The 60151-nt window shown below is 40.9% G+C and overlaps 1 protein-coding gene across 4 annotated transcripts; it reads right to left on the bottom strand.

Moving 5' to 3' along the window:
- Nucleotides 1-13952: 13952 nt before the first annotated feature.
- FBXO30 (F-box protein 30) lies at nucleotides 13953-31623 on the bottom strand. Of its 4 annotated transcripts, none has more exons than XM_086631515.1 (4): nucleotides 31599-31623; nucleotides 26737-26841; nucleotides 17367-19461; nucleotides 13953-16476 (listed from the first exon to the last, which is right to left on the bottom strand). In XM_086631515.1, exons 3-4 carry the CDS (start codon nucleotides 19443-19445, stop codon nucleotides 16273-16275), a joined length of 2283 nt encoding a protein of 760 aa, XP_086487641.1. In that variant the 5' UTR covers nucleotides 19446-19461; nucleotides 26737-26841; nucleotides 31599-31623; the 3' UTR covers nucleotides 13953-16272. The 4 variants fall into 4 exon arrangements, with proteins under 4 accessions (XP_086487641.1, XP_086487638.1, XP_086487642.1 ...); XM_086631512.1 differs by lacking the exon at nucleotides 31599-31623 and adding an exon at nucleotides 31517-31590; XM_086631516.1 differs by lacking the exon at nucleotides 31599-31623 and adding an exon at nucleotides 31186-31209.
- Between the last annotated feature and the right edge of the window lie 28528 nt (nucleotides 31624-60151).

Here is a 60151-nt window from a genome sequence, read left to right as displayed (position 1 = left end):
GCCTGACCAGTGCTCTTCCCCAGCAGTCCTCAACACTATTCTCAAACCTAAAAGCCTTCCTTGTAATCCATTCATCTTTTACAGCCACAAAATTAAACATGACTGTTTCTTTTTTTTTTCCTATTAAATCATCATTCCAACTTGGCAAGCCTTACAGGTCCTATCAAAAAAAGCTTTGGCATAAAGGGGCCAAAACGTTGATAATCAAGTTGCTTTTAACTGTCCCAGAAACTATCATTAACTGTTTGTTTCTATGAGAGCAAACTACCATTTTAGTAGTCTGTCCAAATTATAATAATAAATGTTGTGCCTTTGTGTCCTCAACAGCTGTTTAGGATCTAGCAATATACTCAACCTACAGCATTTTCTGAGCAGAAGCTTCCACCTACCTCAAATCTAACAGTAAACTAGCAACAAAGTGATGCTTAGTGCCAGATTTATTTTAACACCTTCAATTTATTGTCACTGGTACCATCCCAGGTATTTGTCAATGCTGACCATGTTTCTAACTGACTAAATGGGAATAATGGAATGAAAAAGACTTGATTATTTTTCCACTGCATTTAATATCCAAGAAGGGGCTCTAGAGATCACAACCTCTGCAAGAATCAATTGCTTTGTGGGATTTCTCCTAAATTGTACAGATAGGTCTAGCCTTATGTAGTTTCCAGCTAATTAGCCTTTATGTCTGCCTTATTATGCAAAATTTGTGCAGATGGTGGAGATTTCACAGGAGGAATCACCGAGGCTGTGTACCAACTTAACAACAGTTATGTCTTCAGTTTCTGCCTAATTGCTGTAGCTAAAAGGCTTCTAAGGAGAAGTTTGAATCTGCAGGAATTGGAGCTGTGATTATATTTATACGTTTGAAGGGATTTTTTGTTGCTGTGCACTAAAATCTTGCAAAATCAAAAATCTAACTTTCTATGTAGGGCCCTACTGAAACACTAATGCTGACATTCTGTGTTCATACAAATCTCTGCTGTGGATGATTAAACAGTCAGGAAATATATGTTTATAGTTTTCTTATGCTACAGAAGTCCCTCTCATTTCTTATACTATCTCTTCCTGGTGTAAAATTATTCTGTATTTTTGTGAACTCAGAGTTTTGAACCATTTGTTACTTTCAGGAAGCTTGGATGAGTATTATTGGCTGAAATTACAGTAAAGACACTAATTAAGAGGTTTGACAGTACACAGCAGCCCAAAATTCAACTTTCCAAGTGGAAAGTCAAATTTTTCTTCACAATTTTCATATTTGAAAAGTGTCTACTAGGTATAGAAATAGCTGTCTGAACAACGTGAACGCTGCTGAAATGACAAATGAACTTAATACTTCCATGTCGGGGTAGCCTGTGTCTGTAGCGCACATGTTCGTTACTGATTACAAACTTTTACAGCACGGGTCAGTTTGCTGCTTGGCACAGCTTTATCTGTTGTTGCTTTACAGGGATGTCAAACGATAATATTTCCAAGTAGGGAAATCTGTAGTGAAGACAGAGGTTGAAAAACAAAAACAAAACATAAATACTGAAAGGATCTGGTTGGAGAAGGGAGGAGAGGTGGGGGGTTGTCCTTGATTGCAAGTTGTGGGTGATGTTTAGATTAGCTGTGCTCCTTCCTAGACTAGCCTTTCTTCCCTTTTTAGGTCATTTTCTTTCTTGTAAAGATACACAGAAAGTGTTACTGCAATTTCTAAATGTTTGTGCTAATTATAGAAAAGAGAAAGGCAGAACGCTGTACAGTCTTGCTTGTAAAGGGAAAACATATTATGTGGTAAGCTGATTTAGGTGTATTAGTGATTTGGGTAAAATGTTCATTGCTGAAAAATTTAGCCTATGCTTCTTCAAAGAGATTGAACTACATATAAAAATAACTTTTAATGCAAAGAATTTAAGACCACTGTTTTAAGTGAAAGTTGATGACGTTGATTAACAGTATAAGCTAATCAGTGATCTATGGACCCAGACCTTCTAACTGAAGTCTATCTGTCCTTCTTGTGATAATGCTAATAGAAGTATGAACTAATGCTCTCACTGTTCTAATTTGACAGTACGGCAGCTAAGAAAAGAAAAGCTGAGATTTTACCATTATAGTCCGAAGACTGAAAGAAGGCTAAGTGATTTAAGAACCTGTTACCAGATCACCACTGCTGTTCTCGTGTTAGTTTTTAGTGCTGTGTCGGAGCAGCGATAACGACATGAACTGTTTTAGCTGCTTAGTGCTAGTAGCAGAGTTTTATGCAGGCTAAGCTACAGAAGTTGTGGCTTGACTGACCATTTTAGGAATTGCGTTGGGGAATTATACTGTAATAACAGGTAGGACACTACAGGAGATTATTTTCACTTTTGCACAAGGTTTTGTATAGCGTAGTTCCTTAACTGAAAAAAAAAGTTTGCTATTTTTAGAAGTAACTAGGCAGAATAAATATGCAATAACATTACAGTAAACATTGCAGGAACATGTACAGGAATAACTGTTCTAGTAAGTTGTTTTTATCAAAATCCAATAAAAATCTAAAGCCTTCTCTGCATCCTCCCCAGCCTCAGATGTCTTGGGGGTGGGAGAAAGTCCCAACATATTTCAGCAGAGGGCCCTTTCACTATGCTGTATCAGCCTCATCAATGCCCAGGTACCAACAAACAGGCAGGTAAGCCCAGCACGCAGTTGCTTTCCTACTTCAAAGTGACCCTCAGAGTTCTTGGGGGGACCCTCCCATATCTGTGGAGTGTCTGCACCAGGGTAACACATCCCCAGGCAAACCCGAAGTTCTGGTAGCCCTAACAGCAACGTGGCTCTTCTGCCTGTCCCAAAGGAACAGAAGAGAGGCCAAGGATTTACTTGGAGGGGTTGTTTGAACTCCTGTAGGAGAGTAAAGATTCGATGATTGCAAAGTACCTTGAGGTTTTTGTGGAGACAGTTTTTTTAAAAAGTAAGCACAGACTGAGGGATGCTATCCCTCAAGTCATGACCTGTGTAACAGAAAAGGGAACAGAGGATAAAATGTAGAGAGATGATTATTTATTGAAGTATGAGATTCTCAGTGGTTATTATATGTTCCTCATAATACAAGAAATCCAACTTATTGGTGACTGACTGTACCAATCAATTTCTTTCTTCAATTATATTAAAACATAAAACAAAGTCTTTTTCTTAGAAGGAAACTGGCTCAAAAAAAAATCCAGAAGTTATCTTTAGATCAACAACTTATCTTTAAGGTCTAGATAAAGTGACAGCAGAAAAAAAAAAAAATTGCAGAAACCACCCTGCTTCCTACCAGACAGTCCCACCACACACACAAAATAGTAAGAGGTTGTGTCATCAGCCAAATCTAATAAAGAAGTAGATTTAATGCCCAAGTGGATAATAGTGTAGAGAGTATCTACTGTGTTAGCTTCTTTCCTTATTTGAATATGTTGCTGTATCAGTGTATCAATCCAATACATTGCTGCTGCTTCCTCATCCTCTTCGTTTCATGTATTTACCAATTTTTCAACTGTGCATTTCTTGTCTCTCTTTAAAAGAAACTTTATTTCAGCTGATTTGGCAAGCTACACTGAATTCACTTACCTGACACACAAATAATCCTTGCTGAGGAAGAAACACTGTTTTCATTCAGTCATAAAGAAACCCTTGAAAATAGGAATTGCAGTCTAGAGTGAGTGTGTAAACAGCCTGCAACTTAGCAACCTTCCACAGGTCATGGCAACAGCTTGTAGCCACAAGCCAGAAGATGTCTCTGACATACTTTGGAGACTAGATCATAGACAGGGGACTCCTACTACTTAATTTGGTGTGTGTATGTTGCTGTGCACCATAGTGACCTGTTTCCACTTGAGCTCGAGTTCTCGCACAGACGCCTTCCCATTAGCACAGCCAGTCCCTCAAGGTAATCCCAACACGGAAGCCACAGCTGGCTACTCAAAAGCTTTGCCTGGCCCTTAAGTCACCAGCTGACTAATTCTTGGTATTTTCTTCACCTGTTTTGAAGGAATAACAGAACTTGGAGATCAGCCCGAGAACAGAGCAGTCATGTTAATGAACAATATTACAATTGCTTTTGAAGTACAAGAATGTGTACTTCATTATAAGCACGTGAATAGTCTCCTTGTAGAGCTACACTTTTACTGTACATACATATTATGTTGCCTTGAACACTTATGAGCACACAACCATTTTCAAATGGCATTATCTTTCTCAGTACTTACTTTTTGCTCCTTACTGCATGAAAATATAATTATACAAGCTGTCTGAAACTTCTTATGTCTTCTCCTGCCAAGTGGTTTTAAGTTTACTGAAAAATAACACCTCATCTAATTGTCCTGCTTGGATCCCTTCTTGCTTTACTTATATACATTGTCATCTGCACTTATGTAGGCACAATATTCTCAAACTAAGATCATTATGGAAGGCTTAATGCTATAAAAAAATCTGTTGCCAAAAGCTTTTCCTTGTCTGAGATAAACCTAAATAGAAAAGTTCATAGATTCACAGATTAGTAACAGGCACTGATTTAGCCAAAATTTAATAGTTCTTGAGTATGTCACTCATTACCTCCAATTCCAGGTAAGTGGAATTGTTTCCTTAAATTATAAGAATTAGGTTTTGCTTGATAGCAAATTCCTTGTCCAGGAAACTTGTAGAATAAATCCTGGTCTGATCTCTCACTTTTCAGGTTCTTGTCCATAAAACAATGAAGTGGAGTTTTTAAAAATATATTTATGTGTGAGTTGTTAGAAGTAGTCCCATGCAAACTTCAAGCCCTCTCTAAGTTCCTGCCAGCCAACCAACCATTCTTTGTAGTGTGTAGTAGTTCCTTAATAAAAGCGTGCAGTAGAATATTCCGTTTCAAGTTCTCAAGAGCTTAATCTTGTTTTAAAAAGTTTTTACACTGTATACATTTATAAGTATTTTTAATTTATTAACTGATTACAGCTATCCCAGTGATTAAAATATTTTAAGGAGGAAAAGGGAACGGGAATAGAGCTATTAGATGGATTGACAGGGGCAGCACTTGATGAGCAGTTACTAGATTTCCTTTGTAAGCATCCACATTTCAAATGACTGAAACTGAAAGCAACAATTAACCTACTTTCAATTCTACTATAACTATGAATATGCAAATAAGTGACTTCTTTTTTTTACCTTAGTGATCAATGATAGTGATATTGTAACTGTTCACTACCCTGATTGCATTAAACGGCACACAAAGTAAACTGCATCCTTCATTTTGAAAACATCTACATGTGATAACTCAGCCTATTGCTTCCATAATGAGAACTTCTGAGAATCGGTCCTGACCTAGTGAATATGACCAGTGCTATTGCACAGTTCCTCCTCACCAGGAACACCAGTATATTAAGTGAGGTACTGACTGTGCCTTCTAAGTGTAACAGACAACTTATTTTGCCTTTGCTCTCTGAATTACCCCATTTTCAGCTATACACCAATTTCTTTCAAACTACATAGATTCTATCGATATATAATGATAATAAACAAGCTAAAATAATTGGCAGGGTTCTCTTCAACTGTATTTCTAAGAAGTGATTATGCACACAAAAGGCACATTTAATATTTGCATGTTGATCTGCATGTTCCCTTAGTAACTGTCTAGAGTTACTGTAGATACCTATAGTGCTGTACCTACCATTCTTCTGTGGGATGGAAGTAAACAGTCCGGCAAAGTTACCAACGTCAGTACCTTTTAAAAAATCAAGCCCGTTGCCATGGGTGACCAGTTGAATAGTCCATGCTACAGCATGCTCAAAGCCAAGCACTGCAGGTGAGATGGCAGTCACAGACCTATCCACATTCATATTCAACAACCATCTGAAGAAGAATAATTTCAGTATTATTTTATTCCAGAAAGATCTTGCACTGAACAAGCACGAGGCTTACATCTTTTTAGACTTAATACTGCAAAAGCTAAGCCCACCATTGTTTGCCTGCCAAAGTAACTGAGCCAGGGTGGCATATTCTGTTGGAACAACTAAATTAGAGTTATCTTCTAATGCTTTTCCTTTTAATATTTTTAAGGAGAGAGCACAAATCAGTATTCATATCATTCTGGTCTCCATGTCTTTGTAGGGAAAGTTAAACTAATCTGTCTTACCAAATGAGGTTGGCTCTCTGACAGTTTTAAATACTAAACCTTAGAAGGTAGCTGTTTCTTTCTTCATATTTAAAAAGTGATAAATAAAAACCACTGGCTGTCAGTGCCTTCACTTACTAGTGGAAAGATTCAAAGTGACTCTAGCAAAAGCATTCTGATTTGGAAGGCTAAAGACTTTAACTATTAAAGGTAACAGATAAACCAGCACTCTTTATTGATTTTATCAGCACATAAAGGATTGAGTCCCTCCAGAAACATACCTTTCATTTTCTATGCTTTTAAACCATTTATTTGAGTATTTAACATTGGTGCATGTTTCAATTTAAGGCTTTATGAAAATAAAATTAATTGCTGTTTATAAAGCTAGTAAATAATGGTCTTTTACATATGAAATTTAGGCTAGTGTGACTGCAAATTAGGAGCTTCACTGGGGACAGCCAGTGGGATATTATTTTTAGGGCGATGCAAGGTAAATAACAGAAATTAAGAAAAAAGGAAATAGTGCAAAGAAACTCTTCACTGTCTGGACTACATAGACTTCAAGAGAGGCTAACCATTTTTCTGCTGCGGCTCTCAGCCATGCTCTTTGCAGAGCTCTACGGATTTCATTAAAGTTCACACACAATCAGCTCAAAATTTAAAGGGGCTAATTAAACTTCAGCTACTGATTTGGATCTATAAATTTTTTTGAACATTACAATTCTTCTCTGCCTTTCAGAAACGCTTGCAAATGTAACAACTTTTTTCTTTAGGGACATGTCATCAACCTGAGAACTATAAAAGGGAATGCTACTGAATTCTTAATTGGCAGCTGACTAGAGTGATGGATGAATTGCACATTATCACCAATATATTTCAGACTTGGAGAACTAGTACTTTGTTGCAGAATTGAGACATAGTTTAAGCAGCAACCAGTATGACCGGGATTAGAACAGTCTGAAAATTGCATGGAAGTCAACTGAATCCACTCATTTCCCCACAAACATCTCTTTTCTGTAAATTTAGTAAGTGTTATCATATGCCAGAACATGAATATGTACAACACGTATATCCCTGTAGCTAACAAACTTAAGACTGTTCTACTGAGACCAAAAATACTCAAAAATCTGTTAAAAGTTGTATTTACATAACAAATCCAGCTGGCATCACTTTTCACTCAAGTGCTTCTAAGTCAAATAAACAAGTTGCTGGCAGCCTTTCCTAAGTAAACAAGTTCTGTTAAGGTTTCTGTCCATACCACTAGAGAATGAGTGGGTTTGTATGACATTTATTAGCCTGCATTTATTAATACTTGTTTTGCTGTAGCACGTCTTTGTTCAAACATTACTACCTGCATAAATCCAAGGAAATAGAAACTGACACATTTGATATATTGATCCGACTAAGCATAAAGTGAACTCTGCATGAATTTCACAGAATTACTGTAGTCATAGCTTTAGCATCTCACTTCGTTTCAATGTGATTACATTTATATGATCCATAGGGAGCAAGTGATTTTTTTTCCTCACCCAAGTTGCATTATGGATGAGTTTGTCAGAACATCTCCTTGAAGCCTAACAGCAAATTTAAAGGTCTCTAATATTGGTGTCAAACAGCACTTTGAAAAAAATCATTACTTCTATTGTTAATCCCACCTACACTGATGTAAAAAAAAACAACAGGCTATCATATAATGCCACAGAGGGAAACAGAAGTGGCATTTGGCAATAATGGGATCACTGACAGTACAGGCTAGATTTTGTCTCCTAGCATATCCCATGGCAATTCCTCAGTCAAATTATTTGTGCAGTAATGTGTCATTAGCTGAGTCGTGGTAAATCATCAGATAAACTCTCTCAACCTGCTTCAGCTGCAAAGTATAATGCATCTGCTAACACCACCCTGATGTCTCAGCTGATTACTGGGTAACTCATTATACTGCTGTAGGTTGCAATTATAAACTATGTGGTCACACGTGTCTGGGAGCAGGTAACTCCCTTATCATGGGTGAGTCCCCAGACACCGATCCGCAGCTAGTAATGTTCTCCGTACCTTCTTCAGTCACTCCTCAGGTTAGTTTCAGCTTGAGCACAATTCTAAAATTTTACCTGCATGGATGCAAGCAGTCACTCTAACCTAACATGCTGCATGAAACTTTGAAGAGAAACAGTCTTGTATGATCTTGACATAACCATCAGGTACTTGCTCAAGATCCGAAGTAGCACAGCACGCTTCAGTTGCCGCTTGTTAACTTTTTCCTGAGCACTGTTAGGTCACCACAACTGATGGAGAATACTCAACTGCTTAGTGTCTTGTTCTCAGTTGTCATCCAACTTCTGCCAATTTAAGAATGTCTTAAAAGTTCAAACAGAATATTCCAAAGGCAGGCTGCGCCCTAACTCTCTCTAGAGTAGTATTTCTCAAACCCACTCTTGCTGAGAGCATACCTGTGGCCAGAGCAAAATTAAAGTCCAATTATAATTTATCTTGACTAACTGTCAAAGCATAGATTATCCCATATTCTCCACCTATTTTGGAGATTTCCTACTGACATTTTATTTAACCTATGGACGTTATGTCCAACCTTGTTTAACACATCTATATATAAGGTAACTGTTTCCTACAGTGGAATAATTTAACATCATTCATTCTATGAGGAGAGGAAGATGATGAAAGCAAGAGAGAACTCAGAAGCAACTCCTGCAGTGATTATGATGTGAGAAGCATCTGCTTGATTTGGAGCCAAGACAAACTGGATCTTCCAATATGAAATGCCCTAACCATTCAGCTGTTACTTTGAACATCTGTATCTTGCTTGCTTTCTTGGCATAAACCATACCAAAAAGTTGGTGTTTCATTCAAAACCAGAAAGAAAATAGAGATAAAAACCTCATTTTCTTCCTGCAAAGTAGGATTACAGCTTTCCAATTGACTGATATTACTGAGTGACATTAAACTACACAACCCACTTCACTCCATCATTAACACCGCAACCCTGATGACAAATCCAATTAAGTCTTCAACATCTACTCCAGATCAAAACCCTCAATCAAAACTGTTCAACTACTTGACTAAGAGGAAACAAGAAAGTTGGTTATTAAGAAGTGAAATCTTTTGAGTGGTGCTATTGTTACGAATTCATTCTATGAATACATATGCATCCAATAATTCAAAATCAAGTACTTTTTAGTCTGAGCTAGGACCTTCATAGATGTGGTCAGACCCTGCCCTCTCAAATGTGGCAGGAATGAATCTCACCTATCTTGCTGAGTCACAGGACTTCATAATCTCATGTATGGTACAAATCAACACAGTAAACCTTGTATCTCAACCTCCCAAGCACTTCCATGTTCCTTTCATCTTCCAAGCCCCATTGGAAACCACAGAATGTAAACACTCATATGGATGATGCATCTCAAGTAGCTTTCCAGGTGACTAGAGAATAGTCCTTCTACACATGTATGATTTCTCCTTTTGAGTGGAGACAACTACACCTGACGACCAAATTGCCACAGAGACAAAAAGGTGAAATGCTATCTAAAGGCTTTTGTCCTGGTGGTAGGTTTGACCTTGGCTGACTGACAGACATCCACCCAGCCACTCTCTTACTCACCCTCTTCAACAAGATGGGGAGAAAATAAGACAGAAAAGCTTGTAGGTTGAGATAAGGACAGGGAGATCGCTCACCAATTACTGTCACAGGCAAAAAAGGCTTGATTTGGGGAAAACTGTTTTAATTTAAAATTAATTAAAATTTTAAAATTGAATTTAAATTTTATTTTTTTTTAATTAATCTCAGCCTGCTATGAAGACAGGCTGAGAGAGTTGGGGCTGTTCAGCCTGGAGAAGAGAAGGCTCCGGGGTGATCTTATAGCAGCTTTCCAGTACTTAAAGGGGGCCTACAGGAAAGCTGGAGAGGGACTTTTTACAAGGATGTGTAGTGATAGGACAAGGGGCAATGGCTTTAAACTGAAAGAGGGCAGATTTAGGTTAGATATAAGAAAGAAATTCTTTACATTGAGGGTGGTGAGGTACTGGAACAGGTTGCCCAGAGAGGTTGTGGATGCCCCATCCCTGGCAGTGTTCAAGGCCAAGCTGGATGAGGCTTTGGGCGACCTGGTGTAGTGGAGGATTTCCCTGCCCATGGCAGGGGGGTTGGAACTAGATGATCTTTGAGGTCCCTTCCAACCCTAACCATTCTATGATTCTATGATTCTAATTTATTGCCAATTTAAAAAAGTAGAATGGTGAGACAAACTAAAGACACCTTCCCCCCCCCCCCACACTCTTCTTCCCAGGCTCAACTTCATTCCTTCACTACCAAATCTTCTATCTCCTTCCCACCTGAACAGCTCAGGGGGATGGGGAATGGAGGTTTGTGGTCAGTTGGTAATAGCTACTCCCTGCTGCTTTTTCCTCCTCACGCTTTTTCCTGCTCCAGAGTGGGATCTCTCCCATAGGATACAGTCCTTCACAAGCTGAAGTCCAAGTCACAGGTCACTTAGACTGAACCTGTTTTATCACAAAATATGAAATCAATTTTGTGTTGTGTGCGATCTCATCTGCTGAGAAGTCAGTCTTAACTGCATTGTTAAATCAAGAACATCCTACTCATCTGCATATCAAAAACCACAAGCACAGTGAGATACCATAGAAAACTCTTCTTGCTTACAAGTAAAGCCACCTTGCTTAGGCAACAAGGCATCACTCATCCCATACTCTTGAAACACATAATGAAGTGAAACTCCAGACAGCTGATGCTCATGAACAGCTGCCACAGTTAATAACAGTCATATTTCACCTTAACCAAGGTTCAAATCTCATTAAGCAGCACATTATTTCCTGTTTGCTGCAAAGGCCTCCAGAATTACATATGGAACACGACTATGTAATTACAATACTAAAGAGAACACAATATCCAGATTACACAACATATAACAATCAAACATTAACACTTCTGAACAAAGTCCAACATATATTCATGCCAGGTTCTTGACTGTTCATTTGCTAACCAGTCACGTAATTGGAGTTGTTTTTGTTCTGCAGCCTACCCCTTTGCTGGGATGTTCACAAGAAAATGCTAATGCAATCCAACTTTCATCTTGCTAGCAGAATTCTCTCAATTTAAACCACAATAACCTTGAAGATAGCTCTTTTGTTACATGCTTGAAAACATATCTTAGGGAAATAAAAATCAAATCTAAATGAAAAGCATATACTACAATCTGTTTTGTATGTTTCATTTTTTTATACAGTAAAATTCTCAGTTCAATACTACGTTATGACACTGTCAAACTGAAATAATTTTGTCAGGTCATTGCAACTTTTCCTACTGCTGTTTTTCTGCAGTTTATTCATTTTACAATTTAAAATAAATAAATGTATGTCAGCACAGTTTATGACGAAACCAAGCACCAGAACATGGAAACATCCTCAAGGCAGAAATTGCATTTTTCTGATTGATTCTATAAATCTAGCCTTATGTGAATTCATACCTCAGGAAATTTAGCTTTTTTCTGTATTTTGCAGTTAAAATCATTGATGCTTATTTTGTATAAATTTTTCTACTACCTGAGGCTATAACCAGTCCGCATACTGACAACTGCATGTGTTGCAGAATTTGGTTTGTCAAAATGGCAGAGGTGTGGACTTTCGCTGTCGCATTTCATAGTGCATCTAATGACAATTAATAATGTTTTCTCAACTTCCAGACTATTAGCAAGTTATAGTGAATGCTATCAGTCTTCTTATTTTGTTCCATGCATTCCCTAACGCATTTTTGTTCCCTTTTTCTGGCAAATACTGATCGAAACTATGCAGATTAACTCTCCATATCCAAAGGACCTTATTTTTCTATTATTCTTACCAAATATTGTCTCTGGCACCACCACATGTAGAACCTACACTGAATACATACCTTGCATTCAGAAGAGAGGACTATATTCAACTTAACTAATACTTGCTTCAGAAATACAGGTGGCACTTGGAGGCAATTTAAAACTAAAGTACATTATAGAGACCAAATAGCAGCAGGGCAATTCCTGCTATCATGGAAAGACTGATAAATCATCAGTAAAACACAGTTGTGGCATGTGCAAGTCAGAAACTCCTAGCACTCTTGCAAACACAGTCCCTCAGAAGAGTCTCTATGCTGGGACTGGATGCCCTTGTTATTTTAAGCCTACTTCTCCACTCAGTCTTCCACTCCAGTTTGAATTACTGCTACAATATTCACCACATGCCAAACAGTCACACTATGAGAATCCCATTCTTCAAACTGTCTCTGCTTTACATGCCATAACTTCTTATAAACACTATCTGAATGCTATTTTTTCCTCAGTGCTGTAAACAACCATAAGATTTTGCTCATCTGAAGATGATCAAAGATGCCTGAACAGACATTCTGACTGAAAGCATTTAAATCAGCTTTCTGATATTACAGCAAGCATCAAATTCTCCACTGCACTTAAATCTTATTTTAGGAAAGTACATTCAGCAGGTAAAGAGTCTGTGAAGATAGTTTCAGTAGTATTTTCTGAAAAACAAGCTAAAACATACAAGCAAATCCTCTAGAATACTATAAGCATCAAGAAAGTTAAAGTGAGACAAAAAAATATTTCCTTACACAGCAGAATATCTAATCCACATATGGAGAAAGAAAAACAAAAGGCTAATACGGCCTGTCTAAAAAGTAAAATAGCCACAAGTTTGTAATGGCTGAAATTAAACCATTAGTCACACCACGTTACTCGACACAGTTTAAATTAATTTATTATCAGATTTATGTAGTATAGGTACATTTTTATTTGAAAAGACTATTAGCATACTCATATTAGAAAATGGCAGGGGAAAAGGTCCATTTCTGGATAGAGTCTTCTATTTTAATGAGGTTTTGTTTTATGTTTTGCCATTCCACAAACACTCTGAACTACAACTGTTATCTAAAAACCACCCTAAATTTTTGCTTCTGTACCATTTTAAGCAACAACTTTCTACAGAAAACTTTACTCATGAGACAATACACTGAAAATGTTCTTCATAAACTGGTAACGTTAACTATGTTGATCAGATAATACTTCAAATTTATTATTCAGAAGAAACAATTAAAATAAACCTACAAGGTACAATATGAGTCTTCAGTGTCATGTAGCTAAATCTTTAATTGCGGAAGGAAATCTCTGCTGCATAATAGATCAAAGCAACAGAAATGGGTGTACAGTCTAAAAAGGAATGACTGATCTTCGTAATGAAGTCAATGTGAATATATATTAAATCACTTCCAAATTATGCAATGTTTAAATGCTTCCAAACAGATTCCTTTATTTAACCTGATTTTTTGAGTACTTACTGGAATCCTATAGGCAGACATTGAGCACCATGTTTGAACATCAGAAGGCTGGTGATAAGCTTTAAAAGAAGTACAATCATACTAAAAAAGAAACTCCAAAAGTTTTATTAGGATTTCAACAGACATTGCAAAAAAATATTGCATAATGATTGAAAACATAATATTTTAAACAAAGTAGCAATGTGGTATCAAGTAAAAGAAAGACTGGAACAGCTGTCTATATATGCTGTAAGGAAGATATACCAGGAAAGGAATATGACATTTTTAAAACTCAAGGGCAAATGTGAACAAGCCACATTTTGATAGGCTGACTATACGCCATTGATGTTTTACAAACTGCATAGCAGTTTAAAAAAAAAAAAAAAAAGTTTTTATCCTAACTATATTGTATTCCTGCATTTGGAGCAGTTTACAAGGCAGAGAGTTCATTTACAACATTGATATTTTAATAGCTCTGGATTCTCATAAAAAATAAACTAATTTAACAAAAAAGCCTGTATCTACATTTGAAAACAAAAGTGCATGTATTGAGAAATAGTGTTATTTCTTAAGAAGAACACCAAGTACTTAAAAAGTTCACTTTAATAGATCAACAACTGATGATACTTTAGATGTAGACCTGCACTGTTCTACAAGCAAGACTCTACCAACACCAGCTCCTCTAACTGAATACCCTCTCTTCCCAAGCGACCAAGACGTGGGCCTGTTTACCATACTTATCAGGCTTCTGGGTAGTTACAAAGAATGCTGAGTACCAAAACCACCACATTGCTGACTGAAAAAAATACCAGTAACCCAAGACAGATATTTTAGAGTAGATTTAGCCATAAACTCGACCATAAACTCCTTAACATTCAGGATCCTTCCAGTCACAGAACTACTTTTAAAACACTGGAGAGCAGCAGCAAGGAGCCACTAGAGCTAAAAGACAGAACTGTCTCCTGCCTTGTACTGAAGAATTTGTGGGTAATGAGCATTTCAGTGCACTCAGAGAATGGCGGGGGGGGAGGGGGGCAGAGGGGCATGTTAAAATCCCTACCTAAAACCCAGTGGGTATAGTCAGATTTGTACATGAATCTAAATTCCCCTTTCCACATAACTGTGGTAACAGCCAAGAATTACTGCAAATATTGCTAACTTCTGTAGAGGGTTTACTCCTTTCCTGTCTCCAAATCAAAAAAAAGAGAAAGTGTGGAAAGAGAACGTGCAGTTTGAACATCCAGGCAGAACTTCTGTTTGAGCTCTTGTAATTTCAATTCATGGCACTGAAGAACTAGGTTTGTTTGGGTTTTTTTTTTCTGGGCACCTGTAGCACTCTGGATAGAAAAAGGCAGTGAATGTTTAGCTGGACTGGACCCAGAATGGGAAACGCACAGATACCAAAGTTGTGAACTGCAGCCAGACTGGCCATAAACAAGTGCCCAGTACAGAAATTACGAGTAATAAATTTAGCCATTTTTGTAAACATCTCCTCCTTACTAATCTCTTATTTTTTCCTATAATGGAAATATGTACTGTATTTCTTTGTTCCAAGCTCTGGTCTGTTTCTGTTTTAGCTTTGTGGCACAGTTGCTAAGTGCAACAGGCTAGAGACACCAACATTAACACAAACAAGTTGGAAAGTCAGTTCAAGTTATTACAGTTTTGCTATACCAGGCCACTTTTCATAGCATGTATTCTCTGTTCACAGATGCTTTGCAAGATCTTTTATTATGGAAGATGGAGGCAAATTGGAGTAGTTCATTCAACAGATGAGGCTGAACATAGATTTCTGATATGCCTTATGCAATTAACAAATCATGTCTCATCTTATGAAGATGATACATTTGCTATACATACCAGTAATTTAAAATGCTCCTCAGAAAAGCAGCATTTTTATAGACAAATTAACAGAAAAGGAGACAACACATCTCAAAATACCATAAAACAAGTAAAGCCCTTTCGTTAGCTGTGTTATAAATTCATAACTCTTCATCAAATACTTTGAATTTCTGACTGCTCAAGCAATTTAACCCTCAGCCAACTGCAGGACAAGAAAAAACATTTTAAACATTTTATTTCGATGTCATTGTAGGTGCGAGAGTAAAAACTAGTATTCCATGTTTTTAGCTCTAAAAGTTTTGCTCCCAAAAGTGAAATAATTGTTAATAGTTCAGAAGAAAAACAATCATTGTTGACATGTCAAAAGAAAGTTGTACTAAAAAATAAGCTGCTGTAAATCTGAGTTCACTTAGATTACTCCTAAAAAAAAAAAGTTAAAAAAAGCTGATCCTAGATCACCTGTTAACTAGGAAGAGCAATAGAACACTGATTTAATGAGAAAAGATGCACTTAAAAGCTGTGTTTGAGATATCTACTATAAAGTTTTGAATTCTTCCTTATCTTTCAGATATTTGGATTATAATTTGTTAAAAAAAAAATAGACCAAATACAGAAAGTGTATTTGGTCAGGATTTTTTCTCACTACAATTCAGTGTTTCCTATCTAAATGTCCATACCATTTAGAGGCCATTTTTGAAATGTTATCAGTCAACAGCAACATGGGCACCAGTGAATCAGAAAACACACCTTAGGATTTTGTTCTTAAATTATATAAGTTAGATAAAACTACCCTGTCCAGCAAGTTCCGAATTTCTCAAACGTTAAGGCAACTTTCATTACTTTCCAGCTAAACAGTATTATAAAAAATAAATGTCACTTCAAACCTTATATACACAGTGACAGAGTAGATTTAGCTAGAAAGTATCTTTAGTACATTAATAAAGTGTCACGTAATATTACCGAGGTTATATCAGGTGCTTGAGTGTATGTGCAATTGGAGTGGTTGCAATATTTAAAGTACTGGTTTCAAAACAGAGCGCAGTGAACGTCCTTCTTTAGTGAGTTCTCGTGTTACACACATACATGGCAGGGGAACAGCTTCCTCTCTTCTCTCTATAGCATTATAGCTACATTTCTTCAAGTGGTCAGCCATGCTCACGATGTCAGCAAACTTCCACTCGTTCACAGTACAGAACGCTGTACTGAAGCGCCAAACCTAGAAAACAAGTTGCACTTAGGCTCGAAATGCTTTAAGATACCTGAACTCACAGCAGGAAATTAAATGTTTGTGCTATAACACTTTCAGGCAATGTTTTGCGGCTACTATAAATCATACTAAAAATCAACATGACAAAAACATAGAACGCTAAATTTTGTATGGCATTGTACATCCCAGGCTGATTGAGATTCCAAATCAACTCTGAACACTGGGAATTAAAGGCAGGCAATACTTTTTGCATCTACAAAGTAGATGCGATCAGAAGTTAAATGATGAAGTACTGCATGACCAGTCACAACGATCCATTTCTGAAATTATCAACTCTAGCAATTCCAAATGATTGCTGCAGATACTCTACAGTTCTGGGGGGAAGGTGGGAGGATGGGGGGGTGTGTGGAGGGGGAAATGGTGAAAAATGTACTATACAAAGGTCACCCAAAGGTTTTTCAGGATTATTTATATACTTAAGGCACTCAATATCATGGCCATGGACAGGATCTCAAGAGACAAGCAAAAATTAAAACTGCTGTAAACAGTACAAAGGCAAGAAAAGTAAACTTTGTAGGCAACTTTCCCACTTTCATGAAATATTGATATTAAAGAAAATTATGAAGTAATTATGTAATGTTTTAACATCTTGGGAAAATTTATTTACATCAAGTAAAAACCAGACTGACACGACTTTAACTTCTGCAAGTGTGGAGAGACTGAACCAACTTGCTAGCAATTTTCACTAATTGTTGTTCTATATGACAGTCTTTCTTGAAGGGATATTATACCAAAAAACAGTAATAACAGCAGTGATCAAGGAAAATATTAAAGGAACAAGCAGAGACATGACTATTCTAATACCTTCCGTTTCACCTTCAAAATAAAAAACAACTTACCTTTTCTTTTATCTGCCAAGAAGAACTTCCATCTGGGTTCTTTCTCTTCTCCCAAAGCAGTATCACCATTCCACGTGCTTGAAGCAAGCTTCCACACACATCTCTCATTAAACGTGACACTCTTGAAAGCTGACATAAACTAAAGCCATCTAGAAAACTAGCAATGTGCTGCAGAACCTCAAAAGGTAGACTACTCAGATGGTCATTGTGTAGTCCAATTAAGCAGCTTTTTGCTGGTTCTACTAACACTGTGGATATACAAGGCTGAACTCCAAATGACCGTAAGTGGCGGTCATGAATAATTTTTGCCCCTTGTGTTGAAGGACAAAACCTTCGTTGAGAATATGTACACCCATAATATGCCAAAGGACACCGCTGCTCCATCCAGCCATTAAGGCCGGCATGAATGTCACCATGCACGTTCTTAAAATGCGACGAAAATTCATTCCTCCTAAACAACTGTCCACAAACAAATGTAAACATTGAACGCTGTTTTGTTTGGTATCTAGCCACATATTCCAATACCAAATCCAGTCCAAGGGTCTGGAACGGACTTGGGTTTGAGAGCTGTGGATTGGCATGATCACATGCAGAAGCTGAAGCTATTTCCCCCACCATTGTATTTGTGGCCAATATAGCAGATGGGAGAGAAAATGTTTGGGTCCCAAAGTCAACGTGATACACATCAACGGTGCGACTTTCTGATATCCCTCTACCTCCAGGAGAGTCTCCTAGGCAAAACAACAGAGCTGCAGTGATTAGATCAATCCCCTGAAGACCCATAGGATCTTCTGTTATCTCCAAATCTGACGTATCAACAGCTTTGTCTTCTTTCGGTGTAGACCAATAGTGGTTAACAAGGAATTTGTACGATCGATGCCGTAAGAGTGAAAATGCATCTACGTTTCTCAATCTTTCTTGCTCCACTTGTCTGTCTACCATTTCTTCTTCGTTAGCATTATGGGGAAGTAGTACATGATTAACGTTGCCATTAACTAAGTGATCAGCTGATATTACTTCTTTAAGTTGTGCTGTTACAGGGAAGGAGCTGCAAGACTGTAATGCTTCATCATCCTGAGATGCAGTACATTCACCATTTGCTACGCTGGATGGTTTTGTATTAGATACACCAAGATCTTCATTCTGGTCCAACACCTTTGAACATTCATTTTCTACATGAAAGCCATTACACAAAAGTGAGGCATTACTGAGGTTTAGATTTAAGTCATGTTTTTGCACTACGTCATAACAAATATCACTAGAACTATTTTGCTCCATTTGTGAATTTTGACTCTGGCTATCAAAGTTAATTCCCCCAACTGCTCCTATGTTATCTTCATCTGGATATTCATGGTCTGACTTCCTGTCCTGAATAATGCCATTAGAAGCTTGTTCTTTAATCTCAGTATCGTCTTTCATTTCATGTGGTGAAACGCAGAGCCTTGAACTTAACATGTTAATGTCCCTTGTAGCAGTGTTCAGGATATCCAGAGCAGCAGCTAAACTCCTTGTTGTTTCTACAGTAGCTTGATAGAGTGCACCATAGGACTCTTCATCTACAGGCATCAAGCCATTAGAATGCACTGTATCTGGGGTACTTGATTTGACAGAGGTTTGCTCTCTCGATTCTGGTATTTGATCACCTGCTTTTGACATCATAGTTGCTACTTTAAGTGATTCTAGTAACATGCGCTGGTCTTGAAGGGCTAAAGCCATATCTAGCTGTTCCACTTCATCAACATCTTTACTCAGATTTTCGTAAGATTTTCGGTCTGCGTAACTGACTGGCCATCTATTCCACTCCATGGTACAACATACCACACTTGCAGGACAAACTTCCAGATGATCAGCAATTTTATTTCGGGCTACTATGAAGGGACATCCAAAGCCACTATTCAAACAAGGCACTCTTTCAAGCGGACATAACATGCGATGTTCCTCAGCTTTACATGAGTGAAAAACTGCTCCACAAACCAACGGGCAGCCAATCAAATCACAGGAAAGGCCAGGCTCTGGTCTGGTCATACAACGACGGCTGACACAGTTGACACAGTGTAAATGTTGTTGATGCTCCTCCATGACTGTAAATCCAATTCTGGGTGAAGAGAAGGGAGACAAAAGCATACAATACTAACTTAATATTGTTAATATCTCCTAACAGTTATTTTCAGTTTTGCATCCTCTATGTGTACAGAGAAGATATATGTTAACACAACGTGAACTGATCAGTAGCTATTTTAAGAGTAAAACTATATGCTATCTTGTCTCAAAGAAACGGTGTTTAAAAGTTCATCTGAAAATTAAAGATACACATTTGTATCAGAGTTCAAAACACAGTCTATGTATTTATTCACCTGGTATAATATATGCAACTTAAGTAAAAATGTTGTATAATCCTTACCTCTGGAATAGCTCTTTTCCCCTGCCCATCACAAATATATAATTCAGTGAAAAGCAAAGCATGATCATTGACTGTGGCCTACTACCTAAAATCATAAATCATACAACTCTATGGAGTAGGGAGATGAAATAAAGGAAGCCAGATTCATCATCATCTCCAGTTCCCTAATTTAAACAGAGACAACCTGTTCCCTGGGCTGCTTGCTACCACCTAAGCTTCTGACACCCTCTTCATGCAGTTCTGCTTAAGGCAACCTGCAGCCCTCACCGTGTATCTCAATCCCCTGTTGTGTCCCATTTCCTTTCCCTCCATGCTTCTGAGAGAAGCAGTTCCTTACAACAGCTCTTCACTCTTCTTTTTTTCTTCATCTATAGTCTATAACTCCTCCCTTATTTTTATAGCAGTTGTTGCATAAGATTAACAATTATACTAGACATTAAATAAGTCCTTTTATTTAATTGAAAACTTTTACATAAGATTTTACTACCTAACATGGTCCTATCTACACCTCTAGTTCAACCAACAGAAGGCAGTTTTTTTAATGCATCCTATGGCCATCCTGATTGCAATATCAGCAATTCAAAGCATAAGGGTAACATAATAACTTTACACAACAAGGCCAAACAGCAATAAAAATCCAAATAAAACTCATTGCATAAACTATTATAACAAATTGACACAAATAAAAAATTCAATTCTGTGTTGTGGTAGGGACCAAAAAAAAAAAAAAAAAAAAAGAGAGAAGAGTGTAAACTTCCTATCTTTGTATACTTCGGGATGCTCTGGAACTGCTCACTATCTGCAATGCAGGCCCACGCAAGTGACCAAGCTCTCCTCTATGCTCTAACAAACTCGCTCTCAGAAGTGATATTGCTAGGGATTAAAGTTCAGAGATATCAGAGAATGACTTGCACAGAGCCAAATCTCAAAATAGTGTGTCAAAAATAAATTGCTCAGTTCCATCTTTTCCTCGCTTCCCACCCTCCAGCAATTTTCTTGAAAAATAAAATGCTTACAGAATTTAAGATTAATAGAAATGGTATGGTGCCTTCTTTTATTCTACTAGCTAACAAATGCTCTCATGCATTGTTTTCAGACTAAACACTTAAGTTTTAATGCATTAACACTTCTGGAATTAAAAATACACTAAACTAAAAATAATCTGATTAGCATTATTCCTTTTGTTCAAACTGAAAACAAAACAGCTTTTTAGACACTCCACTTGAAATTATTTAAAGCATTTAAACTGAAATCTTCATGTCACTTCACTCACTCGTATTCTGTTAATGCTTTGAAATTCATGCCAACTTTAAGTAGCAATCAGTCCTCATCCCTCCATCCATCGTAATTTGGATAACTCCAATATTTCAGCCACCCACTCTCCTGAGCACTTCTAACAAAGAAGCATATGTGCTACACTTAGCAGCCAAAACATAGCTGAATTTTCCCCACCATACCTCTGTATTTAGATATAGAGTAACAAGTAAGTTTCAAATAAATTGTCAAGTGCATCAGTCACTGAACTCAGGGACTGAGTAATTTGCTAAACATTTTAGCAAACCTTTCTGGCACACAACCTGCTTTCAACTTGCATATTAAGTCAGCATCTACTGCAAAGAGCTGAAACATGTTCAGTAAAGAACCAAAGAGAGACAATTATTTGACTTCTCTGAGATATTTTTAGTTTTTCCGCAAAGCCCTCTCTTAAGTAATTCCAGCCAAATACAGCAGTCTACCTGTTGCTAGACCAAAGAAAATTTCAGAGTTTTGCATCAATACTGAAATGAAACTCTACTTTTCCTCAAGTCAACAGGTGAGCAGAGATCAAAAGGAAGCTCTCAGGTTATGTGTGTACATCAAAACACTTAACACAAAATGCAAACAGCCCTGAAAGAGACAATTGCTAGTTTATGATGCAGGAGCCCTCGCAGAGCCCAGCCCTTGCTTCCTCTGTCTAAACACAGTCCTGCTCCCATAAAACAAGCAGTCTGGTAGCAGTAAGGCTTTATGCAATCAGCTACCCACAACTATGTTTAAAAAAATAATATATTGCTTACCTACTTTGCAAAAAGCTAGGCACCCTGCTCTCTTTAAGACTGCCAGAAGTGAGCCACTTCCAGAGCAGAGGGCAGGTGTGTCAGGTAGTGCACACTGTGGTGCAAGCACTGCTCTACTGCTTCTAGGCCAAAGCTGGACCGCACACAGACAGCTCAGAACGCCGTCAACCAAGCTCCTGTTTGCCTGCACCATTTCTGTAGACATACCCTAAATTAGTCAACCATCATTAAAAGCTATCTTTAAATAGCCCATGTGAGCTTACACAGAAGAACATTCTATTGAGACAGTAAAACATCCTCCTCCCTAGCATGCTATCTTGGTCTTTACAAGTCAGATTGTGAAACTCAAGTTGCATGACAATATTGGCTTTTCTCAGGCTCCTGGACTCCTTTTACACATAAACTAATATTCATCAAAACTTACTGATTTCATATAAGCAAATGAAATTTTGAACTGTGCAAGGAGGAGACAAAACCTGGTGAAAACATCGAATACCACTAACAGACAGTATACGAAAGCCAGAGCAGACACTAAAATACCATGTTTTACCAATAGGTAGATGCTAATTTAGTTCTGTAACAGATGCTTGCAATTGCTTTTATGAAGAAGCAGTTATGCATGTGATCAATTAAATAGCTGAAGTAACCTATTCTCTCAGTTTCTGTAAATTAGAATTTTATTGGTCACTAGAAAGTTTGGGATTAGTTGCTGTTTCTCTTAAAATTTAAATCCTTTGGCTCCTTAACTGAATATATAATTTGAAATCTCTTTGGATATCAGTAGACTATCAGCAGGACATTCACTAAAATTTTGTGTCCTGCTTACAAGCCTTTACTTCACAGCACCTCCTGCAGAATTTCAATTTAGCCAGAATGTCACATTTTATTTATAGCTTACTCCAAAGTCCTTTTATAGATATAAAATGTCCTTTTTCTTAATGTTTAATTTTAATACCTGGGCTTCAAACTTAGCAACTGTTTTGGTCAGTCATGAGTTCCTGGACTGCTTAAACTAGTTAAGGCTTTTGATATAATTCAAATATCAAATTGCAAAGCGAGTCTGAAAAAAAAAAAAAAAGGCAAATGACACTATCAAACCAGTGAAATAATGGATAAGGCATCAAGAATTCGCACATTTATTATCAACAAATGGTCAGGACATTCCATTTCGTAAGCTAATCTTGTGAACCACAGAACTTAGCACCTCTTTGATTCATTGATTAAGAGCATCCACATATGAATCATTTTCCTTTGAAGACCAGAACCAATTTATCACTGATACTACACTGAGAACAAGAACCACCCTCTTCCCAAACATTGCCTTGTAGAGGAAAAAACTGTTGTACAAAAGGGAGATAAAGAAACTTCTTCCTAGAGGTAACAAAGTACTTTCAGTTACTCTAATACAGAAAATCGAAAGGGCTAGCAAAGGATGTCATTGCTGACCCAAAGAAAGATACTTGTCACTAAAACACATACCAATAATACTTAGTGTTTATAGCCCACTGTGTTCCTTTCCACAGTCTGGTGAGAAGATAGTGTCAGATCAATGACTATAGCAAGAACGAACAGCTGTCCTTTTCTAATAGTGTAGTGTCAGCAACTAGCTTCAGTTCATGTGAGATGCTTAAGTAGACACACTTGACTGTTACTAGCAGAGAAACCTAAAAATACATCCCGTTCCAGTGAGGTGACCACTGCTCTCAGAATTTGTGCAATCACTTGATGTTATTGTACATACTACACAGTCAGCTGACCAAATCAGCCAGAACATGCTTTGAAAATCTGTCATAATTAAAAGGATTAAAATTCCAGCTGCTACAGCCACATGATTTTCAGTTGCTGTTGTAACACAAACATTAAAATAGCATAATAAGGGTTTCAAACAGTCACCACACAACACTTCAGCTGCAAGTGAGAGCTCTCACTTTCTTCTACACCACAAAGTATCAGGGGCTGTACTTAGTATTATCAAACCCAAAGTCTCGTCACTGACTTTCCCCTACATGAATTCTTTGGTGCCAGTAGGACAGGAAATCACAGCAACTATTACTGCTATTGGAACCCTCCATTACTCATCTACCTTTTATTAACCAAAACTATAAAGCTCAACTGTCTTTCAGACTCTTCCCTCCATCAAATTTGACTAAATAGGCCAACACGTTCTTAAATTACTGGTTTAAGGAAGCAGAAGAATAAAGACACAAGCAGTACTACAGGTTTAAACTCCCAGAAGCATGCAAATCCACCCGCAAGCAGCCAAACATAGGCAAATCATTCTAAAAAATTCCCTTTTGTTTTGGAGATTGTAGAAGAGACTGACATAGACTCTTCCAGCTTTTACCCAGGTCTCTGGCTAAAAGAGAGGCTAACAAGTCTGCTAAGATGAAGAAACTTTCAGAGAGGAAATGGCCAAGTGAGAGAGTAATTTCAGTGATAGGTAGTTAAAATAAAAAGGTAAGGAAAAATAAAGCAAGAGGTATAGAGTAGTACTATTTTTTTTTTTAAAGTGCTTAGAATATTCTGTCAAAATAGAATTAAGTAGCACTACAACTATCAAACAAGCTATTTTATTTTTCTATATCCTACCATGCATGGGAGAATAAGTATCATTCACCTTGATTCACAGGTCTAACTATCAAATGCTTTAAACAAGCTTTGCAGTCTTCTATAAAGTAAACTTTTCTTGTCTTGTCATCCCTATCCTGCCCAAAAAGCGTAACAATTTTTGTTATCTAAAAACCAACACCTCAGTTTATTACTAAAATAGCACAGCCACATTAACCTTCTATGTTATGCATGTTACACTCCCTTTTAGGGTTTGGGGGTGGTCGTGTTTGGGTTGGTTGGTTTGAGGTATGGTTTTGATTTTCAAATAACTGATGAAAAATATGAACTGGAGGTTCAGGAAGGTGCCATTGGATGGGGCTTTGAGCAACCTGGTGTAGTGGAGGGTGTCCCTGCCCCATGGCAGAGGGGTTGGAACTAGATGATCTTCGAGGTCCCTTTCAACCCTAACCATTCTATGTTTCTATGATTCCTGCTTGCAGGAATGTGGCAGTGGGCAACAAATGGCAGCTCTAACTCTACTCCTCAAGACTCCACAAAGTCTCAGGTTAAATAGCCCCATCCTGAGGCTTCTCAAAAGCCAGTGCAGCCATTGTCCTCGTATTAGAGAGCTGAGTACCCAAAATCCTGCATAAATATCTCTCTGTAGCATTGGAAAGGCTGGAAACAGGGACATACAGCAAAGTTAATCTAATGCTATACAAATTTCCATCTACTCTTTAAAATGGTAAATTCAAAAGAACAAACAACATTACAAACTGCTAGTTATGAATGTGAAATAACGTGACTAAGAGGTGACAGATTTGAAGGTATGTGCTTCAGTTGCACAGGTAACAAAGTAGTACGTGTGGCTGTATTTTATTATCTTATATACTAGGCAATTGTTCTTTTTAATACATTTTTTCTGATTTCAAAGAGAAGTTCCTGACAGGAACTTTATGAAGCCTTATATTTCTTCAAACTGGTTTTCATCAGACATACTTTTAGGAAGTAGAATCTTTTCTGATGCCACACTTAAAATCTCAACCTATGGGATACAAATTACTGCCCCTCACCCTCAGGTTCATCAGGACAACCCTGGCTTCTGTTAAAACTAGGCAGATGACAGAAGTTAAAAACTATATTCAAAACATTTGGACAGACAAGTTTTCATTGCATTCTCAAACACAAATTCATCCACAACAAACAAAAGAGCATCTTCCCTGCCTGCTAGTGACTGCACATACTGGACATACTAGAATGAGTCTATGTTATTTTTTTGTTAATCACCGAACACATAAGAAGGAGCTTCAATTACTAAAGCCCAAACTACTACGCAAGTAGTACACTATGGCATCTAATCATTATTAGCCAGCTGGACTGAGTTGAAGATAATGAACTAATTAACTAATCAACGTTAAGGTACCGACCCTGCCTACAAGAGGCAGGCCATTTCCTCCTGGCTGTGGAAGACGCAACAGTGTCCTTGGTCCTGCAGCCCAGGCTGGTGAGCAACAGTACACTACTTCTACCATTATCTTCGTAGTCTACAGCAATTTATACATACTACACAGAACAGGCAGAAGAAGGTCAGGCTCAAAACTGATCTGCAAGGAAAAAAAAACTCAGGGGGATACACACTTCTGGAAAGATTCTAGTTTTATCAGTGATCTAGCATCGAAGGAGTATGTACTAACTGCTTTTGAAGTATAAATTCAAGTTATCCATCTACCTCAAAAACAAACCAACCAAAACAAACTTCTAACTACAGCAAAAATAGTATTAGAATTACAAGGAAGTGTAACTTTTTTTTGTCAACCTTATAAAGAAAAGCTTTTCCATGTCTGCTCCTGCCCCAAACATTCTATTACAGGAGTTGTCTTGTATTTTGTATTCTTTTGAGGAACACTTTAGGAATTCCTTTCTCTCTAGTGGCAAACCATCTTCCTCCCATTCAGACAATTCAGTGAGATACTTCCTCCCAAATCATTGCAGAAAAAAAAAAAAATAGAATTCAAAAGGAAAATAACCCAAAGCAAAACACTGCTCTGACGGAAGTGGAGCCTCCACTGATGCCCTGTGTCTGGCTTTGTTCCATTTTAGAATAGAAGCTCTGGTGGAATAATAGAACACTTTCTTCTATCACTATTAAACTCTGTGAGTGCTAGAAATCGAAACCAAAACTACTAGGCTTTTCCTTAGAGTACTTTTGTGACAGATCTGCCATGCATTCTTGTCTCCTTGACACATTCCCCAAAGAAGAAACCCAAAGGCCTTCATGTGCCTTTGGCCACACACTGACACAGGACAACCACAACAGGAACAGCTACACTTGCTGCATGGCTCGGGCACAAAAGCACTCTACCTGTTGAGATGGTGACAGGGCAGAATCAGCTAGAGAGCCAGTAGATTTCATGTGTAAATCAGTTCTGAACTTGAACTCAGCACGACTCCTCGATTGCTGCAGACTCTGCAAGAAATGAGATCAGAAGTAAGGTTTCATTTCAGGTGTACAGATTGCTTTCCATACGTACAGTCCTCTGAAAAGGTCATGTGCTTACACTATCTCGAGCTACAAATGCTGAAATATTCTGCAGGTTTTATGGAAAAATAAACAAGTTTTTAAACAGACTTTGCAAGCGCAATCTAAGTTCTGTCATTTTAGCTTATTGGTAGCTGTTAGTCACACTAGATGGTTACCCGTTTAGGTTTAAGGCTAGAAGAGATTATTAGAAGTTATTATTCTGACCTGCTTCACTTAATTCTTTAGTTTGGTCCACCGGGAACCCCTTAAGAAAAAAACCAACTTGAATTAAAGATTGCAACAGCTGCAGAACTAAAATAAATTTATTTAAAGTTTGATTCTTTTACAAACTGCATTTTAGTCTAGTTAAAATTTGTGCAGCTTCAGCCCTCAAGACATGAGAACTCACTAAGCAGTTGCTTAATATTAAAAAGCTCTTTACTATAAAAAGCTGCTTCCTCCATGTGTTCATACCCATAGATTATCACTAAAACTTAACAGAGGTGGAACCGAGGCAATGTATCCAAAGAAACAATGCTATCCTTATCCCCAGATATCATCTTACAAATCCTTCAGAATAAAAGAAAAGAAGCTATTTCTCAGAAATCGGAAACAGAACTACTGGAAAAAAATAATGCATTCTATATTAGAGTAGGTAGTCTTAGCCACCCAAAAGAAGCCAAAAATAAATCCTTCTTCTTACATAATATTTTAATTCATACATGTTGCCGCAGAATTCCTGACCTCTGTATATTTACAGAGATAAGGCCAAAAATCTTGTTAATGTACTGTTTCAGGTCTTACTACACAAGTTTAACCAGTTCCCATAGCAAAATAAGAAAACAACTTTAAAGTAAATGGAATGTGAACACAACTGCTCTCCAAAATCCCAGACTGCAATGCAGATGTTATGTACTTTGTACATGCAATGTTATTTTTTATATTAAAAATACACCTTTGTTAGTAGAAGATGGCCTGACCACTGTACAGCAAAAGTAGACAGTACATACAAAAAAATTTAACAGACCCCCCCCTCCACTCCTCACTGCACCAGATAATACTGAAGTACAAAAGACGAAGTTTGTCCTAAAGTATTTTGAAAAATCAAAAGTAGAACAAAAAGAATAGGAGAACAAGGAAAGAGACAGTATTAACAACTTTAACCTATTCTATTTTCAGGTATTTCACCTTCTTATCAAATGAAAGACTTTTTTGCAGCACCTGTTAGGCTCTCTCCCCTTCCACGCTGCTTGGTTTTAAAACCAATGGAAATAGTAAAAAAATATCCAGTTTAAAAAAAACTATTTTCTAAACAAAAAACTCACCTTTCTCAAATAGTTGATGACAGGAAGCTGGGAACGTATCTCATAATGAGCATGTTATACCAGCTCTTTCAATATGTTTTTAACTTGAATGAAGAACTGGAAATTACCAAGATCTGCACTACACTTTTGTGCAGCGCTTTAGGACGTATAATGAATCATCAATTTCTGATCTCTAATATCATTTAGACTGCATTTTCGAAATGTCAACAGGCTTGATGCTATTACTTTTTCCTCAAAGACTCCAGCTGAACATCCCCATCCAAACACATTCCATAGCTGATGACAATAGTGACTCAGCTAAAACAAGGTTTTGTAAGAGCATTGCAGCTATGTCAATAAAGCGCACTTCTAAGAAGATCCTATTTGTAATGGATCTGCGCAACAAATTAGTCAGTCCCACAGGACTTTTGGAAAAACACAGTTTCTACTAGAGATCTTGTAAACAGACAAATAAATATAAAGCTTAAACTTCAACAAACAAACTAAACATTACCCAGCTTCCAGCACCTATGTAGCCAAGTCTGAATCAGGTATCACTACTCAACCATCAACCTGAACCACTGAAGTTTTATATAAAAAGCTGTAACTACTCCAGTTAGAATTTCACCTCACTGCCCCTCTCATTCTTACACCTTAAGTTTAAACCTATCAGGTTTTCGTCATGATTTCACATTAAGAACATTGATCAATATTTGGCATTTGGTAAACAGCAGCACAGTCTACTCAATTAGATGTTCTACAGACCATAAGGGTTTGCAGGGTATTTTAGATTCAAGCAGCATTAACAGATTACAATAAAATTAAAACAAGACATCAAGTGTCACCTCAAAAACTATTAAAAACAGTAGCTTGCAAAGTAAGTCAGAATCTAGAGCTCCCCTGCGACTTTAACTCTTGGCCTGTTTTAGACCAGTTTATATTAGAAGATCTTTTCAGTCTTTTTCCTTCATTATTGAGACTAGATAGCACCCAGACACTTAGGGACAGCTTACATAGGATTTATCTGTAACCCTCACTTAATAACGTAACTTCTTGTTTATTTGGTGTCTGTTCAGGAACACTTACTCCTTATACAATTTAACCATCTCACCAACAAATACTCGAGTTATCTTTATTCTTATTGTGCAGATAAAGAAACTGAAAGAGAATTATCGCCAGTACAATGATCACTAGATAAATTACTCCCTGCTCTCATCTCTGTACCACTGGATCTCACTGCCAAAGGCAAACAGCATTTGCCTCATTTGAGACAGAGCTCACCATGAAATAGGTCCATCAATATGACAGAAATTTTATTTACCATTTTTAGTTCAATTGGACTAAATAGAGGGATAGGTCTGTTACAAAGCTGAAATCCACAGCAGCTACAGGAGCACACTTGAAGCCTAATAGCATTCTGCTTTCTTCTTCACCAGGGTCCTACAAGACACTTTTCAGGACCTAGGTCAAAAAACTTGGTTGTCCAAAAATGTGCAGAAATCTTGCCCAGAAAGTCTCCAACCAGATACTGCTAGTTAAACTCAGCACTTATTTTGCTGATTAGACTTCTAACATCGAAGTAAGAGGCAAGGGAAATATAATCCAAGTTTAAGAAGTTATTTGAGTAAAAGAAGAATCTAGTGCAAAAGAAAGAACATTCAAGAAGCAAAGTAAAAGCACTGCTTTTGCATAGCCTTTGTCCATTCTGCTGGGATTTTCTTGTTCTCTAACACCTTCTAACTTCGGAAAAGAATGAGACAGAGACCCCACGAAAAGTCTCAGCTTGCAACACAACCCTAATTCACCCTTAGAATCTATTTCTTCTCTGGATGAAACTTGACCACTATGGAGAAATTGTGCACAGATGTTTACATGCATATAGAGTGCAAGATGGATTAAAGTTGCCAGTGTATTTTTCTGTCTTCCAGGTATTTAACTTACCACCCAAAGTCCTTTTAATAGCATTTTTGTACTTTTGAGAGAGGGGAAGATCATAAATAAGCGTAACTAACATCCTCATCAGCAGGGATGCATGAACCTTAACACTCCAGATCATAGCACAAGTTAAGGTGTATGACAGTAACACGCAGCAGAAGGCAGAAGCTGTCCAGGGAAAGGACTTAACCATCAAGTTCTACATACTGATTCTAGAGAAAGCCTGAAGTGCTAGCACAAGCAAGGTGAAGGTGTTGCTACAGAAGCACAGGCCCGGTTTTAGATTAGTATGCTAACACACACTTATTTTGGCACATTAACAACATAATCAGCAAAAGGGAAACAAGGATTATGAAAAGCTCCTCAGCCAAATCCAAGCAGAACTTTACAGAACAAAAGAAAGCTGTCTCTCCGGCCCACGAGTTTTCTCCCTGGAGAATTCAGAAGACCTGCTGCAAACAACAGCGGCGCTACAACTTTTGGAAGTGAGGCCGCACCACTGTTTCAACATGCATGCCGTTCAACAAGCTGCTGTCATCTCCGTATACGCTTCTGACTGCCGACCTGCAGGGTTACAGGAGTACAGCTACACAACCTTCTTTACCTTCATACAGGAAGAAAAGAAGGGCTTCGACGCAGGTCAATAACAGCCATCGAAAAAGGAAGTGAGAGAAGACATAAAACACAACCTCTTGCATGATCTGAGCGCAGCTACTAGAAATACACCACCACCACGGGGGATTAGGCAAGGATTTCAGCAGTACCTCTGGATTATTTGCTCTCTTCCCGTCTCCTTCCAGGCAGAAAGGAGACTCTGCGACTGCAGTCCCGACAGCACCAGGCAGACCCCGGCCCTACCCCTTCCCACGTGCTATGGCGACACTCCGGATAGTGCTGGCGGGGCGGCACCCCGGGGTCAGAGGGGGCGGCAGGGCTCTCGCTCCGCCACCGCCGCTGCCACCCGCTGCCGGCGGCCGCGGAGGGGCCAGGCGCGGGGGCGGGGCGGCCGGCGGCCACCCTACATGGCACGTTACCACCGGCACACACTCACCACTTTGGGCCCGGCGGGAGCCGGGGGGCGGGTGGGGAGGAGGGGACATCGGCGAAGCACACCGAACCCCCCGCGGCCTCCTCCAGGGTCTGCGGGCAGCGCCGCGCCCGTCTCCCGGCCGGGACCTGTCAGGGACGGCGGGGAGCCGCGACCGAGCTGGGCCCCGGCCGCCCCCGCCCCGCAGCGACCCCGGGCGCTCGACCCCGCCGGGCCGCCATTTGTTTACCACCCTGCTGCCAGGCAACCGGCGCCGGCCAGGAACGGGACGCAGAGCCCCGCCGGGGGCGCAGGCCCCAGCTCGCCCCGCCGGCCGCGGACAGCTGCGGCTCACCCGTCCCCGTTGCTCGGCAGGCAGGAGGGCGCAGGAGACTGCGATGCGACGCGCCTCGCCCTTTCCCCCGCCGCGCTCTCACCGCCGCCGCCGCGCTCGCTTCGCCTCTCCCGGCTGGGCCCGGCCTCGCCGCCCGCCGAGCTCCCGCGCGGCCCCGCTGCCGGCCGCGCCCCCGACGGCCGCGCGCGCGCGCGCTCGCGGGGGCAGGCCAGTGCGCGAGGCCGGGCGGCGGGCGCGGGCCTCCCCAGCACGGCCGGGGGGCGGGGCCACTGGCCGAGAGCGCGCGGCGCCGGCGCGGCCTTTCTTCCCCGGCGGCGGCGCGTCCGCCCCGGTGGGAGGAGCGGGGTCACGGAGCGGAGGCGGGATGCCCGGATGTCGCGGGCTTGTCCGTCCCCCGTTCTCGCGCGGGTGGCGGCGGTCGGGGTGGGGTTCGGTGCGTGTGTGTGGCGAGGGCCGGTCTGTGGGGCCGCGTTATCGCTTGGGTGAGTGCCTGTGCGGTCGGCCCGGTGGCCGTTGCGCTGGGCCGTCGGTGCGGGGCTGAGGGGCACTGCTGCCCGGCCCGGCTTGCGAGGGAGGAGTGTGCTGGTGGGGCCCCGGGGCCCGCCCGCCCTGCGCGCCTGGCCGGCCTGGGAGCCAGCGGCCCCCGGCGGCGCGGTTACCGTCTGTGCGAAGCTTTCCTGAGCCTGAGCGGCCGCCGCTACCGGCGGTGGAGAGTGCGGCGCCGGCCCTGGGCAGGGGGCGCAGCGAGCAGCGCCGCTGCTTTGTGCTTAAGCGCCCTCCGCTCGCCCGGAGCGCGGCTGGAGGCCGTGCGCGCTGCGGCGCTGGGCCTTGCTGGAGCCGTCGCCTCAGGAAAACGTTTCCTGCCAGCCAGTGTGAAATAGCGCCGGTTGGTGTTACTAGCACTGCCGATTTAGCACCTTTTTTGGTGCGTGGTGGCCTTACAGTCACACTGCAGGCTTCTAGAGTGCTGAGCAAAATGTGGTGGTGTTTTTTTTTTTTTCCTAGAAACTTGAACTTGCTCCCAGAGGTGCAGGATGCTGAGCCTGCCTTTGCAAGTTCTGTTCAAACTGCGGAACCAACTGTTAAGGGGCTGGAGATAGGTAGGAATTATTCAGGGTGTTAAGGCTGTAAGAGCCCTATCGCTCACATGAATGTGATTTTTGAGGGGATACTGTGTGTCTTGCAATCCTGAGAGAAAAGTAATTTTATTTAGACCATACCCTATTTTCAGAAGGAACACACATTTAAACATGTTTTGTGGCCACAGAAGATACAGGTTGGGGAGATTAGTTTGTTAATTCACAATAAATAATATTCTTTCTTTAAACTGTCAGTTGAAAAACTTGTTTGTCTGCACCCGGTTTCCAAAGACCTTTTTTCCCTTCCATCTGTGTAGATTTCTGTTTGAGAGCGGTTGTAGATGTTTATAAGTAAGCCAAATAGATTCTCTAAATCTCTTAAGACTTAACTCAAGTTTGCTGGGGAGTAAGCAAAAGATGTGATTGTTTCAGGTTTGGTCATTTAGCGTCTTAAAAGATTCTTACCCTTTCTTACCCTAAAAATAAGAGAACGTGGAAGAAAGAGGTAAGCCATCATTTTCATGTTAGGTATGTAAGACAAAGCATAAGATGACCTTAATATGAGGCATATTGCCAGCTCTCCCTATAATAAGCACTCTCAGGCTTGCCCTGCCCTTATACTACAGCCTTGATGTTTCTTGATCCTGAGAACAGGCCCTTTTTTTCCTTCATAGGTTTGATTATAGGATCAGGACATAAGCATCTCACCAAGTGAGCTCCAGAAGATGGTAGGGATTGGCTCCATGACTCACAAAAGCCAAGCAAAATTAATTCATCTACTCAGCAGGCAATTATACAAATTGTTGGGCAGAATCTGTGTGGACCGTCATTGGTTTTCGCAACTGCCTCTTATTGGAAATGTCTTCTGTGGGACAAATGAAGTTTGCTGTGCTGCTTATTCTCACCACAGGTTGACTGAGGTCAGCCTGCTGCAAAGGTATTAATTACATAGGGTGTTGTAGAGCTTTTGTCTCTGCATGCTGGGACTGGGCTTCTATGACAGAACTGGGGCTTTTTGTTTTAATTGCTTCTTTTGAGTGAGGAGAATGAATTTCTGTGGCTTAGACTTCTTTTCTCATACCTCAGCCGAGACTCCTCTGGTCAGTTGGTCACTCGGGGAAGAATCTGCTGCTTCTCCAATGCTTTAGTGTGTAGACTTGCTCACAGTCCCTGAGCTATCCCCTTCTACCCCACCTGACAATCAGCATCATTCTCATGAAATGCTATTTAAGGTAATCAGTCCAGTTGTAATCATGCAATTTGGCTTAGTACCGTTGACCTACAAACCAGAAGGTCTTTGAGGATTCAGTGGGTGAACAACTGGAGAGGCTATTTTCTACTGGCTTAAATCCAAAATGAATGAAACTTCATTCTGGTTACTCATAAATGGAAAATGAGTATCCGTGTCTGGTCCAGTATTGTTCTCTGCATGACACTGTCACTGAAGTCAATAGAAGATTCAAGTGTAAATTGATTCTCGAGGCAGTGCAATTTGGGTCTTTCCCCTTGCCTGAACCAAAGCCTGTATCAAATGCCAAGGCAGTTGCTGAGCTGTGCTGACAATCTACTGTAAGCTGGTGACTGTATGTGAAATAAAACACATTTGTTCCTAATGTGATAGAAGGTGCAATTTGTTTGCTCTCGCTTTCTAACAAATGTGAATTATTTAAGCACTTTCTAGTTTCAAATTCTAACAATCACAGTTGTTGTTCACTGACAAGTATTTGTGTCTAGACATTCTTTCTACATGGAGATATAGCGGGGAAAAAATTACAAGTGTTTCCGAAATGCATTTGCAAGTAGATTTACTAATGCGTGAGTGTTCGTGTTTAGCCGTCTGTAAAAATAAACAGCTGAAATCTGCCCACAAAGCCACATATGCAATGTGCACTGCACAGCTTTGAGAGCAGGATGTTTCCAAACAACAGAGACCTCAGAAGTTTCTTGCACCTCCTGGGTTTGTGTTTTCAGCTTAGGCCCATCAAGAGATCTGATACTTACTTTAATGCCTTTATGTTTATACCTTTCCAAGCAAAGCCTCTCCTAGCTAACAAGGTACCTCTTCTGTCATTCAAAAAAGCCCGTAAATAGCCTAGAGACTTGAAGTAGTATGGTAATCAGATTCTCGTTTTTAAAGCTTTTTGGTAGTAGTAACATTTGAGCTTTTTGGACATCCGGCACATGGATTATAAAAGAAGCTGCTAGAGAAGATCATGTGAATTTGGGGGTTTGGTGATATTTTGTCATATTCCATCTTTAACCTGAGAAGATTTTTTTTTTTTTGAGGAAAATCTACCCTAACATCTGGTCGGATGTCTCAGTGTCAGCATAATTGCCCACCTGCCTAGCCATGAAAGCTGTGGTGGGTGGGTGCCATGCATGTTTTGTGGGGATTTTTGGTGCTATATTCCAGGTTCTGGGATAGAAATACCTTCAAGTCAATAAAATTTAATCCTGAGAAATTAGACTTCCTTGGTTGGGAGAAGTAGCAAGACAGAAAGGATCAATGCATTCTCTCAGAGTGGAAAAAAATAATGTGCTATTGCATGGAAACTTGTCTATAAATCTCAGGAATGGAACTATCAATGAATACTTCCATATGTCATTATAATCTTTGAAATGTAATCCCATTAATGGTTTGAATCACTGTCCCAGGACTTCTAGCAGTCATTCAGCATTGGCTTCACAGAAAATCACCCTTTTTTTACAACAGAAGTGAAAACCGTCAGATGATGGTTATGATCAGAGTACTTTCTCATAGGTAAAAAACCCACACCACGATATACCTGTAATAAATTACAGTGTTGATATTTCAGCTATTCTTAGTAAACTGCACTGGTCTGAAATGAAACAAAATATTGAAACATTAGTTTTCTGAGATCTTCAACTATCTCACAGTGAAAACCATAAAGTTAATGGTTAATTAGAGGTGGTACCTTCTGATCTCTTGTGATAATTTAGACCAAAGATTGGAAGAAATTACAGAGAAATCTGCAGATCATGAGGCTATTTCTGAGTTGTGAAAATATGTCAGTCAGCTGTGCTGGTGTGGAAGGATTTGTGCTTCTTAGTTGAAATAACAGTTCTCCATGGATTCCAGTTATGATTAAAGTTGCTGTCAGTGCTCCCCCAAGGCTTAAGCTTTCAACTGGCAGAAGTTTGGGTTTATCTGGAGAGAAAACAATAGGCAGTGTTTGTTTACAGAGGAGCCTCTTCCAATGAGATCTAACTGATAGTGAGTTATCTTAGTATAGATCAGGTTCCCCCAGTTCAAAACCATTTGTAAAAGAATATTCCTGAAGCAAAATGGCAGCACAGAAACAACCGGTTCATTTAACTTGGAGAAGGGGTGCTGCACTTGAAACTCCAAAGAAGCCGTTAATAACCTAGGACAGAGTGCAAAAATTATGTCTTTGTGACTTACCACATTGTCTTCCCTTTTTGCTTTTACTTCCAGTTGTCATTCAGGCAGGAGGAATAAAGTGGGATTGTTTAAGGAGCTAAGCAAGGGACAGTGGTGGTCTTCTAAGTAAAATATACCCACAACGCTTTTGTGCCGTACGCACGTGTGGGATGCGATTGCCTGGGATATGATACTCCCTCTTCAACTTGGGGGTTGCCTTTGTGGGGAGGGGGCTGTTTTCAGCCCTCTGTGCCTCTCTTGTTGTTTAACAGAGGCTTCATCCTCCATGATCCGTCTGAGATCATAGTCTGAGATCAGTCTCTAGTCAGAAGGGAAGACCCTCCACCATGTGGTGTTGCATCTTCCATTATGGGTGGCAGCTAGGATAGACAGCACTTTTGGACTGAATTCTTCCTTAAGTTGCCTGAGTTTTATAACAGTGTAATCATAGGGAACCTGATGGAGCTGTGTCTGATTTGGAGTAGTGGAAAGAGGGAAGAGCTGGGCCCTCTGACTCCACATTTGCGAGGAGCTATGTAAACGGCTGAGGTTTACATGGCAGCATCAAGGGGACCTCTCTGAGCTCATGGCAAGTTTGGCTTGGAAGCTGCAACGCTCGGGAGGATCATTGTACTTCCTGGACTTAATAGCACAAAAATGATTTTTAGTGGAGGTTTAAACCTCCACTTTTATTTATTAAACAAATAAAAATAACAACAATATAACACCTTTATTGGATTTCGTTCTCTTTGACACTAACAAGTTCTTCATATAGCTACACTTCAGCAAATTTATCTATTCATATTTTTCTTTATTCCATATGTTTGGGGGTATTCTTACTAGACAGCCTTGCCATACTGTGTGACCTTTCTGTTTTCAGTGATTCCAAGCTACATCATTTCTTTTGAAAATAAAGGTTCTATTTCAGAGTTATTGTATTTTAAAAGTAAAACGTTAGCTGGCATTGACTCAGGTGTTTGATTGAGAAGACTTAGCAAGATTCAGTCAGCAGCTGGTGCTTTTTATTTCTTTTCATTTTTTTCCCTTGTGGAACGTAATCGATAGTGTGATAAATGCCACTTCAGTGTTTTATCTGTGGGCGAAAGGAGCTGAAGGTCAAGTGACAGAACTACATCAGGTGATTGAACTTGGGAGTGCCATGGAAGGCTGCAAGGGAGGAGCAAGGGTCAAAATAACCTATACACGCTACTGCCTGCTGTGCAACCCCCTACCTTGTTTCTGGTTTTGGCAGCATCGTGCTAGGGGAGAAGGAGGGTTGGGACTAACTGGAATGCAATTAGAGCTGGTTGGTCCCCCAGTTAACTATCACCTGTATGTGCCTCAAAACTTCTAGCTTCAGTTTCTGTCACCACTTACTGACAGGAAGGCATGGTAGCTCCCGTTCAGTAGGACCCATCAGGAAGCAGTGTATTCATCAGTCAGACAGGAACATCTGGTTGGGTTGTGCACCTACGTGCTAATCCAAAAGAGTACACTGGCAAGGAAATCAAGCCCCTTCATGACAGGTGTGCATGAGTACATTTAAATTGTTTGGATTACAGAAGATTTCAGTTTTAATCTCCTCAAACAGTGATAAGAATCCAACTTCAAAGCAGTGTCACATTTTTTGCTTTAAAAACATACTGGTGATTTGCAAATGAACCACTTTATGAATCACGTACTTGGAGTTACTTCCCTGTTGTCTGTTAGCTTTCACTTAATGGGGCCATAAAAGAGACTATGTGAGTGAGGAATGGAGCCGAGTGTCTCTTATTTCTGATTGTTCTGCCATAGTTAGTACAATTTTGATAAAAGAAATTGCGATTTGTCAGACCTGTATATGCTTCTCTAAAAAAAAGTCAATTCATGCCCTGAACTGCTTGCTTAGAAACCAAAGCTCACCAAGTAGAGGAAGGAAAAGTCCTACCAGCTCTGTGAGGCCCTGCACAGGAGCTATCTTCTTTCAAGAGAGGGCTCTGACACCTATATATACAAACCAACAGATCATGTGCTCCAGAGACACAAGACATGGCTTGTCCTGCAGCCAAAGCAAGAGTACCTGCTACTCAGGGGACTTGTAGTGGAATACTACCATTTTGTAGACAGGTTTGTTCAAAGTCATTTGAGGCCAATGGTGGCCAGAACCTGCAGACAAATACCTGGGGCTATAGACAGCCAGAGGCAACTTGCACAGGTATAGCTATGCTAGAGTTCATTTTCCACTGCTGCAAGTCAGTGTAGTTCTTGCAAAAGTTTTTCTTTTTGCAAGAGTGTCATTCACAAAGAGGTACTAGCAGTCTGTCTGAGAATTAGTTCCTAATCACATATGCTTTTAGTCAGAGAGCCTATGTTTCTGCCTGTGTTATATAGAATATTACATATTTATATCTTATATATTCATTTATGTATTATATTTCTGTATTATACAGAAATTTAGTTCTTTTCTTGTCAGAGCTTTCTCTGTCATATGGAGCAACTTTCCACATCAGAAATTCTCAGCTATGGATTAAGTTTTGGTGACTGGCAGATGCAAGGACAAACTATTGCGGCTGTTTCAAAGAATGGCTAGTACACTGTCGGCTCTTCATGACAAAACTGGCAGACGTATCATAAGCAGATAAATGAGAGGCAGTTTTGTCGTGGCAACGAAAGACACAGGATCAATGTGATCCTGAGGAGAACAATTCTAATAGGATGAGAGTGTAACCAGGAAAGCAATATTGCAGTGAATGCTCAGATTTAGAAGTATATGGGCAAAATGCTGTACAGTAACAGTGCATTTTTAAACTATTTGTAAAATCGGCCTTGTATAGTAATTTCCCTGTTTCCTGTCTTTCTTTCCAAGCAGGCTGATTCAACCAGTACTCTCTGCAAAGAGAAGATGGGCCACTCCTTGATATTAATCGCTTCTGCCTGCAATTACAGGTCAAATCTGTCATCCTGCACACTCCCCTTTTCCAACGGCAAAGCCTTCCCTCTCTCCAAGCCCTATATATAGTGAACAAGTTCTTGCAAATGATGCTGGGGAACTCCACTGAGCAATGCTAGTGAATTTCTGAGCATCTTGGTTGGAACAGGAAAGGAAATTCCCAAAGTGCTCAGTCATCTGGGGAAAGATCTCGATATGCATGGCATCGTCCTGGTCCAGTTCTCCAAAAAGAGTGAATTTCAAAAACAAGATTGAGGATTAATGAAGAACTTTCACCATCCATAATAAAACAGATCAGGATTCAGAAATTCTACCCCTTTCACACCCTTGCAACATACCCAGAACTGAACATCCAGGTCAGCTGCAGAGACAAAAATAAAACCTTGCTTCATTGATTGGGCTCTCAGCCCATAACTCCCTCCAGTCACAGCTGTGCAGGGGAGTTAATAGGGTCGTAGCTGTCCCTTCTTCTTCATAAACACATATGCTGGAGGTGGAGGTTTGGGAATGTCCCAGTTAAAGATATTGTACAATACCAAAGAAAGAGGTCTGCGGAAGGAGTCAATAGGCAAGACTTCATTTGTAGCCAGAAGATTTTCTTATGGCAGGACAATTTCTTGCCTGGAAGTGGGGACTGAATCCTCTCAAGTTTATGGACCTTAGGCATCCTAAGCACTAACGACTGGCTAAGACTGAGGAAGGCCTCTGCCCATATGTTAGACTAAGAACTTGATGCCACTTTCTTCCAAAACCTAAAAAATCTGTGTGGCAAAAATCTACCCTAATCCACAAAGAGAAAATTGACTCAACTACAGTGAAGAGGTTCTGATGTTATTAGACTGCACATTTTGAGGAAGATCTGAGATTGGCCATGCTTTTTTAAGACTTTTTTATCCTAGTCCATCAGTTTTATTCATATGGATGAGTAAATGCAACACAGCTGTCATTTATACTAACACACACAAAAAGACGTTCAAGTCCCATTAAGACAGTCACTACTGGATAACCCGCTATGATCAAATCAAGACCAACTCTGCAGATATATCCTGAGGTGTCTTTGTTTCTCACATTAGCAATGGTCAGTATGGAATATGCCCTGCTCCTTGTGGTGCCATGCTCTCCTTTTCCCCAGCGCTGGATTAGGCTAGGTTAGGTCCTATTACAAAAAAAAAAAAATAAAATAAATCAGGTGCAGTGGTAAATGACTTATTTATGCCCTTTGAAAGTATTTTATTAATCCGATGACATTGGGTTGCCAAGGTTTTGAATCACAAGATAAGCTAAGCAGTGATTTAATAGGATCACATGTTGCTAAAGGTTTTGGGTTTTGTCTTTTTAAAGACAGTCCGTGCTGTTGTGCAGACAATTTATGTTAACAAAGTCTGAAGGAATAAATGACATCTATATCCGGAACCATAAGCAAACCCTAGTGTTGTTTTTGTCAGACTTTGCTTGTTGAGTGCATTTGCAATCTTGTGACTTTCAGACCTAGCATCTGGTTTTGAGTCTGTTTCCAAAATGTCATACTGCCTTCTGCTTTGATTTCTTCCCTTGTTTAATGTCAGCGTGATGGTATTTAAGATTTATCTTCAAGGAAACAAACTGGTTCATAAAACCTTGTTGTCATGAGGCAGCTGCCATTAATGTCTAAACCTTTACCACCTGAAACCTGTCAAGTAGATATGATATTTTGTGTCATAGTAACTCATAAGCACTGAGAATATGATATAATATTTTCTTTTCTGATCTACAAAATATTTCCCCTCGGGGCTTTGAATAATAAATCTTGCTATTATCATAGTGCTATAAGATTCCACAACATAAAATAATCTGTTCTTCTGGATGGAATATTATAGTGCTCCCATTAGACAACTCCTCTTCTGTTTCAAGAGCCCATAATTCGTTAGCTGAATGCTTGTAAATGTCACCTAGTTATAACTCCTCTAGGAACAAGTAATATCACGTGCTTTCTAGTACCACGTTACATTGTCTGATCAGGGACAGACAAATTCTTGTTGTTTGTTTTCCTTCAAGACTACAAGTGTGTAATTTAAGCTGTAAACTACCATCAGTACAGATCTTTTTTTTCTATGCACGACACTGCACAGGCTGCTCTAGAAATAATAACAAGTATCGGTGTAAATAATGTAGGTAAAACACAAATTGATTTTGATGGGACTTTTGCCTCTTTAATCATGGTTAAATAGTTTACTATCTATCTGTAAATGTAAGGCTAAAATAAAGCCTTAGCTGATTGCTCCTTGGTTTCTTTTCTGCTGAGTCACTGCACAGGCTTGCAGTAAGAATTATTATTCTTGTAAACGGGGGTGCTAAAGCCCTGTGATTGAATGCTTTGCTCGGGGCTAAGCACCAGCAGAGCTGACAGCAGGTGAAATTCAGAAACTTCCATGTAAGGAACCTGCTCTCAACTTTTTAGGTTGGCCCAGCAGTAACATAACTTCATTATCCTCACAGCACACACACACATACAAACCTTGCAGTCTTACTAACCAGCTGCAGTGTTGTGACAAATCTGAACTTTACAGTGCAGAAAAATGTAATTGTAAGAGACACCAACAAATCAGAACATCTGGATCCTGAACATTGGTTCTGCTCCTTCTCCATTCATCAATATAGACAGTTTCATCCTTGGCAACTTGGGGGCAACTATATAAAATAAAAGGTTTGATGCAGTTAGATCCAGAGGTCATAAATCTTTTACTTATTGGAACTGATTGTATCAGACATTGAATAAATTTAACTAAGCAGCAGGATTCAGTGGCTAGACTTGAGATTCATGCATCCCACAAAATTATCAAATTTAGAACTAAAGGAGTCAAAAACAAATTAAGAAAAGCTAAGGTGAGAGTTTGCTGAATTTTAATAAAGTGGTTTCTTATTCAGAAGACTGTTTAGAAAAAAGATACTAACACCATTTCGCTGTAAAAAGTCCCAATTTCCACTTCATTTTAAAATAATCTTTTTTCAATTTCCACATCACTTTTTAAACATTTTTAATTTTTCCAGACTTTCCAAAGGATAGAAGAAGTGAAGGACTGTAAGGAAAAACATTTCACTTATTCTTTGTCTACAGTTTCTTCTGGGAGCATTAGAATAAGATGGAAAAACAAAAGTAAAGAATTCCTGAGGCAGTGTGACAAAATCTTAAGAACAGGGAAGCACCTAAATGTACACCAGCCCAGGCGTCAGGTGGAGATAGGTGTACCTTTGGAAGTCAGACCTTTCAGGTGGAGCATCTAAAAGGAATCAGGCTTTAGTGCCTGCCTGTGCAAAGGACAGCCTAAGGTGAATTAAGTAGTGGGGTGTCAGACTTTGAGATGGGGGGTAGCTAGATAAAAGATAGGGGAGGGGGGATGCAGCCTCTGCAGGACATCATCCTTCTGGCAGTGGTGGCCATCGGATATCATACAATGAACTTGTCTCAGGTGTGTTATTACAACGTTTCTTGCCTCCCCTCCCCTTGCGTGTTGTTTGCCTGGTGCTGAGAGGTCCCTGCCGGGCACCTGGCCCTCAGCTGGGGCTGGGCGGCCGAGGAGGCTGCAGCAGGGTCCGGAGCAGATTGTCTCTCTGGTGGTTTTCTCAAAGCTGCACTGTTGAGATTTGGTCTGATTTAATGCTGGGAGTGAACAAAGACATCAGAAGTGTTTTAATGCATGTTAAAAAAGTGTTCAAGTGAAATGCCAAGTTCATTTCAGCTGCAATCAGTCTTTGTGACTTGTTGCAAATATTTGACTTTACATTAAGGCATGTTTGACATCATTGCATACATTTATTGTATTTTAGAGAAGAATCGTGCATTGTAAGCTCTCAGCAAGGAGAAGGTTGGTTTGTTTTTATTGATGGGGCAATTTGATGGTCACAAAAGAAAATAATTATTTCATGGAAAATATTGGTAAAATGAATTTTACATTTTGTTATTTGGCATACTATCAGAAGGTGGCATACTGAGAATACTGATTTTTTAATGAGAGGTGTAGATCCAATACTTTATATTCTGGATTCTCCGGCCACATTACAGATTTCATGATACCTTCCATATTCCAAAAAAATACTGCTTAGCCAGAAAATCACAAAGTAAGAAAACTGTAACTCCAGGGAACATAGTGCCATCTTGAATCAAAATAGTTTGCTTTTGAGGTTTCATGTTTTAGCATTTTTAATGAAACATGGAAACAGGTAGTATATTTAAAGAGGGGCAGGGAAGAGTGACTCTGTCTATTGTAAGTAAATTTGCCTCAAACAGCAAGTTTTTCACTAGCTGAAATGTTCAATTTCTCTTATTCTTTGTTCTTTGTTTGTTTTGTTTTTTTTTTTCCTGAGCCTGTACATGTGTTAGCTTCTCTGCACACAGTAAAATTGCAAATTGTCCCTCAAAGTGAAAGCTGTGATGATCGTTATGTTGAAAGATTTAACAGTAAAATCGTAAGACACCCTACAATTACTGGAATGCAAGTACTTTCTGGAATGAATCCAGAAAGTATTTGAGTGCTCTCACTGAAAGGTCACGTGAAGAATTGCATGCATTCAGTTGCAGGCCCTAGGGGAAAGGGCGTACATTGTAAAGAAATCTGGTGCGCGGAGCATCTTCTACTGTTTTGCCTGTTTGGCTCATCAGTCAGTAACCTCTTCAGCACAGTGGTCCAGCAGTCCAAATTAAGACCCACTGTTGTGTAAAATACTTGTTTCCCTTGTAATCCAGAGCTCTCAGCTGAGCTGGTAAACCGGCAGACAGGAGTATTTGGAGAGGAAGATGTGATGAGCAGCTGGGAACTAGCAATATAGCAATATCTTAACCTAGATCAAGAGCAGCTGATAGTTTGTCAGACGGCAGCCCACGTCTCTGTCCCCGCAGTCTGCGGCACCAGCTATTGCTCATCCCCGGCTTCTCATTCCATTCATTACTGGCAGATAAACACATTAGCCTGGCATTCCCGATCAAATTAGCATCAGTGAAAAGGTAATATATTTAAATTATTATCAATCTTCATTTTACTAATTCATAGGAATGAACTGCAAGCTCCTTGCAGAAGTATGTGTTGTGTGCAGATTTACAGAGGTATCTCAGTGCAAATCTGCATTTACTTAGCATGTTTAAAGTTTTCTTTACTACCTGCATTAGCTAGTGACTATTTTAATCCATTCTGAAATTCTGGAATAAAATTAAATGAGAAGTTATAGTAATATGAAAATAAGTGTGTAAGTCCGTACATATAGTTCAGCTAATGATCTTAAAACAGTTGTTCAATATATATGATTTCTCCTCTATGGAAAATTTCTACTTTGACTTTTCGTTTTGTCATGAACTGAAAGGAAAAGTTAAATTTTCAAAGTCTCCCATGAAGTAAAATTCAAGATAATACTACTTGAAAGTGTCAAACAGCTCTTTTCAAAGTATTTAATCTAATAAAGTAAGGACCTGTGTTTGGAATAGTTTCAACCTTATTCATAACCTATTAAGTCAAAATGAAGCCACTGAATTATGTGATAGCAATAATTCTTTTCATTACTTGTTTCTAAAAGTCAGTATATTCCTGGGGAAAAATACTCAACTTCACAGCATGTTTTTTCTAACAAAAAAAAATGCTGTTCAGAAAAATTTCAGTCAACCCTAGTTTCAGAATAATGTTTAATGTATGATATAGGAACACAAAACTTTCTTTTATATAGGACTGCTGGACAGCGTGGGAAGGGTCTTTTGTTGGTGTGGACCAGCAGTTTTCAATTTAAATTATTAAATGCATTGGAAACTGCAAGGGGACAGATGCAATTTTTTCATGAATGTAAATCTTTTGCTCCCAAGCTAAAGGCATGTTGTATGGGCCTTCACCTAATTGGTGCTTGTGAGAAACTCAAAAGAAGAGAGGATAGTTACTGCTAGATGAAAACTCCTGTATTAACTGATTCAGACTTTCACTGAAATGGATCAGCCTTTGAAAGTTGGATGCCACAAGAGCTGTGGCTGGAAACAGGCTGCTGGGGACAGAGAAGCAGTGGGAGCACAGAGGCAGTGTTGGCAACAAGCGTCCAGGCTGGGTAGAGGAGTGGGCCAGAGAAAACACACAATGAGAAAGTACCAGGTGTGAACACAGGAGAGCAAAACGGAGGTCTTCTGTGGGGGAATGATCCTCACTCAGCAAGCAGGAGCTCTTACCCAGTGAGTGGCAGGAGCTCTGCCCCAGGGAGCCAGAGAGCTCCAGAGACATGAGAAAAGACAACCCAGGAAGGGAATGGACCACAAAAGTGATGAAGATGCGTTTGGCCTGATTCCACTACTGACTCATCGCAGTGAGGATGCCTGCTCCATTGGTCAGCCATGGTGGGTTTGTCAAATGAGGCTCTTGTGTTTCTCAATCCTCCCATTCTCTATGATCTCCTCCTTTTCCAGAAAGCCATGCGGTATTTACCAGCTAGGTGAGGATGCAACCTCTCTGATGGTATCCTTTATGTGTAATACCTCTAAAATATATTTCTCTTGTAAGTAGTTTATTGTCCATCTTGACCTCCATCTAACTACCACCGTCATTATGGGGCCACAATAAAGGGTGCTTTCCACCGACCTACCCATGGAGGGATATGGTCGATGAGGCTAGGAAAGTGAGAGGGTCCACATCTGGTGCAAGCCACATCACTCCATCGCTTGTTATGCTCATCTAAAGCATGATCTTAGTAGTGGATCTTTCCTATGAAAAGAGAAAACTGTAGGAACCAGAGAGATGTACGAATAGGGAACCATGAACAGGAGTCGAGAGTAGGACCAGAGGCTGACACCTCGGGGTAGTCTCAGTGGTGGTCATCACTGGAACAGAAAGAGCTCAGGACCCCGTGGTAGAGCCGCATCTGTCATAATCTCATCTGCCTTCTCATTCCCATCTCAGCACCCTGGCCTCACAGGAAACATGGTTGCCATTGTCCTTCCAAAGTTTTTTCTTTAATTCACGCTTAATGAGAATTTTTGTATTAAAAAATACTATGCCTAACAACTGAAATTATTAGTTTGTTACATCATTTAATTATCTTCCCTTAATTAAATGCTAGTGTTTACTAAATATTGGTGAAAGCTCTCTTATGTTCATTGTGAAGCACAATGGTGGTGGTAGCTGTCTGGCATCAGTGCCTGTCTTCCAGCCTTCACCTCAGAAGTATTTGAACAAAGAATTAATCACATAACATACCAAATTAATATTAACAAAAATATTGTCCTCCAGAGTTAAAAAGGGTATAGTTGTCCATATATCTTCAAACTTCAGATCTTTTCATAGCAGCATTGAGACAGAGAAATTCCCGTCTTCGGTATACAGCATAATCATTCTGTGAACAATTCAGATCAATCACAGTTACAGCAAGACAGTCCACCAACAGATCATAAGAAGCATGTCTGAACTGAAAAATCACTCTGCATACCTTACAGCTATCCATATTTGGGTGCTTTAAATTTTAATTGCTTTCTCATGTCTTTGAAGGGCCTATTATTTTAAGAAATAAAATTACTGCTTTTAAAGTCACATGAACCAGCATATTTTCTGAACTATGGTTGTGCCAGACACACCATGCTTCTGATGCCATTGTTTCCCAGATGATACATGAAACTGAGTTTGCCCCAGAGTCCGGTTCGGCAAACCCAGAAATTAAAACTCAAATCCTATTCAAGTCACTAGGACACACTCACATTAACTGCACCAGGAGTTCAGTGCTTTGCTGAATTGGGATCTGTGGCGTGAAAGGGCTGCACTGAACTTCTCGCAGAAACATGGAAGTTGGCCCAGACCTGCCCATGCTGTCAGATCCAAACGCAGCACAGCCGGCAGATCTGGCTCTCCCCTTGTGACTGCTCCGTGTGGGTGCTGTAAAGCGCTCGGGTTCGGTCCTTCCAAAGCCCTTGGTCCATGCAAGCGCGTGTCCTCTTGTCATGCTTTAACCCCAGCTGGCAACTCTTCCCCACCCAGCCTCTTGCTCCCTCCCCCCCAGTGGGATGGGGGAGAGAATCGGAAGGGTTAAAGTAAGAAAACTCAGGGGTTGAGATAAAGACAGTTTAATAAGTAAAGCAAAAGGAAAGCAAAATAAGGAATTCCTTCACTACTTCCCATGAGCAGGCAGGTGTTCAGCCATCTCCGGGGAAGCACGGTTCCATCACACATAATGGTGACTTGGGAAGACAAACGCTATCACTCCAAACTTCCCTCCTTCCTTATTCTTCCCTCAGCTTTTTATTGCTGAGCATGACATCATACAGTATGGAATATCCCCTTGGTCAGTTGGGGTCAGCTGTCCCAGCTGTGTCCCCTCGCAACATCTTGTGCATCCCCAGCCTACTCACTGGTGGGGTGGGGTGAGAAGCAGAAAAGGTGATGGCTCTGTGTGAGCACTGCTCAGCAGGAACGAAAACATCCCTGTTACAGCAACACTGTAACAAAATTCAAAATACAGCCCCGTACCAGCTACTGTGAAGAAAATTAATCCCATCCCAGCCCAAACCAGCACACCTCTCCACACTGCAGGTGTGGTGGGTCTGACACAGCCAAGTACCCCGACGTGCCGTGCAGGGGCTGCACAGCAGCTTTGGGCACTGCTGGTGGCCGCTTGCCTGGCATGTGGCCAGGAATTCCCCACTTGAAACCACAGGGCACTAGATCACCATGAAAAGGAGAAGTGGGTCGTCCTGTGAGTCTTTGAGTCAGTGTCCGTGGTTGAAGTGCCCAGCCCGGCCAGCCAGCACCTCTCGCCCAGTACAGGGCAGCGCGTATCTGCATTCCGGCAGGTGCCATGTGGAGGATGCGAGGGAGGCGTTTGGCTGTGGGGCTGCTCTGTCCTTCCCTGGGGAACATGTCTGACCGGCTGCTTGTAGGTGTTTGTCACAATCCGTGCAGCAACAAGAGCTTTCTGACTGCAAGACTTTGATCTACAGCATCCCAGTAAATGTACTGAGAATTTGTAGGGCTGCGTGGCCTGGAGAGATGTCACAACCGAAGCTAAAACCCCACAGCAGTAGCGTTGTATGTACGTAAAGCAGTATAGAATCATAGAATCATAGAATCATAGAATCGTTAGGGCTGGAAGGGACCTTCAAAGGTCATCTAGTCCAACCCCCCTGCAAGGAACAGGGATATCTCCAACTAGATCAGGTTGCTCAGGGCCTCATCCAACCGGGCCTTGAACGTCTCCAGGGATGGAGCATCCACCACCTCTCTGGGCAACCTGTTCCAGTGTTCTACAACTCTCATGGTAAAAAATTTTTTCCTAATATCCAACCTGAATCTACCTCCCTCTATTTTAAAACCATTACCCCTTGTCCTATCACAACTGGCCCTCCTGAACAGCCTCTCCCCATCTTTCTTGTAGGCCCCCTTGAGGTACTGGAAGACCGCTATAAGGTCACCCCGGAGCCTCCTCTTCTCCAGGCTGAAGAGCCCCAACTCCTTCAGCCTGTCCTCATAGGAAAGGTGCTCCAGCCCTCTTATCATCTTCGTGGCCCTCCTCTGGACCCTCTCCAACTGGTCCATGTCCTTCTTATGTTGGGGACTCCAGAACTGGACGCAATACTCCAAGTGAGGTCTCACGAGGGCAGAGTAGAGGGGGAGAATCACCTCCCTTGACCTGCTGGCCACGCTCCTCTTGATGCAGCCCAGGATGCGGTTGGCCTTCTGGGCCGCAAGAGCACATTGCCGGCTCATATTGAGCTTCTCGTCCACCAGTACTCCCAAGTCCTTCTCCTCAGGGCTGCTCACGATCCATTCTCCGCCCAGTCTGTATTTGTGCCTGGGATTGCCATGACCCAGATGTAGGACCTTGCACTTGGCCTGGTTAAACTTCATAAGGTTGGTACGGGCCCACCTCTCCAGCCTGTCGAGGTCCCTCTGGATGGCATCCCTCCCTTCCAGCGTGTCGACGGCACCACACAATGTAGTGACATCGTGCAAGCAGACCAAAGCAACTTCTGCTAGCCTCATTCTTCATTACAGGGGTCACATGAAGAAGCACTCTTTAAGGCAAGGAACATCCCTAGACTTGATTTTGGTGGTTCTCTTAGTGTATCTTTAAGCAGAACAGTTTATTAGCTCCAGTTAGGAGGAAAAGAAAAAATCACCTGATGTCAACATAGATCTTATTCTTACCATCAGGCTGTTATGCGATGTAATTAGTAAGGTATTGGCAAGCAAACATAATATTGATAACGGTTCTTGCAACTGTATTGGAGAGGTTACTCTGTGTTGTGTTTGTGAAGACAATGTGTGCATCAGGGGAAGTCAGAACATTAATAAACATTAGGAGACAAGGAGACTCGTCAGCAGTTGCTGCTTGTGCAGACCTTCGTAATGGGAACATTTCTATCATTGTGTACCACACAGCTCCATTAAGAGCAATCATCATTAATAACAATTATGTTTATTTTGCTAGCACTGAGACGTGAAGACAGACCTCTCCTCCCTCAAGCCAGGCACTACATCAACTGCAGATGGCCTGCCCGGCTCCAGAGGGTTCCCAGCCTTAACACACAGTCTAGCCATGGCTCTGCAGAGACTGGTGTGGGCAATGGGGTGGCTTGAGGGAGGCCTTAGGCATGTGCTCCAGGCTTGCTCTTGCTCTCTTGGAAAACAACACTCAGATGGAGAAGAGAAGCCTTGTCAGTGCTGAAAGGGAGAAGGGCCACATCTCTCCCTTCCCTTTTCTATCCCGAACGTGGGCTCCTGGCATCCCCATTGGCACAACAAACACGGGGCTCACCGGTCCCTGGCTGCCTCGCGCCCGGCCACGGAACACGGTGGGGTGGGTGGTGAACATGTGGAGGGGCTGCTGAAGGACCTAAAGGGATGTGAGGGAGAGCCAGGCGTATCACTGCGCAAGAGCCCAGGGGAGGGAACACCCTGGGCTCGGCCTGATGCTGTCTGGGATAAGCATCAGCTTTCAACAGAAGCTGGGACCAGATGGTCTCTGGGGTCCCCTCCAGCCCAGGGCTCTGGGGCGGATTCTCTGAACGCTTGGCAGAAGGTAGAGGCTGCAGGGAACCTGAAAGGAAACAAAACTTTGTAGTAGAGGAATGGACAGAGGCGGGTGCTGTGGCAGCAGAGTGGAGGCAGGAGGTGACATGCAAATCCCTAAGGAGCCAGCTTTGTCAGTGCTTGGAGCCGAGCAGCTTCAGAGAGGAAAATGAACATTCATTAGAGAAATTTCAAACTAGCAGCTGGTGCCAGAGATGATTATACCCACACCGCGTAAGGTAATGGAGCCAAAATTACACATCACCTTTCTGGTGTTTAAAACCTAAAACCCAGGCAGTCTCAAATGCCCCTTCCTTAAGCACGCAGAATGCCCTGGCTTCTGGGAAGGTGGTTTTCTCTTCTCTTCTCTTCTCTTCTCTTCTCTTCTCTTCTCTTCTCTTCTCTTCTCTTCTCTTCTCTTCTCTTCTCTTCTCTTCTCTTCTCTTCTCTTCTCTTCTCTTCTCTTCTCTTCTCTTCTCTTCTCTTCTCTTCTCTTCTCTTCTCTTCTCTTCTCTTCTCTTCTCTTCTCTTCTCTTCTCTTCTCTTCTCTTCTCTTTTCTCTTCTCCAATGCATGTATCTATTTATCCTGATTTTTTGCATGTTTCATTAATTCACACTGCAAATCATAATTATGGCTGTTAATCCAAGGAATGTAAATGGAGAAAGCTGCTGTGCCTGGTTTGATTATTTCTCCTAGGTTACACCTATGGTAAATCTTCTGAATTTGGCCTTTTTGAAGGCCTTATTGAATTTGGCTCTGAGATTCTTTAATGTGTATTCTGAAACTGCACATACAGCAAGTTTTTGTTCTTGTCTGTACTAAGGTCTATTCCCATGGATTATGAGCAACATCAGCTTTTTGATTAGTGTCTGTCAGTCTTTTAAAGAAAATTTCAGTTTTGCAGAATAGGCATACTTGCTTTCCTTGCCTAATACTTCTAATACCTTACTAAAGATATTAGTTATTCAAATGGTGCATTAAGTTTATGCAAACTCTTCATCGTCCTAAACGATTTTCTGGAAACATCAGCAGTCCTCACGGATGTTTGAGAGAATACTAAGGAACCAGTCAGAGCAGCAGCAGAAATAAAAGGCAGAGAAAGTACAGAACCATGTGCTTTGTCGTCAAACACGTGTGCTATTCTGTTGTTTAAGCCACCCCAGCTGCAGCATCAGAAGAAATAAACACGGCATTTAGGGAAAAAAAGGTTGCTTTTCGACAGCAGGCCATTGCGCATATTACCACACTACTTCCACCGTCTGTCAAATTGGTTTTAGTGCTGAACATGTAAACATATCCCATTTCAGTACCATGGCATTTGGGGTCATTCAGATGTAAATCAGAGATCTGGAATGAAATGATCATTTTTAGCAGCTTGTTATGTGTTAGCAACAGCTCATTGTATAGCTAGATGGTCATTATCTTATAGACACATATTCCAGGCTCTGAAACAGAACATTTCCTTTTAAAGAATAAAATAAACAAGGAGCTATTAATTTTAGCTGCGCACTACAGCAGAAAGAACAGAGGTCCAAAATCTCGAAATGGGGGCTTGGGTCTTTTCTTAGAATCAAACTTTCAGGCATGGCATGGCATGGGGAACGCAGAGTAATGGGAGATTTATATCCCTGCTTACCCAGAATTTCTTTGGTAGCTGAGTAGAGCTCCCATTTAGGCTCTGTACACAGCTCTGGAGTAATGCAGGCAGAAGCACTGGGATTTTTTCTTGTGGAGTTTTGCTGTTGAATCATGAGGGGCGAATCTCTTGTGTTTAATCATCTGAACTGGAAGGCAGCCATAGTAAAATCCTCTGAGCTTGATTTAGGGAGCTCCAGTATAAACCTTGCTCCTCTTTTACTGTTTGGTTTATGCTGCAAAACACAGTTTTCACACAAAACAGATGACATTTCTGATAACTTAAATGTTGTCAGCATGTTTGGACAAATAAAGACTTTTTTGAATCAATTGCCAAACTTAAGAAAGAAAACACAAAAAAAATTCTAGGTAGAAGTTAAATGGATTTTCATTGCTGATAAAACAGGCAGGCTAACAAATAAGAACATTTTGAATCAACTAAAATGTTCACTTTTTCCCTTAGGTTAATTGCCAAATGAGAAATGTGATTTTAAAGTTAACTAACATTTTTTTTTTCTGAAGGCATTAGAATAAATTTTTACTTTTCCAACATGAAACAAGTCATTACAATGTCAAAGCAAAATATTTCAGTATTTTCATAATTCTGTTCTCCTTGGTTTTGATTGGAGCACATTGCAAAATTCAACGTGAAGTTGTGCATTTTTGCCCTCCGTCTTACCACACAAAATTTCGTTTGTCAACTATGTTTGGTTAATGAGCTGAGAAAATAATAAATTGCCCAGCACTAGGTAAGAGGTCAAAGCATGACAGTAAACACCATGTAGAAACAGTAAACACCATGTAGAAACAGTAAACACCATGTAGGTGTTTACTATCCAGCTCCAGCAAAATGCATGGAAAGAACAGTCGGATTTTACCATATTCGTGTTTTTTTCTATGTTCTCTCTTCTTGTACCCTGAAATGCAAGTCACTGTACACTGTTGACTGTAGGCAGTTAACAATTAGGTATGCAACTCTCACAACTCAGCAAAATACGTATTAAAGTGGAAAAAAGAGAAGCCTTTTACCCACCATCATGGTTTTATTCGACTCAAGTAGACAGGACAAACAAGGATTTTTCACATGATAAACTGAGTCGTATGTAATTCTGTATCACTTGAGGTTTAGGATGTAAAGATTGGATCTGTTTATGTGAAAGTAAGAGAAAAGAGGCAGATGGAGTATTCCAGTGCAGGAATGGCAAAGCAAATGTTGCTGTCTTAAAAATATTCATAGAACTACAATAGGACCAAGGTTTCATTGCAGGCTCTCTTGTATTTAAAGACTTGTTTGTTTTTAAAAGATGCTATCCATCAAAATTCATGTGAAATCCTTGAGGTGATCAGACAACATCAAGCTGAAGGGGTTTGCAGCTGAACTCAGGAAAGTGATGGGATGGAGGCTGTTTTGTCATTTTTGTTCTGACATATTCTGGTCTTTCACCATGTTGCTAGCCTGGAGTTGTCTCTTTGTGCTAGCACCAACAATTTCTATTTTCTTTACTACTGAAAGGGCGGGGGGAATATGAAAGAATTAAAGAGAAAATGGTTTATAATTTCTGCTTTTTCTTTTGACACAAAGATGTCTAGAGAGACATCTGAATTCAGATTAAGTGTAGAGAAGTCCACTGTACTGCGGGGGCAGTCCTCGCATCCATAGTCTAGCATTATTTATCTGTTCAAATTCAGTAACTTTTACATTATTACAGCAAGCCTGACTACAGGAATGTGTCATTGTCACTGAGATCAAATTAAAAGATACTGATTACAAGGAAAAAAAACTCACAGCTGAAGGCATAAAAATACCCTATTTGTTTAATGTGGTTGAGTACTTACTAGAATTGGAGGATTCTTTTTCAGAAAAAAGGTAGTGGGAATCTCCACCTCAGTCAGGTCCTAGGTACAGACAAGGGTTTCGTTGATTTCTGTATAAACATTAAAGTTAAGCATTTGAGTTTATACAGCGTAGTCCAGTTTGATTCTCCATCATGTTAATTCAGATTTAAGAAAAACCCTTCTACCTAAAGATCAACAAAAGACTGCAGGATTGAAATCTATGTGGAAACACAACTATTCTGAGGCCCAATCACAGGAAGTGTCCTGAAATAAGTACAGCAAAGGAAAAAAAAATTCAAAGTGTCCATTTTTCATAATTTCCCAATACTTTGATCTTTATCTTCATCCTGAATAGGAAATAATATCTTCTGTATAAAATCAAAGCTTTTTAAAAATGCTGATTCAAAAACTTAAAAAAAAAATAAACATTTTGACATTTAAGAATGAAAGTGTTTTATTTCAAGGCAGTTTGACATAGCATTGTGCTCGAGTAAGTGGCCGGAGTGTCTTAGGAATGTTTTCCCTTAGAACCCTCATGCTTTCACTGTGTTCTGTTTCTTTTCTTCCCTGTGATGCACCTCCTGCCACTCACTGCAGCTTTCCCATAAATCCCATGATGCACCATGAAGTAAAGAACTTGGCCCATGGGATACACGAGGCATTTAGACCAGCACTCTCAAAGGAAAATGACTTGAGAAAAACTTTTACAGAAACGGGGTACTGTATTTAAAGTATATTTTGCCTAGAAATCCCAGGTCAGCTATAGAAAGAGGAGTAGAGTAATGAGTCTGCTCTCAACTTAGCGGTTATGCCTTATGAGCCCCTCATTATGTGTGATGCTGTATATAGTACAGAACAAGTCCAGCTCATATACAGGTTTTATTTTTCAGAAAAAAAAAAATATTCTCTTTGTATCATGTTTGGATCAATCTCTTACCCCAAGCGTGGACTTTCATGAAGCATTCGGTATTGTTCTGCGTAGGTAATAGGCATTTAAAATCTGCTCGTGCCTGGCCCTCAGCGCTGCTGTAACACGCACCCCTCAAGGAAAGCAGCCAGCAGTTCTTAGGGGTGTTTCCTTGGGTCTATTTCTCCAGCCTCGTGGCAGTCCTTGCCATTCAAGGAAACTCATGCAGCAGGGATGGACATCTTGGGGGACAAAGCTTAGTTTGGAAGCTGTCAGCCCCGGTTGCTTGAGTAGGTGACTCAGACTGTCTTCACGAAATCTTATCATGCTCTAATCTAATTTAGCAGTTCCTGAACTCAGAGGTCACTGAAATAATCTGCCAGAAAAACAGTAATTACAGCCTCACTCCTTATCACACCAGGGTAGTTAATGAAATTAGGAACCAGCCCAGCGCCTTTTCCACTGGCAGCAGTAGAGGTACAATAAACCTTTTAGACATGATGGCAAATTGCTTCCATCATTAAAGCAATTCTGTTACCTTATCTTTTTTCTTTAACATAGGCCAATTTTTAAGTTGTGGAATACGATGCACGCTTGGAAACTTTGAAAATAATTTAAGCAACTTTTAGGGCCTGATGTCTTCTTTTTCTTTTCCCAAGCTGCTCACCAGCAAGTTCCTTAATAAATGATATATTAAAGAGTAGCAACACAAACATCTCTGATGCCAATTCCTTCTTGAGAAGGACAACAGTCTGAGTGAAGACTGAGCAAGAAACCAAGCCTACCTTATGCTTCAGTATTAGTAATGCCACAGGTTCCTCTCTTTGAACTTACCAAGGGGACTCACAGCCACAGCACACAGTTAAGTTAGGGTTGAGACCAGCAGCCAAGCAAGGAACAGCTCAGCTGTCATGTAACACTGGAATTCAAATGAAGGAACAAGTGCAACCACCTGAGAAATGGTTAAAGGATAAAGAAAAAAAAAATCTGTAAAATGTGACCCAAGGTGTTTATTTTCAGTTTCATTAGCGCTGCTAAATATAGATTCTGGAGAACTGGAAATTGGCTTGTGGAGATCCAGAATGTTTATGTCTTGTGTGCAAGAGTTGGAGCACCTCTTCCCTCACGTCTGTGCCTAGCACAGGGACACAGTGTCCCTGGAAAGGAGATGGGAATGGAAAGAAACATCCTTTGTTTTTCCCATCAGATGCAGGACCCTCGTGCTCAGCTCTTAGCAAATGGTACAAGGAACAAATCCTAATGTGGAATTCGTATTAGCGAAAGCGTAGCTTGTTTTTCAGGTTCTTCCCTGTAATGACCCTCTTGGTGCTGAAGGTCGCGTGTGCTGCTTACACAGCCATTTTCAGTGCCAAGTCCGACTTAGGTACATGCATGGACAGCAAGAGACTCAGAAAGCTTGTAAGTACTGACATCTTTGGATGGGACAGGGAAGACTGCAGCGTTTATCACAGGCTGTGGTACTGAAGAGGCGTTCCTACTCCTCAGTAGAAAAGGCTAATTTTGACAAACTGCCCAGTCAGGCTGCTGGAACCAGAAGGCTCTGGAGGTGTCTGCTCTGACACCAAACGATGGCTCGACACTGCTCCACATTGGTGTGCAACAGCCCTGAAATACCCTCTTCCCATGCACAGCTCACCCTGTTCTTCAGGCAAACCAGCACCAAGGCAGCTCACAGCTGAGCACCAGAATGCCTGATGCAAAGAACACCTCCTGAAGCACTGCAGCAGGTACACACAGGTGTTTCCAGAGAAGGCTGAAGTGCTCTCCTCCTGTTGGCAATGTAGGAAGAGTGGCCCTCAAGCTGAAAAAGGATCTAAGAGAGGAAGGTCCTGCTGGATCTCTCCCCATCTTTAGTGTAGATATGAAGTCTCTAGGAGAAGTATCACCCAGAATCACAGAATGTTAGGGATTGGAAGGGACCTCAAAGGATCATCTAGTCCAATCCCTCTGCCGGAGCAGGACCACCTAGATCAGATCACATAAGAACGCGTCCAGATGGCTTTTGAACATCTCCAGAGAAGGAGACTCCACAACCTCTCTGGACAGCCTGTTCCAGTGTTCTGTTACCCTTACCGTGAAGAAGTTCTTCCTCATGTTTAAGCAGAACCTCCTATGTTCCAGCTTATATCCATTTCCCCTTGTCCTATCATTGGATGCCACTGAGAAGAGCCTGGCTCGTAACAAGGAAATACTGAGTTTTGCCTTAGTAATAGACAGGTGATACTCAGCTTCACATTGCTGTTGCAGCAAACCCAGTTGGTGATGTGGTAAAGATGATCTCCAGCCATGGGAGATTTTTCCTTGAATGTGACTGACCTTCTGGGGCTCAGTTCCCAACTGAGTGAAACCACATCGGTAAGGCTCCTAAAAACAGCGCTAGCAAGTACTACTGTCCTTCCCATCCTTCCGCCTCTGGTGAAGGAGGTACAGTGCTCCAGCAACATCTCAGGCTCAAGGCTGCTGCTAAGATCCCGAGAAGGCGATCATGTCAAGGAGGAGCATTTCAATTATACAGACCAGGGTGAGGAAAACCTTGTGTTTTCTATACGACCTTGCAATTGTTTGTAAAACCGCTGGTATTTTGCAAAATGAAGGGAGGATCATTTCTTGTGCTTGCAGGGTTTGCACAGGGAGAGCCCCATCTCCCTCTTTACCACTGAGTCACCGGCTTAGCATCAACTCCGCCAATCCATGTAAGCTGCAGCCAGTCAATTGGCTGAAACACTGGAATAGGTTGCCCAGAGAAGCTGTGCATGCCCCACCCCTGGCAGTGTTCAAGGCCAGGTTGGATAAGGCTTTCAGCAACCTGATCTGTGGCAGGGGGAGTGGAACTAGATGATCTTTAAGGTCCCTTCCAACTCAAACCATTCTATGAATTCCACATCGGCAGCAGCCGTTCCCTCTGGCTGCCAGCTAACCTCTGCTGCAGAGAGCTGCAAAGGCTTTTGCCACATTGCGGAGGGTAAGTTCCTGCTGGTTTATGACCAGCTCTTACTGTAACTGGAGCAGCTCATGAAGGTTTTAATGTACAAATCATCTTCCAAAACGTCACGGTGGCTATTGGTTTTAAACTTACATTCTGGAGTGGAACATGAGCTGCAGGAGGGAGAAAAATAGGCTAAATCAGTTTCTGCTTTGAATGGACGATTTGTATTTAAGAAGGAATCTGACCGAGGAACAGAAATGCAGCCATGGAGGGTATCTAACTCAGTCTCTGAAATTTAGACCAGGGTGCAAGGGAAAGGTATCTAAAAGACAGCTCTCACTTTCTAGGCATTCATTGTCTTCATCCTCAGTTTTCACAGTAGCTCACTTACTGTTCACTTGGAACAGAGGCTGAGTGGTTAATTACCAGATGATGTGTGCCCTGGCTCGGGGTAGACCGAGGCTGCGATTCCCAAGGGATGGGAGACAGCTGCTCAGCACCCATTACAATTTCACTGATGCTTAAGGGAATTAGTGCAATTAGCAATTGCGAGTCAGAGGCAATTCTCAAGCTGACAGTTCTATACAGGAATCCAGGGAGGCTAATTTTAATCTTCCTGAATGTAAGTTTTCCTGCAGAACAGAATACTGGGAGCAGATGCTGCCCTAGAGTGCTCAGATATTTTTCTTGGAAGAAACCCTATACTCCCATGAAATAGTTAGCAGGAGCCTGATTCGTCTCTCATTTCTGTAAACATCCGAGTGTTTACAGCAACATCCCAATGTTAAGTATTACTGTACCAAATCCAGATGTCCCAACTCATGCAGAACTTTATGAAGTCAACAGGAATTCTGTGGATAAGGCAAGCCGCAGCTTGCTCTAGATGGATGTAAGCAGAGCCAAAGTTTACTCTCAGTTGCACTGGCAGGAGCACAGAAAAACTCCCTAAAGCTCCAGATCTACAGTGGCCTGACTGACAGCAAAATGTGTCCGCAGGTACTGAAACTTACCCAAAGGAATCAACTTGTTCAAACACCTCGTTCGAAGTGGCCAGTGGCACACCCTAACTTTTGACCCTTCCTTCCAGCTGTGACTTCTGTTTAGCTTTTAGCTTTGTCCAAAGTCCAGATTTTTTTCCCTTTTCCCTCACCATACAAATGCCTAACAACTTTTGTTCTATTAACACACCATCTTCCTTATTCAGGATATTATGGATACCTAAGCAAAGGGAAACTAGATGTAGCAATAATTTCAATTTTTTGGGGTGTGTGTTTTAGGAAGAAAAAGTTGCCCCCCAAAGCGTTACCCTTGCACTCCCCCTTCTCCCTTTGCGGTTCTACTTCACAGCCCTGTTGTCCACCTCCCTGGGTCATGGCTGACAGCTCCAGCCAGCACCAGCATTTCCTCAAGCCAGGAGCTCCCTGCAGCGGGTTGTGGAATTGGCACAGGGAACATCCCTTGCACCAGCAGCCAGGAGGGTTCCCCTGCCCAGGCTCCTTCTCAGCATTCAGTTGTAGGCTTATGGGTGGTGTCCCTGCCTGCCCCAAGCAAGTCTTCCTCTCTTGAGGAAGACTGACTGGTTGCTGGGTGCAGGACAGCTGTTGAAAGCCATCAGCCAAGGTGCAGGGGACATGGAAGACAGTCTGGCTCTGCCTGTGCATGGCACTTGGGAACGGGGACTGGTGCAAGGAACAACCCCGTAAGTCACAAGAGCCTTTGTGGAGCTGGATCAATATAGAGTACCAGAGTTAAGAGCAGGAACAGGACTCCGTTGTGTGCCAGCGGGCACCGTGCGCAGCAGCTTGTGCTGAACGGCTCCCACGCTCACCATGCCAACAGCAATGGGCATCTGAACACAAGCGTGCCGGTGCCGGCCTCCTGCGGGCTCAGGTGGGTGAGTGTGGTCTCCCCAAAGGAACATGGGATGCTGGGGCTCCTGCCTCCTCTCTGCCAGCATCTGGCTTTGGGCAAGTCCCTTCACAGCCCTCAGGTCCTTCAGGGCTTCTGCACGTTTTGGTTGCAGTGTCTCTCCCTGTGTAACTGGTTCACAGACCATTTAACTCAATAGAAAATCTCCCATTTTGGATTTAGGCTTTGGATTATATCCCAAGCATTTGAACAGTGCCCAGAAAAACAAGGACCTGCTGGAGCGCCAACTTAAAACTAACTCAAGGTACTTTATTTTCAATATCACTTCTCATGGTTTGTCAAGAAGTTTGTTTTTTTGAAATGTATTCATTCTTTTAGTTCTACCTAGGTATAACTAACTCAACAAATTTTTATTTTTTTATTCATTTTTGAAAATGTTAAAAGGAATTAGAAACAGTAACACATGAACTGCAATACAGCAGTGGGCCAAAGGTCTCCTAATTATACCACACTCATAAAGATCATTCTGTGTATATTGGGATTGACCAGGACTGATTTACAGTTCTAGGAAGGAAAACATGATACAACTGATCCGACAGACAACTTCATCAAGGAGATGTAACAGGCCAGTCTCTATGCAGCAGGAGACTGCAGTGAAGAAGTGCTGTGGAGAAGTGTTAACTGTTTCCAGAAGGCAGCAGTTTTGGAGCTTCTCAACCAACCACATTGAGAAGAATAATTATGGACCCCTGGGCTTCTACACATATTGTTATTGTAGTTTTGAAAAACAATTATTTACACATGCAGAGCATTCCTGTTCATTGATACTATTTAACAGATAACATCTATCAGACGATTCAGTAACATAAGAAGGAAAATGATTAGGAACGCAAATTATTAAGCACTGTCTCTCAGAAGAGGCACCAGCTGTTTTTCCACAAACCAGAAAGAAAAGGATATTTAATGACTATTACAGCAATCAGCGTTATTTCAGTAGCAGGACACTATATGACAAAACTTGTGTTCACAGAATT

This window comes from Tauraco erythrolophus, chromosome 2, assembly GCF_009769465.1.
Source record: "Tauraco erythrolophus isolate bTauEry1 chromosome 2, bTauEry1.pri, whole genome shotgun sequence".
NCBI lineage: Eukaryota > Metazoa > Chordata > Aves > Musophagiformes > Musophagidae > Tauraco > Tauraco erythrolophus.
Note: the sequence above shows the minus strand (reverse complement) of the source record. Positions and strands in the feature narration are given on the sequence as shown.

Coding starts and splice junctions, on each gene's coding strand:
- FBXO30 (XM_086631515.1), bottom strand. CDS start 19,445: ATGGAGGAGCATCAACAACATTTACACTGTGTCAACTGTGTCAGCCGT. Junction 16,477..17,366: donor CTTGGCAGATAAAAGAAAAG/GTAAGTTGTTTT, acceptor CTTGTTTTCTAG/GTTTGGCGCTTCAGTACAGC.